Source organism: Pinus tabuliformis, chromosome 4_1, assembly GCF_031772625.1.
Source record: "Pinus tabuliformis cultivar Carrire ecotype Pingquan chromosome 4_1, CPIR1, whole genome shotgun sequence".
NCBI lineage: Eukaryota > Viridiplantae > Streptophyta > Pinopsida > Pinales > Pinaceae > Pinus > Pinus tabuliformis.
In genome coordinates, this window is record NC_142303.1 from 181,867,006 (window position 1) to 181,939,094 (window position 72,089).

The 72,089-nt window shown below is 37.6% G+C and overlaps 1 protein-coding gene across 2 annotated transcripts; it reads left to right on the plus strand.

Annotated features, from left to right (window-relative positions):
• The first annotated feature begins 36,999 nt into the window (after window positions 1–36,999).
• LOC149174809 (cysteine-rich receptor-like protein kinase 15) lies at window positions 37,000–43,365 on the plus strand. 2 transcript variants are annotated; one of them, XM_089419418.1, is made up of 6 exons: window positions 37,000–38,068; window positions 41,389–41,522; window positions 41,712–41,922; window positions 42,005–42,245; window positions 42,496–42,646; window positions 42,772–43,365. In XM_089419418.1, the coding sequence occupies exons 1-6, from the start codon at window positions 37,045–37,047 to the stop codon at window positions 43,033–43,035; spliced, it is 2,025 nt and encodes a 674-aa protein (XP_089275544.1). In that variant the 5' UTR covers window positions 37,000–37,044; the 3' UTR covers window positions 43,036–43,365. The 2 variants fall into 2 exon arrangements, with proteins under 2 accessions (XP_089275544.1, XP_089275545.1); XM_089419419.1 differs by having other exon boundaries at window positions 42,011–42,245.
• Window positions 43,366–72,089: the final 28,724 nt, after the last annotated feature.

The window sequence follows — 72,089 nt, forward strand, 5'->3', positions numbered from 1 at the left end:
TGTTAAAGGATCTGAAACTCTGGATGAGATTATCAATGTGCAGCGTTCTCCACTAATCAAAACAGGTCTGGGATATAATGGAGAAACATCTCAAGCTTCTACCTCCAAAAGTTATCTTGATGCAGCAAAGAAGAGCGAGCAAAGGCCTAATAGAAATCATTAGGTAAATCAGGGACAGTTTACCTCAAGAACGAATAAAGACTATCAAGAAAATCGGGGACAAGCTACCTTAAGGACAAACAGAAGCTACAATCAGCCACAGGTAAAATCTTCCCAACTTGCCTCAAGAATGGATGTCAGTAGAAACTACAATCGGTTGGATGATAGATTTGATAATCGTAGGAGTTTCTTCAATGGCCAATGTTTCTCTTGCCATAATTTTGGTCACAAAGCAGCTCAATGTGTTGCCTATAAGACAATCATGACTAGAGAATCTCAAAAACAAAGGAATATGACTGGAATCACGAAAAGGACTTATAACAACTTTTCGGCCCTTGAAAATGAAGTTGAATGTTCTATTTTTAATAACTTTGGTCATGAAGATTCTGAATGCAGGAGTACGTTTTGGAAGACAACTCAGAAGGAACATACCTCAAGTGCCAGAACATGGAGAATGAAGGAACCACAACCAGAAAGATGTGGGATAGCCTTCTATGCAAAAGGACGGGAAAATATATAGTATATCGACAGCGGATGTTCGAAGCATATGACAGGGGATAAAGAAAAACTTGAATCATATACTGCATTAGAAAAGGGAAAGAAGGTGTCTTTTGGAAATGATACCCTTGCAGCCATAAAAGGAAAAGGCACTGCTCAGTTGAAAGAACAGGTCAAAGCTGGAAATGTTTTGTATGTTGATGGCTTAAAGCATAATCTACTGAGTGTTAGTCAGATGTGCGATCAAGGAACCGAAGTAATATTTCGATCAAATGGATGTAGTGTTCGTGATCTTGATACAGGAGAAACAGTGATCAAAGGCAGAAGAACTCCAAATAATCTATACATATTTGAAGAAGGACAACAACAATGCTATTTAAGCAAGGATGATGAACACTAGTTATGGCACCGAAGGTTGGGGCATCTAAGATTTTCACAAATAAGGAAAGCATGCAAATACCAGGCAGTTCGTGGTCTTCTAGATATCAAAATTCCAGACAACACCATATGCAAATCATGTCAGTTTGGTAAGCAAACCAGAACTAACTTTCCTGAGAAGGAAGGATCAGCTAGCAGACCTCTTGAGCTAGTCCATACAGATGTATGTGGTCCATTTAGGACAAGGTCACCTCGAGGAGAAGAATACCTTATATTATTCATTGACGACTTCTCCAGGTTTGTTTGGTTAGGACTTATGAAGCACAAAGACGAAGCATTCAAAAAATTCAAATCCTTCAAAACCTTGGCTGAAAATGAATCAGATTACAAAATTAAGTGCCTTAGGTCCGACAGAGGTGGGGAATTTACCTCAAATGAATTTTTTTGATTTCTGTGAAGAACATGGAATAAGAAGGGAATTCTCTACAGCTAGGACTCCTCAGAAAAATGGAGTGGCGGAAAGGATGAACAGAACAGTCCAACAAATGGCTCGTGCTATGCTTGATGAGTATGGAACTCTCACAACCTTCTGGGGTGAAGCTGCATATGCTGCGGTTGTTATTCTCAACAAAACAAATGTCCGAGTGAACAACACTCAAACTCCTCATGAGCTCTGGTATGGTGAGACTCCTTTGGTAAAGCATTTCAAAATTTTTGGGAGCAAATGCTATATTAAGAATATTGATGAGCAGCTTGGCAAACTTGAACCTACAGCAGATGAAGGCATTCTCCTTGGTTATTCTCCCTACAGCAAAGCATATAAGTGTTACAATAAAAGAATTGGAAGAATTGTTGACGGCATTGATGAAAAAGGATACATCCCTAGGGAAGTGAATCATGAAAATATCAATGAGGATGAAGACTACTCTCCAAATCAGATAGATGATGAAGAAGAACCCCAAGAGGCACCAGAGGAACAGATAAGGATGGAAGAGAAGACTCCATCCAAGTACGTTCAGAAGAATCATCCAAAATCTCAAATTTTGGGGCAGAAAGAAGCAGGTATACAAACAAGAAGAATAATAGCAGAAGCTTCAAGCTATTTGGCATTGCTCTCTTCCACTGAACCGCAAAATGTAAAAGAAGCATGCAAAGATGAGTGTTGGGTTAAGGCAATGGATGAAGAGCTTGAGCAGATCGAAAAGAATAACACTTGGGAGTTGGTTCCTAGACCAAAAGACAAAAATGTCATAGGAAAAAAATGGATCTTCAAAAATAAGTTGAATGAAAATGGGGAAGTGATTAGAAACAAGGCCATACTTGTTTGTAAAGGGTATGCTCAACAGGAAGGAATAGACATTGAAGAAACTTTTGCTCCCGTTGCTAGACTTGAGGCCATCAGAATGTTCCTTGCTCTCTCTAGCTTCGAGAAGTTCAAAGTATTTCAAATGGACGTAAAATCAGCCTTTCTGAATGGAGACTTCGAAGAAGAAGTGTACATAGAGCAACCAGATGGCTTTATCCTTGGGAATGATCCAAATCTTGTATGCAGACTTAAAAAGGCTCTCTATGGACTTAAACAAGCTCCAAGGGCTTGGTACTACCGCTTGGACAAATACCTTCATCAACAAGGTTTTTCAAAAGGATCAGCAGATAGCAATCTTTATATAAAAATTGAAAATGACAAATTGCTAATACTTGTTGTGTATGTAGATGATATTATCTTTGGCAGCAATGAAGAAGGTATGAGTCAAAGCTTTGCCTTGGTGATGCAGAAATAATTTGAAATGTCTTTGCTCGGAGAACTGACATACTTTCTTGGATTGCAAATCCAACAAAATGAAGGTGGTATCTTCTTGTCTCAAACCAAGTACCTCAAGCAGATTCTGAAGAAGTATGGCATGGAAGATTCAAAACCAGTATGTACCCCCATGGTTACAGGATGCAGCCTCAGTGCAAATGATGAATTGGCAGCAGTGCATCAACCAACCTATAGATCTATGAATGGAAGTCTACTTTATTTGACAGGTACCCGACCGGACATCATGCATGCAGTGGGAATAGTTGGAAGATTTCAGGAAAATCCAAAGGAAACTCATCTTCGGGCAGTCAAGAGAATCTTCAAGTACCTTCAAGGAACTCAAAACTATGGCTTATGGTACCCTAGAGATACAGATCTCACACTTCATGCTTACACAGATGCAGATTGGGCCGGAAGCGTGGATGATAGGAAGAGCACAAGTGGTGGTGCATTTTTTATGGGTTCCAGATTAATATCTTGGTTCAGCAAGAAACAAAGTTCGATTGATTTATCTACAGCTGAAGCGGAATATGTGGTTGCTGCATCTTGTTGCACTCAACTTCTTTGGATGATGCAAACCTTGCATGATTTTCAAATCACTTGTACTCCACCTGTCTCTATCTTATGTGATAATACAAGTGCAATAAGCATTTCAAAGAATCCTGTCATGCATTCAAAGAACAAGCACATACCTATCAAATATCACTTTCTTCGAGAATAAGTGCTTGAGCAAAAAGTCAAGTTGGAGTATGTTCCTTCCAAGGAACAAATTGCTGATATCCTTACCAAACCACTGCCCAGGGAAACTTTTGAATATCTCAGACAGAAGTTGGGAGTAGTTGATGCTTCATCTTGTTGTTGCAGCTTGTCTGTTTCAAAGAAAAGTTGGTGTACGCGAATTGGATGAGTGGAATCCGTGTACATACGCAGATTTATGCAAGTGCAGTCGCGTATATGGAATTCTGAAGAAAATTAGCAAGAACAGACTCTGGTTGAAGAGAGTTTGATATGGGTCTGTCAGAGACCATCAGGCACAGGTTCAGGGGGAGCAGATAATCTTCTAACAATGCATTGTTGGCATTACCTTAGAAGCTCTTGGTTCTAGTACTCAAGCTGTTTTTATTTCAGGTGGATCAGCTGCAAAAAGGAGAACAGAAGAACAACATGGTTGCTGATATATACAGTGATTTTCAGATGTTGTTGGTAGTAGTTATTGGTGATTTGCATAGTCTTGATATTTTGTTTCTATGTCATGTATATCTTTTTTATCAAGGTCATGTAACGGCCTATTTTGGTTTCCCCACTATGCCTGGGATGATTGATGCAATGTGATTGGTTGTCATATGTAAATTTCTGATGTATCCCCACTTGGTTGGGTGGATGATCCCCACTTGGTTGGGTGATGGATGTATGTATTGAGTCTTTTGGTGATAGGAAGGTCTTTCATAATGTATATGTCTTGGTTCATCTTGAAGAACATCCTTTGCAGATCTTTCCTATAGTCAAGGGGAGCATGTTTAGCACAGCAGAGCAGAGATATCTACATGTACTCAGGGGGAGCACAGCCCTCTGCGCTTGATGACAAAGGGGGAGAATGACTTTGAGGACCTTGGGGTTTCCATCAAGTCCAAAGGGGGAGATTGTTGGCATTTTGGCACAGGAGTGGCGCTATGGTACAGGTGTTGTCCTTGATGGCAACTCTCTTTCGTGACAGATCTCAGTTCAGGCGCTCAGAATGAAGGAAATTTTGTATACGCATGTTCACCTTTCCAAACATGCATATACACGCGGGTTATACGTTCAGAAGTCGCGTATGTGTATACACGCACTTTTATGCACAGAAAAGTGCGTACATGGTGGGAAACTTATTTTTGGTCCATGGTTGTTAGTCCTTGGAATTTGAACCTATGGTTTTGGACCATGGTATCTCGTCAGAAGTGTTGACCCCAGGTTTTGGGCCCTTAGTATTGGTTTATTATGGTTTTGGACCGTGGTATTGTGGAAGGCCTAAAACTATAAAAGAGGAAGGAGATCATGTGACAAGGGATCATCTGAATTATTATTGAATATCTGATAATGTATGAGATCTGGTGTTATAGACAATTTTGTGCCTTGCAGCATCAGGCATGAATTGTCAATAATCCAAGGGATCCAAAGTCCCTAAACATGATGTTCCTACCCCTAGAGGAACAAGGTCAGCAAACCAACAGCTCTCAGATCAGTTCTCCACCTGAAAACACTCAAAAACAAGCAATCCTGAAATCAAAGCAGGCGCTCCACTAGGCTTCTGCGCTGAAACTCAACTCCTCCATGGTGTACCTGCGTTGCAAAGCAGGTAGAACAAAGGCCACCTGCGCTGAGCGAGATGGGACAAGTGGCACACTGAGTCATTGCTCTGGAATCTTCCAAAAATGACACTTGGATCAGGGATTTCGCCTTGTGATGAGTCAGAGGCTCTGTTTCCCCAGTGGAGACGCCAGTTTGTTGTAGGGAAAAGTATCCGAATCGGATGACCCTATCCCACTCTAAGGGTGATAGTACCTCAGCAACAACTGTAAAGAAAACTACTTAAGGTTTACTTCTTTATGAAAGCAAGAGAGAATGAAGAAATGCACTAACCGTTGCCTTGCGCTTAATGTCGAATCCAAACTCTTCTCTTTGCTTGTTTGCTCCCAGCTCCTTGCTCTTTTACTGGCCCAGCTACAATGAGATCCTGTAAAATAACAAAGAATGAAACTACAAGAAGCATGCAATCATAACTGATTCAAGGATTAGCATAAATCAAATATACAATTATCACAACACCTCATTGAAACAAATGTATATAGAAGAACCTCAATAGCTTTTATTAATAGAAGAAGTAAAGTTCTGAGAGTGTTACAACCATTGAAGGCCCCAATCCAGCAACACCTCCCAGCAGAAAGAATTTCTCCTCTTCACCTCCTTCAAACAATCACCCAATAGTTCTCTAGCAAACCAACAGCTCTCAGATCAGTTCTCCACCTGAAAACACTCAAAAACAAGCAATCCTGAAATCAAAGCAGGTGCTCCACTAGGCTTCTGCGCTGAAACTCAACTCCTCCATGGTGTACCTGCGTTGCAAAGCAGGTAGAACAAAGGCCACCTGCGCTGAGCGAGATGGGACAAGTGGCACACTGAGTCATTGCTCTGGAATCTTCCAAAAATGACACTTGGATCAGGGATTTCGCCTTGTGATGAGTCAGAGGCTCTGTTTCTCCAAGTGGAAGCAAGGTTCTCCAAGTGGACTCAAGAACTGAAGATCAACTGAAGAGAGAGAGGACACAAGGCAGCTACACATCAGTTGCAAGCTGACTCATCCTTTCTCAATTCATCTATATATTGAGCTCTCTCCTATGAGCTCAGGAGGCTGGAATTTTGTGCAAAGTAACGATATACTGTTGGTTTCACTAGAGAACTATTGGGTGATTGTTTGAAGGAGGTGAAGAGGAGAAATTCTTTCTGCTGGGAGGTGTTGCTGGATTGGGGCCTTCAATGGTTGTAACACTCTCAGAACTTTACTCTACAGAATCCCATTCTGATGGTTTCGCCAGTTTGTTGTAGGGAAAAGTATCCGATTCGGATGACCCTATCCCACTCTAAGGGTGATAGTACCTCAGCAACAACTGTAAAGAAAACTACTTAAGATTTACTTCTTTATGAAAGCAAGAGAGAATGAAGAAATGCACTAACCGTTGCCTTGCGCTTAATGTCGAATCCAAACTCTTCTCTTTGCTTGCTTGCTCTCAGCTCCTTGCTCTTAAACTGGCGACTCCGCTGGGGATCGTATCTGTTTGATTGTTTGTAGTATTTTTCTATTCATTTCCTGAAGAAAAGAGTACCAAATCGAAAAGCTTTTGACTATATCAAAAGCGAAGTAGAGGGCAGCTACTCTGGCTCATTTTCTGAGCATGTTCATGATTTGAAGAGCTGATCTACAAGAATCCTTGTAAGCTCTTAGTGATAGCTTTTCATCCTCCTAATCATCCCTTTGTGTGTGCTTGACTGATTGCTTCTGATTTGAGCAAAAACTGTGCATTTTTGAGAAAATTGTGACCCGGAAACTGAGAAAACGCAACTTTCGTTTTCCAAAGCAGGTAGTACACAGGCTACCTGCTTTGCAACGCAGGTCCCGAAGGGGCTACCTGCGCTGAGAGCCAGACTGGCTGTGCAGCACCTGCGTTGGCCCAATTTTGCCTAGTGCAGTTGGGGTTTCCTCCCTTTTTCTTGCCTGTTTTCACTATAGATTTGGCTGCCAGTTACCAGTCTTGTACCTGTTCTGAAACCAACCTTACTTGCCATCATTCCGCCTCTGTTATATAACGAAATTGTACTTGTTCTTTTGTATTTCTTACATCATTTACAATTTCCCATAACGAAAGTGAACTAGTCTTGCTTTGGCCTCTTAGATCTGAACCTGTGTTAGGCATTTTGCTGGTCTAAAGAGTTAGCTTGTTTGCTGTCCATAGCTGATTAGTCTTTTTACTTTCGTCATTATGGTTTGATTTCATGTATTTCCAGTGATTAAACAAGTAAATCTTAAGGTGTCTTTTGATTTTGGACAAGCTTGTTTGTTTTCGCTTTAAATCGAAATCAAAGTTAAATAAAAACTTTCTTTTTGTAATACATCAACATTAAGAAAGGGAAAAGAAAATACATGCATTGTGCATTTTGCATTTGAAAAAGTTTGCATAATGATTTAGGAGAAAGTGCATTAGTTTGTGCTGTATGAACTGTGTGAAAAGATATGCCTTTCTTCTCCCTCAGTAGTTAAGATTTTCAAAGTTGAAAGATTGAAAAGCTTGCTTCTCATCTTAGACTGCATTTAGGAATTTGTTACATACATCTCGTGGTGAACCTTGAAAGGCAAACTTTAAAAAGATCAACTTAAAATATACTGAATGAACCTAACAACGCTTTGAAACATAACGCAAACACATAGAGGTCTAAGCTAGAGACGTGTTCCGGCGTCGTTAAACGTAGTGACTGTCAATCTCGAAGAAGGTGGGTGATTCCTCCTGAGAGTCGGTGGCACTAATACGGACTTGTGCTCCCACGTACCGTCGAGTATATATTGGGAGACCCCTATAGGCATATATCTTTTATCCTTAGGAAGCCGTGTCGGCCGCCCTACTAATCGCAATGCAGTGAACACAGCATTCACGAAGATTGACCACCCGTACCGTAAAACGTATTCTGTGGTTTTGCGAAAGGTTTGGCACACCCTCTGCCTAGATCTCCAGAGCAGTTTCTTTTGGCCTTTTTCAAACTCTATAACTGAAAAAGTCCAACCGAGCATTTGTCACTTCGGGCTCGTTAATACATCGAAGGAGACTAGAGTCATCTTTAGCTTTTTCTCGACTCTTTAAAACTGAAAAAGCAAGTTGTGTCTAAAGCGTCGTTATAAAATTTATTTTAAGAAGAATAATCATCACTTTTCCCTCGCTGATCTTCGAAGTTAGTCCACCGCAAGTGGAAGTTCCTGTAGAATCGCTAAGAAATCTTTTGGATAGACTAGATATGTCTGAACAACCGTCGACATCTAGGACTGTGTCGTCCGACATAGCAGCAGCAGAGCCTCCTACTGCTACTCCAACGATGTTCGTTGGTATACCATCTGTCCCGGCAAATTGTCAACAACGAGCCGGAGTCCCATCAGGGACGACGACATGGTTAGTTCCTATTTCTTCATCCGGATTATCATCTAGTATTTCTTATGTTGAAACTCAACAAATTGATCCAATGCGTCTTCAAAGGCCAATTTACCCTTTAAGTACTGGATTTCCACCATATGGAGGACAGTATGCTCTTTCATTGTTCCCTCCCAGAGAACAACCATATGGGAGTTTACAACAAAGTTCAGGTCAAACTGGAATTACATCCAGCAGTTGGGTACCAATACTGCCTCAACAACCAGGGGTTGTATATTCAATGCAACCAGTACACCCTGTGTCGAATATTCCCACCATACCTGCTATAATGAATGTGTCGCAAGTCTCAACGACTCAATCACAATCTCAGGGTAGTGCCTCCTTATCTGGAGCGACTCAGGCTCAAACAAGTACTGTGACTCCTCATCCTGGTCAATCATCCAGTATTGGTCAACAGCAAATGGTCCAACAATCAGAGCTGGTTCAATCTCAACAACCGCCATTCCAGCAATCATATCAAGGACCTGAGCAACAAGTCTTTGTAAGTAATGGGCAACCATGCTATAATGGTTATGCCCATCAACCTTGTCAAAGTTGTCAGCATTATGCTGGTCTGCAAAGACCCATTGCTCAGGCGATACCATCTTATCCTGGATATGCTTCACCTAACCTGAACCAACAGTTGCCCTTTGTAGCAACTCTAGAACTACCAGATCTAAACCGGCTGACGAATGATCCAATTGCTTATGCCCCTTGGTGGCCAGCGATTCCGCATAAACTTCCGTCAGACATTCCTAAATTTAATGGAAATCCGGGTGAAGATCCATTGAATCATGTGATGACATTCCATCTATGGTGTTCATCAAACACCCTGAATGATGATTCGATACGTCTTCGCCTCTTTCAGAGGACGTTAATGGGTCCGGCGGCAAAATGGTACATTGAATTGCCTAGAGCTTCGTTCGACAACTTCAGTACCTTAGCCACAACCTTTTTAACCCATTTTCAATTACCGATAAGGTATGAAATGGGAACAGAACTCCTTACCAGCTTCAAACAGACAACGGCCACTCACATATCTGATCATATACATGAGTGGCGACGTCGTCGTAGGATGGTGAAAACTTACGTTCCCGATCAGCTGTTAGCTGAATGGTTTATAAAGTCGTTACTTCCGGCTATAACGGAAGATGTGGCCAAGGGGGGAGTCGTAACAGAGGAGCAGGTCATTGCTCGTGCTCAATATCTGGACTTAGTATATACTCAGTCTGGCACGCTCTACGACAAAATACCTGACGCCCCCAGACCTGAATTTTCAATTCCTCCCCCTCCTAAATCGAAAGCTGACTCTCACGCCAGCAATGGCGTGATTGGCAAACGCAAAATTTCTAGTCAAAATGCAAACGAGGAACTTCTTGCCTCATAAGTAAATGCCATGTCGACCGACAAGGGCAAACAACTGAAGCAACCAGGGGGCAAGAAGAAAAAGAAAAGGAAAGGGAAACCCCCGACAGGGTGTCATTTATGCGATGAGGATCATTGGACGAAAGATTGTCCTCATATAGCTGAAGTCAAGAAACTCTTCAAGAGTTCAAAAACCCCAGCAGTATTGACTGATCCGTTTCCTAGTCCAAGACAAAATCTGGTTGCTAATCAAAATGCTTCCCGATCCCAAGTGCTTATGTTGTCCACCTCAAAGCAGCAAAATAATGCTTTGACAAGGAATAAAGATTACGGGAATCCACGGCTGTCGAATAACAAGGCTAATGAACAACCTAATAGTTCGACGACAACTTTGACCAAAGTTGTGCCACCCATCATTCCTAAACCAATGATAAAGTCGCCAAAGGGAGTAGTACACAAATCGACATTTAATCCTCGTGCAAAAATAGCACAGAATTATAATATAATAGAGGACCTGGCCCAATCGCCGTCCGCTATGTCGACACTTGAGGTACCGCAAAATTGCCCCTCCCAAGAGCAAGCTTTATTATCAGCCATAGGTGGGATTGGCCCAATGGATTCCAATCTTGTGGCCTTTGATCATAAAGGATATGACCCTAAGTTACCAGCTCAACTAGCTTTCCTTATTCAAGTGAAAGCCCTCAACAAAACTGTTCACCGAACAATTATTGATGAGGGGGCATCTACATGTCTTATGTCGATGAGTTGCTGGAAAAATTTAGGCTCACCACCCTTGTCAAAATCGTCAACGACATTAAAAGCATTTGATGGACGATCATACACTCCATACGGGATTTTAAGTAACTTGCAAGTTGAACTGGGGGGCAAAACAGTAGAAGTTGATGTGGAAGTAATCGACGGAAACCTCGATTACAACATCCTACTGGGAAGGCCTTGGATATATGCCATGGCTGCAGTTTTGTCAACCTACTTCAGGAGGCTGGAATTTTGTGCAAAGTAATGATATGCTGTTGGTTTCACTAGAGAACTATTGGTCAGAACCTTCCGATTCGGATGACCCTATCCCACTCTAAGGGTCATCAGGCCACCATGGTCAATTTCAAGAGCACATAGAAGAATCTCAATAGCTTTTATTAATGAAGAAGTAAAGGTTCTGAGAGTATTACAACCATTGAAGGCTCCAATCCAGCAACACCTCCCAGCAGAAAGAATTTCTCCTCTTCACCTCTCTCAAACAATCACCCAATAGCTCTATAGTGAAACCAACAGCATATCATTACTTTGCACAAAATTCCAGCCTCTTGAGCTCATAGGAGAGAGCTCAATATATAGATGAATTGAGAAAGGATGAGTCAGCTTGCAACTGATGTGTAGCTGCCTTGTGTCCTCTCTCTCTTTAGTTAATCTTTAGTTGATCTTCAGTTCTTGAGTCAACTTGGAGAACCTTGCTTCCACTTGGAGAAACAGAGCCTCTGACTCATCACAAGGCGAAATCCCTGATCCAAGTGTCATTTTTGGAAGATTCCAGAGCAATGACTCATTGTGCCACTTGTCCCATCTCGCTCAGCGCAGGTGGCCTTTGTTCCACTTGCTTTGCAACGCAGGTACACCATGGAGGATCTGAGTTTCAGCGCAGAAGCCTAGTGGAGCACCTGCTTTGATTTCAGGATTGCTTGTTTTTGAGTGTTTTCAGGTGGAGAACTGATCTGAGAGCTGTTGGTTTGCTGACCTTGTTCCTCTAGGGGTAGGAAAATCATGCTTAGGGAACTTTGGATCCCCTGGATTATTGACAATTCATGCTTGTTGCTGTAAGGCACAAAATTGTCTATAACAGATGCCCCCTAAAGTATGAGGTCGTTTATCGGGTGAAATGCTTTATTGAGAGGATCCGAAGTTCATTCAATCTGCTGAGAAGTGTCCTGTAATAAGATACAATACGATACATTATTTTTCATACATTTTCATGATCTAGCTGAGGCGGGCATTCCCATGCTCAGCTTTATAAATACATTTTGGTACATAGAACAGACGATCGTCTGATTGTAGACTGATAATTCTCTGCTGAAATTATCATCCTTTGAGAAGGATGATCATCTACTGCAATGATGTACATATCAAATGTCTTTATATCCTGAATATATATCGCAGCCCGGATGGATGAAACTAGATCCGGGGTCTTCAATCTCTTCCGATCTTCACTCGATGTACAAGTCGATCCATGTGAGAATTTCTTGAAGTCGAACATGGAAAGACATCGCTTGATTACCGGTAAATGATGTAAATCGTTAACAAGCGCGAGAGGAATCATCGATAAGGATGATGACCCTCAAGGTACGGCAGTACAATTCACATGGTGGGAATAAAGGACTTGGCGTCGACCACCATGCAAAATCTTCTGGTCGAAGGTTATTGATGTATACCTGTCGCCGGAAGTGAGAAGCTTGCCATTGAGGCATGCAAGCTTCAAAGTACTGAAGGGGGTGTTCCTAGATCAACTCCTTGGATAATGAGCTGATGTCGACAAGGAGCGATCCGTCAAAGGAGGGCCTTAATGAATCCCACATCAGTGACACGGAACGGAGCTAGTGATTGTGATGAGGTGAAAACAAACTGTGATGTATGATTCAGGGTGGCGGTCATGAAGTGGATGAAGGATAATGTATGGCAGTGGATGGGACACATCTCTTGAACATATAACGACACTGATGTGATGGATTGGTAGCATTACCCCAATTGTGGATGGTGTGGCGAGGACCATGGTTATGAGACCGGTGAATGAAACAACCCAACCCGATGTGATACGGAGGACAAAGTGTCATGTTCAAGAGTGACTTGCTACCATTAATGCTGTGAGGTTCTCCCAATTTTTCCCCAGTCATTGCTGACCAGTACCTCTTTATTTTTGTCAAGCTTGAGGAGGATAACATATGCTTGTTCTATAACCTGCCCTTCGGGCAAGCCCATCGCTATGTTTTAACGAGCCTAGCGATAGGGAAACTCGTTCTCGTCTAAAGACAAGTTTGTCGCTATTTAATCATTTTAACGAGTCTAACGACAAGGAAAACTCGGTCCTTTTCTTTTTTAGAGAGTCTAAAAAGGTACGGAAAGTTAACTCCAAAATTCCTTTTTCGTCTTCTAATCCCTTAAGTCCGAAAAAGTATAAAACAATACAAAAGGGATGAATTTTCGATTTCTTTAACGATCCGAACAAAACAAGCGCTCGATCTTTTTGTGCAATAATCCCTCAGGTCCAAAAAGATTAAAATCTAGAGGAGGGATAGCTCTTCCGGTCCTTTTAACGAGCTGGAAGGCCAAAACTTGGCAAACTTTTCATATTTTACGAGTCAGTGAAAAGAGCTCAAAGAAGACTCGTCTTTTGAGGAACGAGTGATGAACAGGGATAGCAGCAGATTCCAGGTACAGGTTGGAATTCTCCAATCACGGTAGTGTCACGAGGATGGCTAGGTGAAATCACTCTTCGCAGCTGTTCCTCAAAATGGGTAAACAAACATATGGAGATGAACGATTGGCCAAATGAACGGATGGAGGTGATGGTATATAAACACGACCAAGGGCTTTTAATATGGCTGTCATTTCTCAAGGTTATTTACCGGTTCATTTTTTTTTTTTGGGGTGAGCTTGAACTGCTAAGGAAAGATTGCTCACAACTTATGTTTATTTTTTAACGAGCATGAACTCTATACAAAAACTGCTCGATTCTTGCGTTTATTTTTTAACGAGCATGAACATTGCTAAAACTGCTCGATTATGGGTGCCCCCAGCATAATAATGCAGACGAGGCATATGCCCCCTAAACTTTAAGGGGCAGTTCATTTTTTAACGAGCTTGAATGCGTTCAAACCTTGCTCAATTATACCAGTCTTAATACAAGGAATGCCTTAGGTGAGGTAATCTTATTTAAGGAGCGATACCTCACTAATTACTCCAATTTGGCAGGTTTTAACTTTTGCCTTTCATCCTTTCTTTATGCAAGCTGGAAACGGCTAATCCTACGAGTTTAACGGGTTAGACCTACAGGTTTAAAGGGAGGACCTAAAAATTTAAAAAATAAATAGTCGTCCCGTGCTTGCACTCCAAAAGGTTCGCATGCCCCCAGGTATAAAGTATAATTTCAAGGCTCTTCTTCTCCTCTGTCCCACCTTTGTTTTTCTACTTGTCGTCTTGCTATATTTTTAACGATACTTGTCTTCTCGTTATTTTTCGGTGCCGACGGTACTTGTCTTCCCATCAGTTCACTTTTTAATTTTTGCAAGATCGCAACAGATAAAACATTGATGTTACGGAGGAGAGGTCCTCTTACTTATTATCCGAAAAATGGTTTTGTTCGCTGCCGCAAACTAAACTCTCTTTTCGGCGATGTCTATCATTAGGTTGCTAAGGATGGTGACTACTTGTTTCAGCAATTTCATCTCTTTCTTTGGAGACTGCCCCTACTTATCCTTCAAAACATATTGTTTTAATGGGTGAGGCTTGACATTCAAAGATGGTGGCTACTTGCTGCCACAAATGGATCTCCTCCTTAGGAGAGCCTACTTTTTTAGACAAAGGGAGACGATCTTTTCGCTCACGTAACTTTGACAAAAGAATTTTATCCTAGAACAACCCTCTCTTCCTTTTTCGGACGGGGTACGGACTAGTCCATTCTTCTGCGGAAATTAACTTTATACCCAAGGTTTTCTCTGCCCAAGGCAGGCCAGGGTGCATGCCCCCTGGGTCCCAGTTCTTTCTTTTCGAACTACTCGCATTCATCGGGAAGTAGAACCGAGGGTGGTGGCATTCCTTGAGTGAATAAACCGTTAAGGGATGGTATTTGACTATTTGCGATGTGTGATCCTGGAAATGAAAGTTGGTCGACGAGCTTGACCATTCTTCCTTCGTGCGGAAAACACATGACTCTAAAGAGCGAGGACACTATTGCCTCCATGTAATATATATAGTCTCGTCCAAGGAGTAAGTTATAAACCAAGGGTCCCTGGACGACCATGATGTTCATATGAACTGTCTTCCCTTTCAATGTAACTGGAACATTGGGGAGAATCCCTAACAGGTGACTGGTTCCTTTATCAAAACCTGATAGATTTCTTATCTCAGGTAAAAGCGCCGGGCAACCCAGTGCTTTCCAAGCAATAGAGGAAAGGATACTCACAAATGCCCCTTCATCAATGATAGTTCCAGCCATCACCATTATGTAGATTTGGACTATGATTCTGAATGGGATACTGGCTACTATCCTCAACCATCATTTCTGATTTGAGCAAAAACTGTGCATTTTTGAGAAAATTGTGACCCGGAAACTGAGAAAACGCAACTTTCGTTTTCCAAAGCAGGTAGTACACAGGCTACCTGCTTTGCAACGCAGGTCCCGAAGGGGCTACCTGCGCTGAGAGCCAGACTGGCTGTGCAGCACCTGCGTTGGCCGAATTTTGCCTAGTGCAGTTGGGGTTTCCTCCTTTTTTCTTGCCTGTTTTCACTATAGATTTGGCTGCCAGTTACCAGTTTTGTACCTGTTCTGAAACCAACCTTACTTGCCATCATTCCGCCTCTGTTATATAGCGAAATTGTACTTGTTCTTTTGTATTTCTTACATCATTTACAATTTCCCATAACGAAAGTGAACTAGTCTTGCTTTGGCCTCTTAGGTCTGAACCTGTGTTAGGCATTTTGCTGGTCTAAAGAGTTAGCTTGTTTGCTGTCCATAGCTGATTAGTCTTTTTACTTTCGTCATTATGGTTTGATTTCATGTATTTCCAGTGATTAAACAAGTAAATCTTAAGGTGTCTTTTGATTTTGGACAAGCTTGTTTGTTTTCACTTGAAATTGATCTCAAAGTTATATAACAGCTTTCTTTTTGTAATACATCAACATTAAGAAAGGGAAAAGAAAATACATGCATTGTGCATTTTGCATTTGAAAAAGTTCGCATGATGATTTAGGAGAAAGTGCATTAGTTTGTGCTCTATGATCTGTGTGAAAAGATTTGTCTTTCTTTTCCCTCAGTAGTTAAGATTTTCAAAGTTGAAAGATTGAAAAGTTTGCTTCTCATCTTAGACTGCATTTAGGAATTTGTTACATACATCTCGTGGTGATCCTTAAAGGCAAACTGCTAAACAAGATCAACATTAAAATAAATTCAATTTACATAACAACGCTTTGTAACATAACGCAAACACATAGAGGTCTAGGTAGAGACGTGTTCCGGCGTCGTTAAACGTAGTGACTGTCGATCTCTACGAAGGTGGGTGATTCCTCCTAAGAGTCGGTGGCACTAATACGGACTTGTGCTCCCACGTACCGTCGCGTATATATTGGGAGACCCCTATAGGAACAAAGCCTTTATCCATAGGAAGCCGTGTCGGCCGCCCTACTGATCGCGATGCAGTGAACACAGCATTCACGAAGATCGACCACCCGTACCGTAAAACGTATTCTGTGGTTTCGCGAAAGGTTTGGCACACCCTCTGCCTAGATCTCCAGAGCAGTTTCTTTTGGCCTTTTTCAAACTCTATAACTGAAAAAGTCCATCCGAGCATTTGTCACTTCGGGCTCGTTAAAACATCGAAGGAGACTAGAGTCATCTTTAGCTTTTTCTCGACTCTTTAAAACTGAAAAAGAAAGTTGTGTCTAAAGCGTCGTTATAAAATTTATTTTAAGCGGAATAATCATCACCTTTCCCTCGTTGATCTTCGAAGTTAGTCTACCACAAGTGTAAGTTCTTGTAGAGTCGCGGAAAATCTTTTGGATAGACTAGATATGTCTGAACAACCGTCGACATCTAGGACTGTGTCGTCTGACACAGCAGCAGCAGAGCCTCCTACTGCTACTCCAACGATGTTCGCTGGTATACCATCTGTCCCGGCAAATTGTCAACAACAAGCCAGAATCCCATCAGGGACGACGACATGGTTAGTTCCTATTTCTTCATCCGGATTATCATCTGGTATTTCTTATGTTGAAACTCAACAAATTGATCCAATGTGTCTTCAAAGGCCAATTTACCCTTTAAGTACTGGATTTTCACCATATGGAGGGCAGTATGCTCTTTCATTGTTCCCTCCCAGAGAACAACCATATGGGAGTTTACAACAAAGTTCAGGTCAAACTGGAATTACATCCAGCGGTTGGGTACCAATACTGCCTCAGCAACCAGGGGTTGTATATTCAATGCAACCAGTACACCCTGTGTCGAATATTCCCACCATACCTGCTATAATGAATGTGTCGCAAGTCTCAACGACTCAATCACAACCTCAGGGTAGTGCCTCCTTATCTGGAGTGACTCAGGCTCAAACAAGTACGGTGACTCCTCATCCTGGTCAATCATCCAGTATTGGTCAACAGCAAATGGTCCAACAACCAGAGCTGGTTCAATCTCAACAACCGCCATTCCAGCAATCATATCAAGGACCTGAGCAACAAGTCTTTGTAAGTAATGGGCAACCATGCTATAATGGTCATGCCCATCAACCTTGTCAAAGTTGTCAGCATTATGCTGGTCCGCAAAGACCCATTGCTCAGGCGATACCATCTTATCCTGGATATGCTTCACCTAACCTGAACCAACAGTTGCCCTTTGTAGCAACTCTAGAACTACCAGATCTAAACCGGCTGACGAATGATCCAATTGCTTATGCCCCTTGGTGGCCAGCGATTCCGCATAAACTTCCGTCAGACATTCCTAAATTTAATGGAAATCCGGGTGAAGATCCATCGAATCATGTGATGACATTCCATCTATGGTGTTCATCAAACACCCTGAATGATGATTCGATACGTCTTCGCCTCTTTCAGAGGACGTTAACGGGTCTGGCGGCAAAATGGTACATTGAATTGCCTAGAGCTTCGTTCGACAACTTCAGTACCTTAGCCACAACCTTTTTAACCCATTTTCAATTACCGATAAGGTATGAAACGGGAACAGAACTCCTTACCAACTTCAAACAGACGACTGCCACCCATATATCTGATCATATACATGAGTGGCGACGTCGTCGTAGGATGGTAAAAACATACGTTCCCGATCAGCTATTAGCTGAATGGTTTATCAAGTCATTACTTCCTGCCATCACGGAAGATGTGGCAAAAGGGGGAGTCGTAACGGAAGAGCAAGTTATCGCTCGTGCGCAATATCTGGACTTAGTTTATACTCAGTCCGGCACGCTCTACGACAAAATACCTGACGCCCCTAGACCAGAATTCTCAATTCCTCCTCCTCCTAAATCAAACAATGACTCTCGCGCCGGCGATGGCGTGTTTGGCAAACACAAAATTTCTAGTGAAAATGCAAATAAAGAACTTCTTGCCTCGGAAGTAAATGCCATGTCGACCGACAAGGGAAAACAACTGAAGCAACCAGGGGGCAAGAAGAAAAAGACGGGGAGAAAAAGGAAACCCCCGGCAGGGTGTCATATATGCGATGAGGATCATTGGACAAAAGATTGTCCACATATAGCTGAAGTTAAGAAACTCTTCAAGAGTTCAAAAACCCCAGCAGTATTGACTGATCCGTTTCCTAATCCAGGTCAAAATCTGGTTGCTAATCAAAATGTTTCCCGATCCCAAGTGCTTATGTTGTCTACCTCAAAGCAGCAGAATAATGCTTTGACAAGGAATAAAGATTACGGGAATCCACGGCTGTCGAATAACAAGGCTAATGAACAACCTAATAGTTCGACGACAACTTTGACCAAAGTTGTGCCACCCATCATTCCTGAACCAATGATAAAGTTGCCAAAAGGAGTAGTGCACAAATCGACATTTAATCCTAGTGCCAAAATAGCACAGAATTATAATATAGTAGAGGACCTGGCCCAATCGCCGTCCGCTATGTCGACATTTGAGGTACCGCAAAATTGCCCCTCCCAAGAGCAAACTTTATTATCAGCAATAGGTGGGATTGGCCCAATGGATTCCAATCTTGTGGCCTTTGATCATAAAGGATATGACCCTAAGTTACCAGCTCAACTAGCTTTCCTTGTTCAAGGGAAAGCCCTCAACAAAACTATTCATCGAACAATTATTGATGAGGGGGCATCTACATGTCTTATGTCGATGAGTTGCTGGAAAAATTTAGGCTCACCACCCTTGTCGAAATCGTCAACGACCTTAAAAGCGTTTGATGGACGATCATACACTCCATACGGGATTTTAAGTAACTTGCAAGTTGAACTAGGGGGCAAAACAGTAGAAGTTGATGTGGAAGTAATCGACGGAAACCTCGATTACAACATCCTACTGGGAAGGCCTTGGATATATGCCATGGCTGCAGTTGTGTCGACCTACTTCAGGAGGATTGTATTTCCTTTTCAAGGAAAAATTACAATCGTCGACCAACAAACATTTCTCCCCAACAGTTCTCAAGTTACGGGAAGCAGCACAATGATCCATGAAAGTAATCATCCGCTTCAAAATATTGGAGTAGGTATCCTAAAAGACCCTGCCTTAATGGGTACTTTTGCCCTACCGCCAGCAACTAATCTGGCAGAAGTAGCCACAGTGGAAACCTACAATATGAAATCTTCTATATCCAACGGATTCAGAAGATTCCTAAATATTTTGTCCGCATGGATCATCGCCCTAATGGAAATACTGTAAATACAGTGGGCTCCGAGGACGGTTCTTATCTCGTGTCAACCTCATTAAAAAATGAAACAAGGAGTAATGAGGATAGTTTTTTTACTATGTCAACCTCATTAAAAAATGAAACAAATCCCCTTTTCAAAATTCAAAGGTAAACCTTCATTCCAACCACCAAGTTGAATGCAATGAAGCTTGGGGAGCACCCTCCTTTGACATGCGTCATTATGATGCTAGGGGCATACATAAAATCGAGCAGTTTTAGCACACAGTTCATGCTCGTTAAAAAATAAACGCAAGATCCGAGCAGTTTTAGCACATAGTTCATGCTCGTTAAAAAATAAACATAAGTTGTGAGCAATATTCCCCTAGAGTTCAAGCTCACCCAGAAAAAATGAACCGGTAAATAACCTTGGTAAATGTAACCTTTGACAGCCATATTAAAGCCCTTGGTCGTGTTCTTGCAGTCTCACCTCCATCCGTTCATTTGGCCAATCGTTCATCTCCATATGATTGTTTACCCATTTTGAGGAACAGCTGCGAAGAGTGATTTCACTAAGCCATCCTTGTGACACTGTCATGATTGGAATATTCCAACCTGTACCTGGAATCTGCTGCTGCCCTGTTCATCACTCGTTCCTCGAAAGACGAGTCGTCTTTAAGCTCTTTTCACTGACTCGTAAAATATGAAAAGGTTGCCGAGTTTTGGCCTTCCAGCTCGTTAAAGCGACCGGAAAGCTATCCCTCCTCTAGATTTTAATCTTTTTGGACCTGAGGGATTATTGCACAAAAAGATCGAGCGCTTGTTTTGTTCGGCTCGTTAAAGCAATCAAAAATTCATCCCTTCTGTATTGTTTTATACTTTTTCGGACTTAAGGGATTAGATGACGAAAAAGGAATTTTGGAGTTGACTTTACGTACCTTTTCAGACTCTCTAAAAATGAAAAGGACCGAGTTATCCTCGTCGTTAGACTCGTTAAATTCATTAAATAGCGACAAACTTGTCTTTAGACGAGAACGAGTTTCCCTATCGCTAGGATCGTTAAAACATAGCAATGGGCTTGCCCGAAGGGCAGGTTATAGAACAAGCATATGTTATCCTCCTCAAGCTTGACAAAAATAAAGAGGTACTGGTCAGCAATGACTGGGGAAAAAATTGGGAGAACCTCACAGCTTTAATGGTAGCAAGTCGCTCTTGAACATGACACTTTGTCCTCCGTATCACATCGGGTTGGGTTGTTTCATTCACCGGTCTCATCACCATGGTCCTCGCCACACCATCCACATTTGGGGTAATGCTACCGATCCATCACATCAGTGTCGTTATATGTTCAAGAGATGTTGTTCTGCAAAGAGTCAACCGTGTCCCATCCACTGCCATACATTGTCCTTCATCCATTTCATGACCGCCACCCTGAATCATACATCACAGTTTGTTTTCACCTCATCACAATCACTAGCTCCGTTCCGTGTCAATGATGTGGGATTCATTAAGGCCCTCCTTTGACGGATCGCTCCTTGTCGACATCAGCTCATTATCCAAGGAGTTGATCTAGGAACAACCCCTTCAGTACTTTGAAGCTTGCATGCCTCAATGGCAAGTTTCTCACTTCCGGCGATAGGTATACATCAATGACCTTCGACCAGAGGATTTTGCATGGTGGTCGACGCCAAGTCCTTTATTCCCACCATGTGAATTGTACTGCTGTACCTTGAGGGTCATCATCCTTATCGGTGATTCCTCTCGCGCTTGTTAACGGTTTACATCATTGACCGGTAATCAAGCGATGTCTTTCCATGTTCGACTTCAAGAAATTCTCACATGGATCGACTTGTACATCGAGTGAAGATCGGAAGAGATTGAAGACCCCGGATCTAGTTTCATCCATCCGGGCTGCGATATATATTCAGGATATAAAGACATTTGATATGTACATCATTGCAGCAGATGATCATCCTTCTCAAAGGATGATAATTTCAGCAGAGAATTATCAGTCTACCATCAGACTATCGTCTGTTCTATGTACCAAAATGAATTTATAAAGCTGAGCATGGGAATGCCCGCCTCAGCTAGATCATGAAAAAGTATGAAAAATAATGTATTGTATTGTATCTTATTATAGGACACTTCTCAGCAGATTGAATGAACTTCGGATCCTCCTAATAAAGCATTTCACCCGATAAACGACCTCATACTTTAGGGGGCATCTGTTATAGACAATTTTGTGCCTTGCAGCATCAGGCATGAATTGTCAATAATCCAAGGGATCCAAAGTCCCTAAACATGATGTTCCTACCCCTAGAGGAACAAGGTCAGCAAACCAACAGCTCTCAGATCAGTTCTCCACCTGAAAACACTCAAAAACAAGCAATCCTGAAATCAAAGCAGGCGCTCCACTAGGCTTTTGCGCTGAAACTCAACTCCTCCATGGTGTACCTGCGTTGCAAAGCAGGTAGAACAAAGGCCACCTGCGCTGAGCGAGATGGGACAAGTGGCACACTGAGTCATTGCTCTGGAATCTTCCAAAAATAACACTTGGATCAGGGATTTCACCTTGTGATGAGTCAGAGGCTCTGTTTCTCCAAGTGGAAGCAAAGTTCTCCAAGTGGACTCAAGAACTGAAGATCAACTGAAGAGAGAGAGGACACAAGGCAGCTACACATTAGTTGCAAGCTGACTCATCCTTTCTCAATTCATCTATATATTGAGCTCTCTCCTATGAGCTCAGGAGGCTGGAATTTTGTGCAAAGTAACGATATGTTGTTGGTTTCACTAGAGAACTATTGGGTGATTGCTTGAAGGAGGTGAAGAGGAGAAATTCTTTCTACTGGGAGGTGTTGCTGGATTGGGGCCTTCAATGGTTGTAACACTCTCAGAACTTTACTTCTTCTATTAATAAAAGCTATTGAGGTTCTTCTATATACATTTGTTTCAATGATGTGTTGTGATAATTGTATATTTGATTTATGCTAATCCTTGAATCAGTTATGATTGCATGCTTCTTGTAGTTTCCTTCTTTGTTATTTTACAGGATCTCATTGTAGCTGGGCCAGTAAAAGAGCAAGGAGCTGGGAGCAAGCAAGCAAAGAGAAGAGTTTGGATTCGACATTAAGCGCAAGGCAACGGTTAGTGCATTTCTTCATTCTCTCTTGCTTTCATAAAGAAGTAAACCTTAAGTAGTTTTCTTTACAGTTGTTGCTGAGGTACTATCACCCTTAGAGTGGGATAGGGTCATCCGAATCGGATACTTTTCCCTACAACATCTGGTATACTGGTGATTGGGTTATGGTGCAGATCTAGATCTGAATGAAGGAGGAACTTGATCGCAAGAAGGATAAGGACTATTGATGGATGAAAATATCAAGGCTTGAACATTGGTATCTCTGTATGATTTTGATCTATTATATGTGGCGCACTCTTGATCTATAAATTTGGGTTAACTGATGTCTGAATGCTTAAAAGAATAAATTATCCTTTATAGATCTGTACGCAGGTTCAGTGAATTGCAGGTGCGTATACACGCTTTTTCTGTGAGTGAAAGAAGCATATATGCAGGTTGGTTGTGGTACAGAGGCGTATACTCGCAGGTTGCTGAATAGTGAAGTAGTGTATATATCTTTATTTATGTTCTAGCTGCTTCTGTTTTATTACTGCAGTGTTCTGGGTTCAGAATTGGTGTTTGATTACAGTTACTGTGTTCTGGGTACAACGATCAGAGAAGTGTTTATTTGGTTCAGCTTTTGATTGGTGAAAAGGAGTTTGGGTTATGCAGAAATTCCTGATGTTTGATTGATGTTACTTGTGGATCCAGTCTGAAAATTAATGAAACGAGGTCCCTGAAAGCAAAGAGAAGGTTGCAGCCTTCTGCAGGTAGGAGCCTGCGTACTAGTATCTCAAGCTAGTACAAGAACTTAGGGGGTTGGAGCTCCCTTCCAGGAAAGCTGGAGAACGAGAGAGAGTTGTAGCTCTCTGCAGGTTGCATCCTGCATACTGGTAAAGACTGCACCAGTACAAAACATTGTAAAGAGAAGTTTCTATCTAAAAAGAAGATAGAGACGAATTGCAGCAGGGGGTTTTCACCCACATTGGGTTTCCTCCTTATATCTTATGTTCTTGTGTGTGACTGTCTTCTGCTCTGTTTCTGGTACTATTTATTTGCTTCTGATACACAGATTAATAACTGACATCTGAAAGATAAATCAAATTATAAGTCTGCTTTGTATACGTGGGTTTCTTTATCTGTAGTTGCGTATATACACAGTTTTTATTAACAGAAGTAGCATATATCATCTAGAATTGAAAAAGGAAATATTTGACTTGATAATACTGATTCACCCCCCCCTCTCAGTATTATTTCCAACAACTTCTTGATCAATGAAGTCCTTTAGACCGTTATCCTCTAATACTGCTTCCATGTGATCCTTCTAGGCTATATAATTCGAACTGCCATCAAGGGCATATTCGAGTCTCAAACCATTGAATGCCATAGGTGAAATAGAGATGTGATAAGAACTCGATTTCTATATTCAGGAATCACAAACTTAAACTTCTCCCTTCTTGTATATTGTTCTTCCTTGATCACCTGTGTTCTGATACCATGTAGAAATTCCCACCTGTAGATCGCCTGATAATGCAGTATACTAAAGCAAAATATTTGATCTACTTCTACAATCAATTCAGCGGAAGCTTAATCAATTTGAGCAACATCAATAAGAACACATATAACTAATATGGGGAAATAAAACAAACATAACACAAAAAATATAATCAGGGGAGAGCACCAGCCTAAAACCTCATCTCTGTATTATCATACAAGTGGAAATATAACTAGTATTACAAAAAGAATCAGCTCAAAAGCTATCCTACTCTCTCTGCAATACCTCTGCTGCTCATAGAGTGTCAAAGGCCTCTATTTAACCTCTGGTCTACCCTCCAAGTGGGTCCAGTGTAGCCACTTGTGTGAATTGGCCTCTTCACACTCTCACTAACCTCTAATCCAACTACGTAGTCCTGAAGGAGATAAATCATCATCATGGATGAGCTTCCTTTATAGGAAAAATATTCATCCAACTGATAGTACATTGTCCCTTCTCTGATATCAACCGGGTCTCTCTCTGAATTGACATGCATGAGTTATTCATGAGAGAATCTTCAGTTATCTGAATTACAGTAGTTATATGCTAGCATGCATTAACTAACTAAACTTACTTAATTTAAACAAACTATTTAAATCAAATATAATTGGACTTGACTCTGTTAACTGAGCCAACTAATTACTACTCAAATTAGAACTCATCCTTATCTCTTTAACTGATGGATAAATTCCTCAATTAATAGAGAAACTATTGCATGTCCTCACATAGACTTCATGTTTGATTTTTCACAACTGATTAACTCATGGTGAATTAATTAATTTATTTTCAAACAACTGTTAAGTTCAAATTCGAATTTTACATCCTATTTTTAGTCCAGAGATAGACTAAAATAGGAATCCATCCTGAATTACTAAAAACAAAATTCTATTTTTAGCACTTCCATTTTTCATTCCCTAATGCTCAATCCAGCACTCGTACCCAAACTTCTATTTTTAGCACTTCTATTTTTAGCATTTCTTGTTGCCATTTTTTCAACAATCTGACCAAATTTTGTTATCATGTTAATTAATGATATACTGGTATATTCTAAAAATGAGGAAGAGCATGCTAAGCATTTAGTAGCAGTGTTGAGGTTGTTGAGGGAGCATCAGTTGTATGCTAAGCTCAACAAGTGTAGTTTCTTTAAGACTGAGGTACACAACTTAGGACATGTTTTCTCCAAGGAAGGAATTGCAGTAGATCGAGAGAAGATAAGGGCCATCATGGAGTGGGTAGCTCCTAAGAGAGTGGATGAGGTAAGATATTTCATGGGTCTGGCAGGATATTACAAGTAGTTCATCAGGAACTTCTCGCAGATTTCTTATCCCATCACATCATTGCAAAGGAAAGGTAATAAGTTTGAATGGACAAAGGAGTGTGAGGCTAGCTTTGAGTAGCTTAAGCAATTGTTGACACATGCAACAGTGCTACACATTGCAGATCCGGACAAAGAGTTTGTGGTATGCACAGATGCTTACAAGAGAGGGCTTGGTGGAGTTCTTATGCAGGATGGACAGGTGGTATGTTATGAATCGCAGAAACTAAATGAGCACGAGAAGAACTACCCAACACATGATCTTGAGCTAGCAGCGATCATACATGTATTGAAGATATGGAGGCACTATCTTCTCGACAAGAGGTTTGTACTGATGAGTGATCATATTGGGTTGAGGTATTTTTTTGACTAGAAGAATCTAAATTCCAGGCATGCTAGATGGTTGGCCATGATCAACAAGTTTGATTTCGAGATTAGGTATATCAAAGGTAAAGAGAACAGCGTGGTTGACGCTCTCAGTAGACGACTACTTGTACATCACTTGGCAACTATCAGCTCCTATGGGACAAACTTATAAGATACGATCTTGCAGGCATGTCAACAAAATTTTAGATATATGGAGATTGTGCACAGGTTGCAGTAGGGTACATGTGCATATACAGGTGCAAGTGCACAGGGTATGGATTATTGTCTTACAGAGGATAGATTGGTCAGGTTCCAAGACATGACATATGTACCAGATAACAGTGAGCTCAAGAAGGTGAACTTGAGGGATTTTCATGTGAAACCTTATTCAGGTCACCCAGGTTATCAGAAGACACTGACAAAGGTGAAAATATTTTACTACTGGTCAAATTTGAAGAGGGATGTACTAGAGTTTGTGGTGAGGTGTTTTGACTTTCAGTGAGTGAAAGAAGGGTGTAAACATCCAGGTGGACTACTCCATCTGATTGAGATTATGGAATGGAAATGGGAGGTTATTTCCATGGATTTCATCACAGAGTTTCCTAAGACAATGAAACAGCATGATTCCATTATGGTAATTGTGGATAGATTAACAAAGGTTGCACACTTCATTCCTATGAAGTCTATATTCTTAGCTAGCGATGTAGCATGGGTATTCATATGAGATGTGGTTAGATTGCACAATTCTCTGAAGAAGATCATGTCAGACAGGGATGCGAAGTTCACTTCCAAGTTTTGGAAGGAGCTATTTGCAGGTTTAGGCATAGATTTTTCCTTCAGCACAACTTATTATCCAGAGATAGTTGGACAGACAGAAAGGGTCAACAAGATATTGGAGGACATGTTGCACATGTATGTGATGCATCAACAACGAAAGTGGGAAGAGTATCTCCCTTTGGTATAGTTCACATACAACAATGGTTATCAAGAGTCATTGAGGATGAGTCCTTTTTGAGGCATTGTATGGGCAGATTTGTAACACTCCTATTAGTTGGAGTGATCCGGTTAAAAGGGTATTGATTGGACCAGATATGTTGGCAGACATGGAACAAGAAATGCAATTTATAAAGAAGAATCTAAAGGCAACACAAGATAGGCAGAAGTGTTATGCAGATAGGAAAAGTTTGTTTAAGGAGTTCTAGGTTGAGGAATGGGTGTACTTGCACATTAAACCAAAGAAGAGATCCTTATGGATTGGATGATGTGCTAAGTTGGAACCATGATTTTGTGGACCATTCAATATCACTGAGAGGATTGCGCCAATAGCCTATCGACTTGCACTACCTCCTACAGTGAAAGTCCATCATTTTTTCCATGTATTTTTAAATAAGAAGTATGTTAAGGATTTTGATCATGTGATTGACTGGTTTGTATTGCAGGTGTAACTAGATGGATAATTCCAGCAAGAGCCTCAGTGCATATTGCAGAAAAAGGTGCTCATGCTCCAGAATCAAGCAATCGAGCAGGTTAAAGTGTAATGGAAGCACTTTGGGCTCGATGAAGCTACATGGGAGATGGCGGATTAGATACGGGCTATGTATCCTTCCTTGTTTGATGGTTGAGGAAAAGAAACTTCGATATGGTGGTTTTGTATATGCTTTATGGTGGTTTGATATATGATTTATGGTGGTTGGTATATATTTTATGGTGGTTTTATATGTGCTTTATGGTGGTTTGGTATCTGCTTTATGGTGGTTGATATATGCTTTATGATGGTTTGGTATATGTTACATGATGTTTTGATATATGCTTAGATATGTTGTTTGGTATATGATTTGGTATATGTTTTGGTATATGTTTTGGTAATGTTGCTATATGTACACGTGTATGGATGTAAATACCGCCATGAGCTATGTTATAAAGCTCCACTATGTGGTATGGGTGTTATGTCATTATGATTATGTTCTCATGTTATTATGTTATCATGTGGTTATGTTATCACGATGTTATGATGTCATGTGGATTGGAACTACGCTGGATGATCATTGTAAATACCGTAATAATTTGTGTTATAAAGCTCCACTATGCTATATGTTTTCATGTTGTCATAATGTTTTGTCTTGAGAAGGTCTTTCATTGTAAATACTACAATGAGATGTGTTATAAAGCTTCATGAATAATATGTATTCTTTCAGCAAATTGTTGAGGTATGTGTGTGATTGAACATCAAGGACGGTGTCTCCCAAGGGGGAGGGTTCTGTAACAACCCTGGTGAAAATTTCATGTAATAAAAGTTAAAAACAATAACCACAATTGATGGGATACTTACTCCAAGCTGAACGTTGGGTAGGACATCCTAAGGGGTGTTCATTTGGTTTTTTATGGCTAAGGAAATTGGCAAAGGCAATGGCTAAGGCTTAGGAAAGGAAAAGTGGCATTTTTCGCACATTTATTTACGAAAATAATGGAAATTAGGAGAAAAGGGAGGTGAAAGGTCACAGGTTGCATGTGAGGAGGAAAATGAAGGAAAATAATGGAAAATGAAGAAAATTGAGGCCTCATTCATAAAAAGGCTTATGAGAATCAGTTGGTAACCTTTTGTCAATTAAGTTTTCTTGGAGAATTTTGGCATTGGAGTAAGAAAGGAAAAGAAGGCAAGAGGAAGAAAAGATCAAGCAGAGAAAGGCGGGATCAAGCAGCTACAACATGCTTCATTGCAGGTAACGACTTGCATGCGTATTTTCCTTGCTAGATCTAGCATGCATGATATTGCATGTGGTTCTTTTCTATCATGGCATGGGTTTTGCTAGGTGTGACAGTGTTTTCAGCCTAGCCTTTCCATTTCTGGATATCCATGGTGTGATGGGGTTCTCATGTTTTTTGAGCTGGATTGCCAGACGGATTCAAAGTTGAGTGAGGTGGATCTCTGAAATGATGGAACAAATGGCCTAGTAACCGCTGAGTCGGACTGTGGGTTGTGGTAAAGTCATATTTTGTGTTGCCTCAGATGGCATGGGAATCCTTGCTGGTGAATGGCGGGATATAGGGTAAAGCCTAGAGGTGGTTTTCTCTCCATTGGGCCTAGTAATCTCAGGTTGGGATACACGGTAAATCCTGGAGAGTGGGTCTCAGCTTAGGGCCTAGTGATCCGGGTTGGATTGCGGTAAAGCTTGAGAGACTAGGAGATAGAAAAATTCCTCACAGTGTAGGTGGAGAAATCTGGTGGCAACCATGCTTGCTTGGCCTAGTGATCGAGCGAAGATCATGATAAATCCTTTTATGATGTGTTGATTGTGTTGGCCTAGTGACCTGATTTCAGTTGATTAGGGTGAGGTGGTTTAGCCTCGGTATTCCCTGGTTGGTTCTTTTGGTTTGAGTCCCACATTCATGCTTGGAATATGGCACGGGGGTGAATGGCTGAAGAGAGATTTGGCTCAACCATTCTATGGTTAGGTGGAATGTGCTAGTCTCATCTCTGGTTGGTTTATTGCATTCATTAATGAGAAATTCATTCCCTTGATTTCTATGTGCAAACGTATTGATGTGTACGTGGATTTTGGCGACTGATATGTTTATGGTAATTATGTTCCTATTATGTTTCTTATATGTATATTTTATGATAACAACAATGTATAGATCTCAACATGTTTTTACTTGTAAATGAATGGATAGTGCATCTATGACCTAATAGATGATAATGAAACAAATGACATGAGGGAACACTGGTTCATAGTGATTCTTAGATAAGTTTGAGATCCTTACACTTAATTATGTTGTTTACACCTGTAGGTTACATGTTGATGATATGTTTGACAAAATGACTGGCATGGATAGTAGGGGTCTAGTTATGGTCTTGTTTATCTTATTTCTTTTGCATCATTGTTTCCATGTATTTTTAATGGTTTCAAGCTGTGACTCCATTCTGGGCAGTGGCCTGGGCTTTGGGCCTGAAAAACTGCCTTAAATCCCAGGATTGCTGGCATAGAACTAGCAAATTTTGGTCATTGGTCGTAGGCAGGAAAGCCTATGAGAGCGCCTTTAGATTGTTGGTCTTTCCCTTGCCCATAGCCTAAGTGTGACTATGGGCTAAGAGATCCAGAACAATAGTGGGACCTAGGGACTAGTTGTCTGAGTAGCTGACTTGTCTCCTGAGGGTTTTGTTGATGATTTTGGATGACTGTTGCTGATGTTTTTGTTGATTCCACATCCTTAAGGTCACATAGGAGGTCTAATCTGATCATAGTAGCCTCTCGTCTCATGTTTACCTTGGTTGGCATGGTTAGTTGGGTGGATGTGGGAAGAGGGTGTTACACATTCTTTAACTAAACTATTGGCAATAGGTGTTCCTGTAGGTACTTCATGTATAATAATATCGAAAATCAGCAAGGATACTATAGTTAGAAAAAAAGGGAAAAAGTAATAAGAAGAAGAAGCAGTCATTAACAAGATAGAGGAAAGAGATTTGAAGTTACATTGTAAACACGTGCAAACCCTTAAGAAGCCTCCATGGTAAATGCATAAGGGTATTAGGAGTTATTCCTGAATTCTAGTTGTGTGATTCGAAAGACCTATGTCAACCCTCGAAAGTTCATTGCCAACAGATTATGAGACCATAATGTAAAGATAATGAAGAGAAATATTTGTGCGCACTAACCAAATTAAACTCAAAAACACTAATACCAAGAAATATACCTCATAATCATCGTGGGGATAACCATGAAAACTTCTCTGTGACAAAGTGGGATGGGTTACCAACAAAATAATGGCCCATTGACCTTTAGAATCCAAGAAATTATAGTAGGAGTTGCAAGTGAATGGAGTGATGCCTATTTTTCACTCAATGCAAATGTGGTAGCGATGACAATGCTTTGGTAGGGTAGTTACCCTAACCTCCCACCATGCAATATCCATCATCCAAACTGAGAAGATTCAATGATTTTGAGAGCTCCAACAAGGCCAACTCCACATAGGAAAGAGAAATAAACATTAAAGAAATCCAATCGCTGACAGTTGGATTGAATGGTCTAGAACAAAGGGGAGATCGATGAAGAAAGGGTGAACATAATTGATAACCCATACATAAAAATTTTCACAAGTTAACCTTGTATAATACCACATGAAGAGTGTTAGTAGGCTAGTGCATATACAAATATATGTTTATCACTAAACCATTACAACAACAAGATATAGGAATAAGACATATAATAGTTATAAAGTATGTGATTTATCATCACATATACTCAAGGTGTTGACAAGGATGTTATAGTGTATGTTTTCATTACCAAGGATGACCATAAGGTTACGTGTTACAAATAGATTAAGGGAAAAACAACACCTCTCTCTTTGTTTATATATATATGCTAAGGACCAGGAAAGACCCTATTTATTTGTATATTAAGTTAAAAGAAAATAATGCAAGGAATGTATGGTATAAATGAGATGTAGGAGAGGCTTCTGCACAATTGTTAAATTTCAAATCAATAAGATTAGTTAGAAGCTTCTAGATTAGAAATTTTGAAGAACGAGAAAAAATACATGATATTGATATGATTGCTTCATTATAAAAATAAAAGAATATTTTTTTATCGAACATTCTTAGTTTATGGAAATAAATTCTTTGTGACTAACCAAATATGTGAAAGTATTATGTAGATACTTAAAAGACTTTAGACTTGATTGTTTCTTACCTTAGGTGTCTTAGGTCCTACTAGGAAGATTCATTTTTTTTTTAATTCATCCTTCACTAAAGTAAGGAAAGCTATTTCCTAGGGAGTAGTGCACAAAAACAATAAATTTTGTAATCATGGTCATGCCCTTAATATTGATTTTAATTTAATTTAATTTTAGATATTAATATCCACTAAAGGTTGAAGTTTACTCATGAAATTGCAAAGAATAAAATATGTAAAATAAAAGGGGGAAATTGAAATGACATCAAAGAGGAAAAATAATCAAAAAGAAGAAAAAAGAATAATAAAATAATTGGGAAGCATCAACACAATGAGATGGGATGAAATGAAGAAGCTTGAGAAGAAGGTTCCCTTTCCAAGACATGATGCTTGGAAGAAACACTTGAGGTCATGGTAGCCATGAGGTGTACAAAACCTTGCAAGTTTACCTTCTAAACATAGTAGTCAGCCACAAGACCTCTTTCTACTAGTGTGAGAAAGATAATAGTAATGGGTAATCAATACTATGCATATTAAATAATATGCATGTCAATTTGGGAAATTCGCTTATGGTAAGTTGTTGATGAAGGTCAAACTTACTTCAAAGTAAGAAGATGAAGCAACTATGGTCTTCATAAGCCTAAGTGTTTAAAGAAAACCAAGTAAAACTTATAAAAAAACTTACAAAATTTAAAAGAATCGTTTGGCACTTCGATACCAGTGAAATATAACATAGTGGTCTTTAGTCTCGAACTCTAAGGACCATATCTTGCAAATATGATGTTGTCAAAGAATATAGTGATTTGTTTCAATGTAAAATAGGTGGGATAGTTATGGAGTTAATGAGTTTATATATATAATATTTTAAGTTGTAAAATATGTTAATAACTAGATTTAATTAAAATCATTTTAAAATTTATAAAATATATAATAAAAGGTAAAATATATACATTATTTTTTTTTAACTTATTTTTAATACAATAAAAGTAAAATTTTCATTTCTATTTTATTAAAATATAAAAATAAAATTTTTAACTTAATTTAATGTGCTATTGGTTTAACAAACATTTTTAAGGTTAGAATATATTTTTAATTTGGAATCTCTATGTCCTAAACATGTTGGCTCACTCAAAATAAAGCACCCCTAAATGCTAAGTAATTAAATTCCCCACCATATTGGAATGTTTTTTTTGGCTATAACCAAATTACACAAAACGAAAAATAAAGTTATTAATTATATTTATAATTATAATTATAATTAATAATTAAACTAGCTTAGATTTATCTTTAATTCTTTTTGGTCCTTGGTAAATCTAGAATTAAAATAAATCTAAAGTACTATTGATCCACTTACACCACATTAAAATTAACAACCATTATTAAGTTAACTACACTTTTTGTCTATCAAAGCCACAAATTCATCAGTAAATTTTCTTTTTGCTAGAATCTCGTGATTTGTTTCAAAAAATCTGATTATAAATGTGTTTGAATCAATGGTGGAAATGAATTCAACACCATCAATTTTTGAACACCCAAAATTTTGAAGTTTAAACACTATAACCTAAATTTCCTAAAATTTCTATATAATTTTGACAAAAAAACATGTTAAAATTTCTACTATTTTCCAAACAAATTTGTATCCTCTTTCGACTAATCTCAGAAAGATACGGTGAAACGAGAAAAGTGATACATATATCTTCTCGGAACCAAAGTAGAATCACAGGTCAAAAAGGAATAAAGTTAACGTACCTCCCACGTCAGTCAAAATCGAAGGCTAGGCCAGCTGTGATTTCCTCCCGTTGCCGTGTGGGGCATGCTTCGAAATGCATGCATTGTTAGGGGAAATATTATGGTCTATGTAATAAGTCAAGTCAATAGGCGTTATGGGGAATATTAGGCTGGGCATCCTTCGAAATGCATGCATTGTTAGGGGAAATATTATGGTCTATGTAATAAGTCAAGTCAATAGGCGTTATGGGGAATATTAGGCTGTGTGAGTGTTACATAAGTTAATGGGAAATATTAAGGAGTGTGTAATAAGTCAAGTCAAGTCAATGAATGACTTACAACGAGTAGACTTGGAAAGGAGTGGTCCCCACGGACCACTACCCTGCGGTACATGGAACGGTAATGGAACATGCGTCAAATCGCATTCATTGTTATATAAGTAATCATAAATATTAAGTTTATCTTCACACATCTAATGCTATTTCTACTATATGTGTAAAATAAACAATAAATAAATGTGATATTCTTTTTACTCCACTTGCAAAATAAAACATAAAAAGTAATAAGATAATGATCGAATTAATTTAAATCCATCATTTTCAAACTAATTTCTCGGGATACAATTAATTAAAGGTTCATAAAAAAGCGTCTTTGAAAGGACCCGATTAGTTGGAAATTGACCATTCTGTGGAGTAAACAAGTTCATGACAAAACATTTTGAAAATACTTTGCACCTTGTGAGGTGCAAATTGACAACTAAATGCAGTGCATCCCTAATGTGTGTACCTCGTACCTCATGGGTTAAAGCTTTGCAGTTAATGGAATAAATCCATATTTTGTGGATAAAAATGTTTCGTCTAATTACTTGGCCGCCCCTGGGCTTGGAACTTGAAGTTTACTTGAAGTTTGAGGACAAATTTTTCAATACCTGGTTTAACTTTATTACAATTAGTTTTTAATATTTATATAATTTATTAATATGCTAATAAATGATTGTTTCATTTAAATAATTAATATAAATGATTGTTTCATTTCAATATTAATTAATATGCTAATTAGAAATTGTATTTTTAATTTAAAATTTAGAATGAATTTAAAGTGTTTATAACAAATTTAACGGCCCAATAGTTTTTGACGACATCATTGAGCAATAGCGACTGAAAAAAAAATTTGAAATTTATAATTTTAAATAAAATGCAAAATATAAAAAGAGTGGTCGAAAATGTAATTTTCATTAATTTCACTTAAAATTAGATGGGTTTTGAATTTTATGTTTATTTTTTATTATTTGGAAATGTTGGAAAGTAGTCTATCTTTGTATTATTTTTATTCAACTTTTTTTACAAGTTATTTAAAGGTTACTTTTCTTATGGTTTGAAAGTGAAGGTAAGCGGGCTAAAGGCCAAGCAGGTTTCAGAAGGCATCACTCAACAATAGACCACCTTGTTACGCTTAGGATCATTGCGGAGGAATGTCGTAATGAGAAATCCAATTTATTTTGTTGCTTTGTGGACTTTAGAAAGGTTTTCGATACGGTTCCTAGATACAACCTTTGGAATAGATTAGAAGAGCTAAGGTTCCTCTCGAGTTGAGAGCTGCCGCTACAAGGTTATACGAGAATGTAATTGCCAAGCTAAAGAGCAATGAAGGGTGGTCGAAAGATATTAAGTGTAACATCGGAGTTAAACAAGGTTGCCCCCTCTCCCCTACCCTATTTGGCATTTACATCGATAAACTCGAAGGCTATTTAGAGGACGCAGGATGTGATGCCACGATCTTAGCTGGGATAGTCGTCATCCTTCTTCTTTATGCTGACGATATTGTTCTTTTGGCAAGGAGCCCATCTGATCTTAATAAGCAACTCAGGCTTCTTAAGGATTTCTGCTCTACCATGGGTATGACTGTTAACACTGACAAAACAAAAGTTATGATTATCAAATCCAAGAAGGACACTTATGCTAATTTTATGTATGACAATAATAACTTGGAGGAAGTGTATTCTTACAAGTACCTAGGAATTGATATTCATCACAAGCTCAACTGGAACCATAGCATTGAGAAAAGGATTAATGGGGGGTGGAAAGCTTACTTTGGACTTGAAAATAATTGTAAAATAGCAAACCTTGTAATGTGGGATAAAAAGAAGTTCCTCTTTGAAACTTTAGTCACTCCTGTTATCTTATATGGCTGTGAGGTTTGGGGTTGCAGCATCTCCAGAGAATCATGGAGAAAGATTGAGCAAATCCAGAAGCGTTTTATAACTTATAACCTGAAAATTAAAAGTAATACACCCTATCCTATTCTCCTTATAGAAGCAGGTCTTTCCCCTATTGAGAGCGTAGCTATGCTTAGGTTTCTGTTGTACAAGCACAAAATCAGTAACATAGACGATCATAGACTTCCTAAGCTAGCTTTAAATTCTAGCCAAAACCACCTAAGGCTCAATCGAGGGTGGCATAAAGACACAAGGGCCTGGTTAAACTATTGGGAGATCAACGAAAATGATGCATTGCAAAACATAAATAACATTAAAGATATTGTTACTTCTAAGTTCAAAGAAAAAATGTGGTGTGAAAAAGACTTAGCGGCTAAAAGAAAATTAAGTTATTATAAGAAAGTCATCAACCCCACCCTAGAAGATCAAAAGTATCTCTCTATTTTAACTAGCTCAAAGAAGAAAATTAATATAGCAAAGATTAGAACGAATTCTCATGAGCTCCATAGTGAAACAGGTCGTTGGGCAGTTCCTAAAACGCCATGGACGGAAAGGATTTGCCATATATGTGAGAATAGGAACATCGAGGATGAAAACCACTTTCTCTTAGAATGCCCTGCGTATAACCACATTAGATCTCAGTTTCACAATCTTTGTTATCATACTGACCTTCCTAGCCTTTTACAATGTCAAAATTATAGTGAGCTCGGGAGGCTTCTCTCCAAGCTTTTTGAGCATAGGAATAAAATCTTAAATCAAAATAGATAATTTGTTTCTTTAGGTCCCATAGACCATTATTTGGTCTCAGCGGAGGTTAATCATCATCATCATCATAAATTTAGGGTATTTAAATTTCAATTTTTCTTATTAAATTTAATTTAAAAATTATAATTGTATTTGTAAAAAGTTAAAATTTTAAATAATTTAAAAAATTAAATAGTTGATAAATATAGATAGAGATATCAATATATGATAAAGTCAACAAATTTATTTAATTATACATTTCATATTTAATTAAATTAAAAAAAATCATAAAAATTAAATTTTAGATTATTATTTATAAAAATATTTAATATATAAACATAATACTTTTAATTATGAAAATTTATTTTTTCTTTAGTATGAAATGTGAATAGCTTTTATACAATACAAAACTATAAATGCTATTTATCAATATGTTAAACTATAAATGCTATTTATCAATATCATTTTTTTTAATTAATTAATTTGAAATAAATTTATTAAAAAAATAAATCTAATTTAAAAATAAAATTAAACATGTTTTAACCTATTTCATAGGAATTAAATCTCCGCGCTTAATAATAACTAATCACTGTAAAATTCTAAACGTAATTATTTTATTTGGATTCGGATAATAAAGACCTAGGAAAAAGGAAAAAAACAAAAAACACGAACATAAACCAACTTGAGTGACCATAATTCACGCATGCTTGGGTTTAGGTGACTATGATTCCCTCCTTTGAGTGAGTTGGCTGACGTCGGACGACGATATAAGGATGCACCGCGCAGTATGCGGTTCTTATTGATTAACCACATTCGCAGAAGGCACAAATTTTTGTAGCATCACTGCTATGTCTATTCACAGTTTCCACTGTTCGATGGCAATCAGAATCCCATCGAATGTGAACTTTTATGCAAGGGATTCTGCAACTTCTCTCCTGATCCCCCAAATTATCACGCTCTTCTACTTTTTTATTGTTCTTCCTGCCTTGATCAATATTAGTCTTTATGGACAGATTTGCAACGCTGTGACAGAGGTGCCTACAACTCAGTGCCGTGACGGGAACTATACAGCGGGCAGTAAGTTTGAGAGCAATCTGAATGCTCTCTTTGGTCGTCTTGTTGAAGGGACAAACCATTCTGGGTTTAACAGCTCTGTGTATGGCGAAACTCCTAACAAAATATATGGCCTCTTCCAGTGCAGGGCAGACATGACAATCGACCAATGCTACACTTGTTGGCAATTGGCAACGCTTAACATACGACAACAATGTGGGAGTAGCGTTGGCGCTACTTGTTGGCCTTTCCACTGCTTCTTACGTTATGAAAACTATAGTTTCGTTGGAATACTGGACACAAGTTTAGGGTCTAATTTTCAGGAGGGCTTCGGAGGGGATGCGGGGGTCTTCGTCCCCGATGACTTTCAAGCTGCTGCTAAGAATCTCCTAAATAACTTGTCAGCTAAAGCAACAACTGAAACGAGACGCTCTGCTTACGGTATAGCTCTGGATTCCTTGTCACAAACTATTTACGGTCTGGTCCAGTGCACAAGAGATCTAAGTACTGACCAATGCAGCACATGCCTATCATACTCAATCAATACAATATTCACAACTGGTACGACTGCAGGAGTTCAGTATTGGAGTAGAAGTTGCATCCTTCGTTATGAAATATATCCTTTCTATAATTCGTCTATGCAGCTTCCGCAAGCCCCTCCGGGGAACGCAGCCATTAGTCCAGAGAGAAAATCTTCAGACAAAAGAACATACATAATAATTGTAGGTGTTGTGGGTGGGTTGGTTCTCGGGTTAGTCATAGGCGCGTTCGCAACGGCGAGAAGACTGAAGTCTGCCGTAGCTCCAAGGGGATACCAAGGTATTACTGCCACATCATTATATTAACTCGTAGTTATAATTGCGTTATTGAAAGCTAGCAGATAGTAATCTAAACCCGCGCTTTGATTGAATGTTAAATGCATTTCTAGATTTATCAAATCTTTACACAGGTGTGGAGGTTTTGTAAGATGTTTTCCTAAAATAATATAGAATCAGGATTATTGGTAATGATTTTAAAATTTTCAGTTTTATTGAACTTTAGCGAGACAAAAGGTTTAAGTTTATGAAGTTTATAGCTTTTTTAAAAATCCATAATTATAAGACAGATTCGAAGCCCTCATGGGCTTTGATCGAACAATGATTATCCATTGAAACTTTAATCAATCCGGTAACTATGAAACAACAGAGAGCTATGTCTGCGGCATGATAATATAAAATGAATTCATATTATCATGTGCTCATAGATGTTGAATATAGTTTTTTTAATCAAAACGAGTAGAGATTATAGTAAAGTGGGGCATTATTATTATACACTAAATTGGTGTATGAATTTTTTTGTCTCTAGGATAAATGATTCAATTTTAAGGTTAAGGTCAGGTTAGATACTAAATTGGTATATGAACTTTTTGTTTGTGGGATAAATGATTTACACAGACTTGGTTATTTGACTGCAAAGAATACAAAGGCATACATATTCCACCTTTTTAGTTTTGAACTTGTAACCTCTTAAAGATAAGACACATGCTCTTAACGATTAGGCCCACTCAAACTGTATCAATAGCATCAAAATTTTACAATTTTGCCACTTTAAAGTTCAAGCATGGCCAAATGCAACTTTTTTCATTTCTCAAAAACTATCTCTGTGTTACTGTAGATTCTAATAAACTGATTTAATTGAAATTAAAATTTACAAAACATAAATTAAAATAAGAAATGAATTAATTCTAGTCTCAGGGATTTTGGTGTTTAAAATCAATTTGTAAATAATCTCACCAGTATTATAGGCATATCGGCCTAAATGGACTGATAGAACAAAGTCTTTCTCTGTTGTTGTGCTCTATTGGTGAAACCCCTGATGTCTGGAAAAAAAATATTGTGCTCAGCTATGTTAAACAAATTCTCACTGCAGTTATTCGTGTTCTCTATATCAATTAGTAGCAACGACCAGATATATGGGCGCACCTTAACCCCATCGCAGCAGCTAAGGTTGGAAGCCGATCTGCCTCCACTCTGGTCTTTTCCAGGATACCACCATATTCCTGATCTTCAGCGTTGGCGTGAAGTGGCCAAAAGAATAGATATTGCCGATCGTTGACAGCTAACACATGACCATTTAAACAAGGGCTTTGATGACCTTTAGCAGAAAATTGTGTGTAAATTAAATTATACCATTCGGATATGGGTGGGTGTGAGTGACCATATTCAGATTGACTACCTCGTTGCACAGAACCCCGATAGTTGTACATAATTCATAAAGCCTTGTAGGATTTGATTAATTGATTGATTGATTTATTTATTTTTATTTTTTTGGGATAATTTAGAAATTTTATTATAATTTAATTTACAAATCAGCAGTGTTTTATTTATTTATTTTTATTTTTTGGGATAATTTAGAAATTTTATTATAAATTAATCGACAAATTAGTAGTGTTCATATTTATTACTAGTTGTTATTTGTGAATTTAAGTTGACTTATCACTCATCATTGTTATTCAAAAAAACCACACTACTCTATATGCATGATCAGCTGATGAACTTAAAAGAGCAAAATTTGACTCATCACTGTTTTTCAAGAAAAACCACATCCCTTCAAATAAAATTACTGACCAAGGACTATAAAGAAACAAGATTTCACTCTGCCTCAACGCCTTGAAATGTTAATGTGTTTCTTTATCTCCAAAAAAATTTCAATCTCAATTTTTTATAAAATAATATGATATAATTTTTTATAAAATAATATTTTTTATTTAAATTATATATTTAAATGTATAACTACACAGTTATCAAGCAGCTCACAGAGGGTTGATAAATCGTGAAGCCCTGTCTATCATAATGGTAGGATATGTTTGGAAAATTTAAATTTAATTATTTAAATTTTTTAATTTTTATAAAATTTTAATCTTTTATTTTTTTTATATATATATATATATAATATAAAATAATATAAATTATCATAAATAATAATATGCAAATCAAGATAATTTGTTAAATGTTTATACCAATTGTAGTTTTAAAATTTATATATATATAATCTCTACGCTATGAAATGAAAAGAAAATAGAATAATCACACATGATACTGTACAGCGTAATAGTATGCAGATTAGCACAGTTTGGGGATTGAAATTATCAGCCACATATTTTAATAGCAAGTTTCCTTTCTTTATTTGGTACTTGATAGTTACCGTAAATGAAATGCACAAATTATGCTATTTTCTCATCAAATCTATCTTCCCACTTTTCTCGGTTTGGACCGCTTCCTCGTTCAAACTTTTAAGGAATATTTTTGGAAATATTCTAAATAAATATTACAGGTTAAGCGAGATTTATTTTATATTAGATTTATAAATATTAAAAATATAATATTTTTTTTAATATTTTTAGTTTTTATTTATATTTTTATAATATTTTAAAAATATTAAACAATCAATATAATTAAACTGTTAGTTAAAGTTAATTTAGGTATTTAGTGTTTTAAAAGTGAACTTTAATATTCAAAATAATATTTAAAAAAATATTAAATAAAATTAAAGGAAAAAATAATATTAATAAAAAATGATTTTAACTTAATTTTTTTAAATACAAAATATTAAAAAAATATTAAAATGTGATAATTTTTGAATTTAGATTTTTGTGATTCATAATATTTATTTATGATAACATTTTTTAATAAAAATAATATAGAAGACAATTTTATTCAAATCTTTCCAAAAAAATTATGGCCTATATCATTTAAAAAAAAAATTACTATAATAAACATGATAATGCTCCAATTCCATCCATTTAAAACAGAAAAATACTATCGTGAACATGATAATGCTCAAATTCCATACATTAAAACCGTTCTTAAAAAAAAAATTACTCTCATTAACATGATAATGCTCAAATTCCATCCATTTAAAACAGAAAAATACTATCGTGAACATGATAATGCTCAAATTCCATCCATTTAAAACCGTACTTTTATTTTAGATCAGGACAACTCAAATTTACAATTGTTTTTAATTGTCATACTTTCAAATCCATGGCAGGGTAAAACTCGTTATAGATCCCCTTCCTTCACTGGTTAAAAAATACAAAATTGAATCTTTGTCTTTATGTTTTATAATATAAATTGTAACTCTGTGTTTTCATTGTATAGATAAGCCCGAGGAAAGCACATTGTTCAATCATGATCGACAAATGGTATTTACAATGGAAACATTAGTAGCTGCTACGAGAAATTTTCATGATGATAACAAGCTAGGAGAGGGAGGCTTTGGCCCTGTGTACAAGGTAACATGGGCTAATAAAGCTAACACCATTCATTTTTAAAATCTTAAATTATAGAAAAAGCCGTTGTTCTAATTGCACCAATGACGGTTGGATGTCGATTATTAGCTTGATAGGAAATATTTTGCAACAAAATTAAGCCTAAATGCAATACACAAGTTTTATATATAAATTTTGGTTTGAATCTGTCAGGGAACTACTCAGCATGGAACAGAAATAGCTGTGAAAAAACTGTCTTTAAAATCTATGCAAGGCAGAAAAGAATTTCTGAATGAAATTAAACTTGTGTCCAAAATTCAACATAAAAATCTTGTGAATCTACTAGGCTGTTGCGCAGAGGGGTCAGAAAGGTTGATTGTCTACGAGTATTTACCCAATAAGAGCCTTGATAAAGTCCTATTCGGTGAGTGATTTCCATTTTATTATCGATGTAGATACATAACATTAATGTTCCAAGAATGCATGTAATGAAAGCCCATTCACAGATACAGATCCAAACAAACGCAAAACGCTTGATTGGCAGAAGCGTCACAACATCATAATGGGAGTAGCTCGCGGGCTTCTCTATCTTCACCAGGATTCTCCGCTGCGGATTATTCATCGGGACATTAAAGCAAGCAATGTGTTGTTGGACGAACAACTGAATCCAAAGATAGCAGATTTCGGTTTAGCAAGACTTTTCCCTGAAGACGAAACTCACGTCAGCACAAGAGTTGCTGGAACTTAGTAAGATTACAATGTCTCATACATTGTCAATGCATATGTTTTATTCTATGCTCATTTCGTTTCTAGAGAATTGACAATACTGAAATTGTAGTTTATGCCATCTTTGTATTGTTTTTGTAGACATAATTTTCGGTTAAGCTTTTACTTTCTAAATATACAACCACAGTTTTCTACGCAAATATGTTATCATTACCAATTTTAATTCCCCCCCTTATTATGCTATCTTCGACATTGTACATTGGAAATGCAGCGGGTATATGCCACCGGAGTATGCTATGCAGGGACAATTATCTGTAAAAGCTGATGTCTATAGCTTTGGCATTCTTCTCCTGGAAATTATCGCAGGAAGAAAGAACACGGATTACAATTTGTCACCAGAAATGCAGATTCTCTTGGGATGGGTAAGATACTTTAACAGTACCATGTTGTTTAGTTCATCTATAAACCGTTTAGGGAAGTACGCGAGCAGGATTTCACAGTCCATATATATGTATATCATAATGACGAACCCGTTGTGTTAATGCAGGCATGGAGATCATATGATGGAGGAAATATCGCGCAACTGATTGATCCAGCTATAATTGAAACGTGCGATGAGGCGCAAGCATTGAGATGCATTCACGTTGGCCTTTTGTGTACACAAGCCGAATCCCATCTTCGGCCACTGATGTCTACCGTCAATTTAATGCTTTCAACCGATTCCGTGACCGACTTGCCGGATCCAACGAAGCCTGCTTTCGTGACTTCCTACGTTTCCCAAACCACCAAAATGACCAGTTCTGGATCGTAACATGCCTCTGCAGCCGTATCTTCTGTGTCATCCGCTCACACTCCGATTCCTGCATCTAACGCCAATGATTCCATCAGTGAGTTGGTAGCTAGGTAATGCAAAATTTGCAGTTCAAATACGAGAGATATGTCAGTGAATGCTTTAAAGTGAGTTTATTATATAGCGTTTTAATGAAGCGAGTAATGGGAGAGATACTAGATGTTAAGTTGGGCGGATGCTTCGTTACATAAGCCTGTTGGCAAAACATATAGCAATTGAAGTTTTCTTTTTTAGTATTATATTGATTTAGAAGAATCCGGAGCTGAAATTTGTATGTTTTCATCGATTTTGTTGTGATTTACAATATCTTAATAGTGATCAGATTTACCGTCAAAGGAATTTAGGATAAGTGGATTGTTCACTCTATGTGTCCCAAGTGGTCTAGCTTCATTTATAAATTTTATTCATTTATATGATTTAACAACTCAAATTATAAGTGATATTAAGTGAGTAATTAAAGAATTATAAGAATTATTTGACACTAATTGAGTAATGGGTAGAAAAAAATGGTTTACTCATCATCATATCAAAATATAGAATGTAATATTACAATCAGAACGTGCTAAGTACAAATTCAAAAAATGGTATTAAAATAACGGATTGAAAAATTAAATTTGTGAATAAATATTAAAATTAGAATTAAAAAGAAAAAAATAATGAATTTATTAGATTTGTTTAAAAAATTATTTCTTTGTATGTCACTATTTTATATAGTAAATTTATAGATGTTATAATCATATACCAGGAATATCTTTTTAAAATTCATTATCTAGAATCTATTACTAATTTGAAATAAGGAGAGTTTGAATATGACAAAAGTATGCTTCTTATCATTCGTAGACAAAGACATAGAGTATTTGACTTAGATCATTTGAGTTTGCTAAGTGAATTTTAAAATTTCTTTTAAATTTCCTTCCAAACAATTATAAGGGTATTTAGCTATGCCATGATAATATCATGGATTTGATAATCATATAGACCGGGAACTTGCAAAATTAGAGTTATATAATAAAATCAATGAATATCACCTTACGACAATGCAAGTAAACACACAACATACTAAATAGAACAATTCTCTATGTATTTTATTAAATCAAGTGGTTAATGCTCTTGATCATTATACATTCACAAAACCAACTCTTATATACTTTGGCTTCTTCCTACACACTATCATAAATTGAAAGGAAACAAATTCCATCAAGACCAAAATCCCCATGGTTTCATTTCTCAATTCTTCCTATAGATAAGAAGATCTATTCCCTAATCTAATGAGATCAGAGATATAGAGGATGATAGATCACTACACAAAATCCATCTATATGTATTGCAATCAATCTAATTCCATGTTATGAAAAGAAGGGCCATGACACAAACCCTTTCTCTGAAGGTTGTCTTAATGTAATCTAAATGATGTAGTTCTAGAGATCCAATGCTCTAACTTCTACACTTACTACTTACACATAAGGAAAAAACTATACCATTTCCCACCTTTTCAAGAAAGTAAGAATGTTGATTATAGTAAAATATAACTTAATATACTCAAGAAAAATTAGATCTACCTTTCATTTGTATATTAAATTGAATATTACTAGATTCAAACATAGACTAAGTGTGGGGGAAATTTGGGTGAATCAGTGTAAGACAATTTCTTATTTATTTAAATATTCATGAATCATAACAAAAAAATATCACATATGGAACACAAGATACAAATGAAAACTTCTTTATAACAAATTTTTGTAGGAACCAACCTATTGTTACAAACTTTCTATGAAGCAACCTACAATAGACACCAATACCCATCTTCTTTGAGATTTATACAAAATAACCTACAAGAGACACCAATCCCCCTTCCTGTATGATTTGTAGTCACCAACCTATAAGAGACACTAATCCTCCTTGTTGAAAGATTTGTAGGCACCAACCTATAGAAGACATCAATCTCCTTTTATGCAAGATTTGTAGGCACTAATCTACACAAGAAAACAATCACCACTTCTGCAAGGTATTCGTAGGAACCAACCTACTTCATTGAGTTTCCTTTCTACTTTTTCCTTCATCGGGTCTATTAGCTACTTCTGCCTTCACCACATTTACCATCTTCTTCTGGCTTCCCCAAGTCTACTTGTTGGTTTTGCCTTCATCATATTTGTTTCTCCTAAAGCACAAATTTTTTTTTCCTCTTCCTAGTAACAAACTCATACAATATGACAAATATCTTGAAATTTTTACTTGATGTACTTTTGTGTCTCTCCATGGACCTTTGAAGCTTTCATACTCTAAAATGTCCTAGAAAATAAATTATAGAAAAAATGCCGATCTAACCTATTTGAAGTTGATTTTACAATTATTCAATAACGCCAACTCCCATAGGGCATATCTATTGAATTATAATGAATCAAAGTTTGAAATTTATACTACATGTACTTAGATATATCTCCTTTGTCTCCTCCATATTATATTGTCTGAAACATATTAGAAAAGGACTTATAATGAAAATTCCAAGTTGACATTTTTTAATCATATTTCATGAGCATTCAGGAACCCTAACTTACTCAAAGCATGTCTTCAAAATTATAACGAACTCAGATCTAAAATTTTTACCACATGTACCAATATTTCTCTCCTTTGTCTCCTCTTGATTTGACAATTTGGAACATCTCAAATAAAAGTTATAATAAAATTTCCAAGCTAACCTATTTGAACTAGATTTCAGGAACATCCATGAATCCTAACTTCCTCATAACATATTTTTGAAATTGTAGTGAGCCAAATTTTGAAATTTATACCACATGTACATGAAGATCTCACCTCCATCTCCTCTGAGTTTGATGGTTTAACAAATTACATGGTAACACCATAGTTTGCTTACTTATTCTTCCTTCACCAAGTTTGTTTCTCTCAAAACTTGTTCTTATGGTCTCATCCTAAGAACGAACTTGTATAACATGCCACACATCCAATTTTTCAGAAATGATTATGAAATTTCTACCCAGGTAACTTTTGTATATCTTCTCATATCTCTAAATTTTTCACAATCTAAAAGTCCTCGAAAATAAGTTATAGTAAAAATGTCAAACTAACATGTTTGAAGTTATTTTGAGGAGTATTTAGCAAACCTAACTTCCATTGGGAATATTTTTGAAATTAAAGTGAACCAAATTATCAAATTTCTTTTCTATTTACTTAGATATCTCTCCCTTGTCTCCACTCGAAGTTATTGCCTTAAACATCTTAGAGGAAAAATAATGAAAATTTCCAACTAACCTATTTGAATCATATTTTAGGAGCATTCAAAAACATTGGATTACTAAGAGCATAAATCCAAATTATAGGGAAAGAAGGTAAAAAAATTCTACCACAAGTACCTAGATATGTCTCCTCTATCTCCTCTAGAATTCATAGTTTGAAACATCTAAAAACAAATTATGGTTACATTTCCAAGCTAACTTGTTTGAAGTAGATTTCATGAGCATTTAGGAACCCTAAATTCCTCAAAATATACCTCCGAGATTATAGAGAACCAGAGTTTGAAATTTCTATGATAGGTATGTGAATATATCACATCCAATTTTCACACTCTAAACCACCCTAGAATAAAATTTATACTAAAAATTCCAAGCTTAACATTTCAAGAGCATTCAAGAACCATAACTTGCTTAGTTCATATCTTCAAAATTACAATGAACCAAAGTTCAAAATTTCTATCATAGGTGCATGATTATCTCCCCTCTATCTCCTCTATGTTTCATGGTATAAAATGTCCCATAAGAAAAGTTATAGAAAAAATTTCAAGATGAGTTGTTCACTGCATAAATCACATTTTTCTCCACCTTTAAGACCCCAAGAATATTCCCTATCTTCTGTTGTGCACCTCAAATTTCTTCTTTTGTGGATGGTATTCAATCCACTCATACGCCCTTTACTTATAATGTTTTTATGTTCACATATGGGGCTAACTTGTAAAAATTCCTAGGTCGACCTATACTTTCTGGCCAGGCCAGCTTGTACCTTTTTGTTGGACCAATTTGACAGAATTCTTCATATATCATCATTCCTACGGAGTTAGAGGGTGTGCCATATACCATTGGAAAGATATTGGAATAAGGTATTCAAACATATACCATATTCTCCCATTTGATCAAGGTATTTAGAGTAAAAATGCATTCAAAGATAGAGAATCCAAACTAGGTACTAAGAAAAAAATGAGCATTAGAAAGTTAGACAATCAAATATATCAACCATTTTATTAATGCTAAAAAATTAGATATATGAATTACTTTATTCATATTATAAACTTTATTTTTTTTCCATGTAAAAAAGTAGTGGATAAGATATTTTATGGAAATTAAATGTCAATAAAAAATATAACAATGGTTCCTCCCAACAATTCAAGATAAACTCAGTTAACTATAAAACTTTAAAAATATATTGTAAATTTATTAAACATTAAATAATTTTCTAAATTTCTTAAAATTTAAATAATATTAAATTATTAAAATTAAAATAACACTTTTAAAATAATCTTAAAGGTATATTATTAATTTAGGATATATTTTTAACCATTAAAAAAATATATTAACAATTTCATTATAATATAAATCTATAATATTATTAGTATAATTCTAAATTATTTAAAAATTATATTAAAATATTAAATAATATTAATTTTATGTTAAATAATAAACATGAAATTTATTATATAAAATTATTAAAATTAAAGTTATTGATCTTTATAAAATATTTTATTAAAAATTAAAATAAATTATAGTTTCATTAATTTAATTTCCCTCTATTTTTAATAAATAGTAAGTGAAAATGAATTGAGATCAAGATTTTCTCATTTTCTCTTAATTTCACTTCAATATCGATGGATGGAAATGTTGTTGTCATTGGTGTTAAAGAGATAGGAAGATTATATATTTCAAGATAAGGATTGGAAAATGAAGATTTTTGGAAATATTGTTTTTGAACGTTTAATGCTCAATTTGGATACCTTATATTTGAAGGATATTTACTATAATTTCATGGCTCAAATTGGATCATAAGATACGTGGCTAGAAAAATTATTTGGATGCAATTTTTTGTGGTATATGACATTCTCTGTAACTCTGTAGTAATAAAGATATATGAAAGACGTCATCAGAATGACCCATCTAAAGTACAAGCAGGCTCATCTAACCAATTTTACAAGTCAACCCCATAGACAATATAAATAAAGGGAAGATGAGCTCATCTAATATAAATCGAAGAAAGAAAATATTTGAGATCACAAGAGGAGCCGAGGAATATTTTTTTTGGTGATTCTTGGAGTCTAAAAATGAAGCAAAAAATGTGATTCATGGGGTGAACAATTCATCTTAGGATTTTTGCTATAACTTTTCTTCTCAGATGTTTTAGAATGTGATACTTGGAGGATACATATATAAGTACTCAAGTACCTACGGTTAAAACTTTATACCTTGGTTCCCTATAATTTCATAGATATGAACTAAGGAAGTTCAGCTTTCTGAGTACTCATCAAACAGGTCATCTTCGTATTTTTGCTATAAATTTTCTTCTAGGATGTTTCATAGCGTGAAACTTGGAAGATACTGATAATATATCTTCATGTACCCGCAGTTAATATTTTGTAGAAATTATGTTGTAGATTTGCAACTAGTCATGAAGTTTTAATCAAAATCACAAGACACAAACCTACTCTACTACTTTGTGCGAAGTAATTCACAATCTAGAAGAATAATTTCAGATTTGCAATAAGAAATCACACACATGCAAAAAGTATTTTTTTGGGGAAAGAAATCTTCTAAAAAATCTAATTCCTTCTTGCATTAAATCAGAAGAATAGATATGTATTGCAATTTCTTTTCTCAACTGAGCACAACGTGCAAGTGTATAACCTACCTCTTAGTTCACTGAGAAAATATGACCCAGACTTAGTCAATTTCTGACTTTTCTTGAGCTCCTATTTCCTTGTGATGTTCTTGTTATCACTTGAACTTCAAAAGGTTCATTCATGGCTTAATCATTTATCGGGTCCGTCATTTGGGCGGTAATGCATACCTTAAGCTGGTCGATCCTTTGTTCTTTATACTTGAAGATACAATGAAATATTGGAAAAAACATGAAAAATGCCTCTGTTGGACCTGATAATATATATATTTTGATTCACGGACCCTTTCGGGTCTGGACTCCATCACAATCGGTGCTTGCCCCAAGCTTCCCTTTGTATTTCCTTAATACAAAGAAAATACACAAAATACATTGAAAACACTAAGGGCGCGGACTTGAAAAAAATATGAAATGGAGTGTTGTGTGGTCATCGGGTCCGGCCCATCGGGTCGGAGGTATGCATATGTTTAAAGCCTCGCCCCCTTGTCATTGCCGATAGCGATATTGTTGCGGACCCGCACACTTATCAAAAGGGATTTGATACAGCCGTCGAGTCCGGCCCATCGGCGATCGCTCATATATGCAAAAGGCCATGCTCCATTGGAAACGCCGATAGTGATACGCCGTTGCGATATCGGCGATCGCTCATTGCGCAATAATAAAGCCCCTTTGGTAAGTCCTCCATTGCGATCGCCGATATCGATATCGGCGATAGCCCATTGGCAATCTATCATGTCGCTGCTACTACCATCCCCGACCTGTGATATGCCGACGCGATCTAGACCGCTGATCGGCCAAATCCAACGGCTGAGATTGAAGCGGATCCTTAAGCCTATAATTTTGATTTTTACATGGTTTTTTTGGGGTATTTTTGCCTCCTGATAGTGTATTTCTGCCCTCCAAAAGGCTTTTCTCTTACAACTTTTTTGATCGGTGGGCAGCTTTTAGCCATATTTTGAGGATTTGAACAGCAACCATGGATCTTGGGCAAGATTATAAGTATACTTGCAGCCTTTGAGAGAATTTTGAATCCATTTTTGATCCTTTTGCATAGCAAAGCTAACACTGGCTCCTTCTGGGGATGAGATCCTCCCTGTGAGGTCTCAAGAATCTACAGATCAATGCCTTCATACAAAACAAGCTTAAAAACATTGGCCTAGTGTCCATTGGGCATGGAGTCAACTAAGCATATAACATAAAACTGTAAAAGAACTTAATTAAAAACATTAAAGCCCGAAATCATAAACTTCAAAATTTGCCCATTTGCTGGGCCGCCAAAATTGTTTCTCCTGCTTTCAGCCCGGTTCACCATATATCAGCAGGATTGGATTTATTTGATCCCCTACCTCAAACAGTTTGGGATATTTGAGCTTGATATGTAGATAGGGATCATATTTCACTTCCCTTCTGCGTATTTTTCCCCTTGGATGTTGTTCAGAGGAGCCTTTGTACACCTGCTGGATAAAAATGAATGTTGTGTACTTCTTTGTGCTATCTGTGGCCTGCACCGTTAACATGAATGGCAAACCAATGTACTCTTGTGTGGAGGACACACAGACATCACCTGCTCCAGCATCTTCTTTAGGACAGTCCTCTTCCAAGGAGGATTCCCAAAACTGCACCTCCTCTCCCTCTGTTATCTGGCAAGCTGCCTTTTCATTTTTTGTGAGGGCCATCTAAGCAGGCATTAGAGTATCAAGATTGAGGTGATCAGTCTCAAGCTTGGGCATTGAGGTATTTCCTGCCTCAGTGTTCATGGGGCAACTTAGAGGGCTTATCACTTGAGCATACAAAGAAACCCAAAATGATGGAGAGCTTTCCTCTCCCTTACTAATCATTGAGTTATTCCCAGTGCTTTAGGAACACATCATCTGGGGCCTCAATGTGTGCAATGGACCTAGGGGGTAATTGTCTGAACCAATTTCTAGCCTCCCCCTCTAAGCTTAGGACAAAAAACCTCATCCACACATCCTCTTCATAGATATCCAGGTTATCAGCATAGCTATAAAAGGACTCTAAATGTTCTTCGGCTGATATTCCCTGTGCACCAGTATACTTAGGCATGTATTCTCGAAAATCTCCTGCAGGCATGGTACTTAGAGGAGAAGGCAAGACCAAAGGTCCATACCTGGCAGCAACTATTCGTTCTATCTTTGTGAGGGCTTGCTGGCTTGCCATGACTGAGCCTAAATGAAAGGGTACTGGTAGACTGAGTGGTATGAAGTGATGCAATGGATAATAAAAACAGAGGATATTGACGAACACTATGGGATACATTTTCTACTGAGGTCCGAAAAGGAAATGAATAACCGGGAGTGGTTTGAATCTCTGAAGGTGAACTTCACTAACAGAGACACATAAAAATTCTTTTAGGCTTACCTGATCCTGATGCTCCCGTCTGCAAAGTTTTCTTTGATTAGCAATCTTCTCAAGATCAGGCACTGGCCAGCTAGTGATTTCTCCGAGCATGCTTCACGAACTGCGCCAGAACTTCAATGTGGAGTCAACAAAGGATAGCCTTCCTCCAGTGGAGTCGCCAGACAGATGATTACAACCAAAGAATGTGTTCAAACCTTGTCTATCATCAAAGCTTGAAGCTGTGTCGTCTCCCAGGGAAGCTGAGCTTCGATTCTCTTCTCCCCGGAAACAGCGCCAATTAATGTTATCACTTGAACTTCAAAAGGTTCATTCATGGCTGAATCATTTATCGGGTCCGTCATTTGGGCTGCAATGCATACCTTAAGCTGATTGATCCTTTATTCTTTATACTTGAAGATACAATGAAATATTGGAAAAAACATGAAAAATGTCTCTGCTAGACCTGATCATATATATATATATTGATTCACGGACCCTTTCAGGTCTAGACTCCATCGCAATCGGCACTTGCCCCAGGCTTCCCTTCGTATTTTCTTTATACAAAGAAAATACACAAAATACATTGAAAACGCTACGGGCGCAGACTTGAAAAAAATATGAAATGGAGTGTTGTGTGGTCATCGGGTCTGACCCATCGGGTCGGAGGTATACATATGTTTAAAGCCCCGCCCCCTTGTCATTGTCGATAGCGATATTGTTGCGGACCCGCAAACTTATCAAAAGGGATTTGATACCGCCGTCGGGTCCGGCCCATCGACGATCGCTCATATATGCAAAGGCCATGCTCCATTGGAAACGCCAATAGCAATATGCCGATGCAATATCGGCAATCGCTCATTGCGCAATAATAAAGCCCCTTTGGTAAGTCCTCCATTGTGATCGCCGATAGCGATATCGGCGATCGCCCATCGACAATCTATCATGTCGCTGCTACTGCCATCCCCGACCTGCGATATGCCGACGCGATCTGGACTACTGATCAGCCAGATCCAACTGTTGAGATTGAAGCGGATCCTTAAGCTTGTAATTTTGATTTTTACATGGTTTTTTTGGGGTATTTTCGCCTCCCGATAGTGTATTTCTGCCCTCCAAAGGGATTTTCTCTTACAAATTTTTTGATCAGTGGGCAACTTTTAGCCATAATTTGAGGATTTGAACAGCAACCATGGATCTTGGGAAAGATTATAAGTATACTTGCAGCCTTTGAGAGCATTTTGAATCCATTTTTGATAATTTTGCATAGAAAAGCTAACAGTTCCTTGGGGAATTAGGCCCATATTATTTAGGAAATTCCTCAAATATATTACGCAATTCCTTTAGGCTAATCATCTGACTTCATGCAACACCTATACACTCAAGACTAGTCTACAACTGATGTTACACTACCTTGGAATATCTACCAAGCTTGGGGAGCTCGAATTCTCTGCATTCACTAGCTATTTTTGGTTGGTTGATCAGTTAACTAGATGATCATTGAGTTTGAATGAAGTCCCATGACACAAATGACCCTTCACTCGTTCCTCCGATAGTTGGAACTATTTTAACTAAAAAAACCCTAGATAACTGATATTGATTGCTACAAATTAGCAATCACACATGCTTGAATAAACTCTAACTCCTCCAACTCGAATTTACTGAGTAAACTGTGTGACACAATCCATGTCACACAAGTTAACATCATCAAGTTGCCTGTTGATGTGGAAATTCAAATTTTCTCAATTTAATCAAGGAAAAATAAAATTGAGAATTTATTGTTGCATATTTAAACACTACCTCTCAGCAAGAAAGGGATTATCAACTACCCCTATCATTCACTTGTGGAACTCAAACTTCCCTGTTGACAAGGTGTTTGCCAAAATGTCAACATCTTGTTCCTACGTTTGAATGTACTGCAACAACATTATCCGACTCTGCACATAATCCATCAAATGGTGATACCGTATATCTATATGCTTGGATCGATCGTGAAAAACATGATTCTCAGAGAGCTTGATGTAACTCTGATTATCACAGGAGATCATAGTTGGATCCATCATCTAACCAAGAAATCCAACAAGTATCTTTCTCATCCAGATCACCTCACATGTTGCTTGATTTACATCCATGTATTCTACTTTAGCAAGCCCAGATGCGCACATTCTAGTATTTTTTTTACTCATCTTCTCATTGGATATTTAATAAAATGGCTCAGCTCTATTATTTTTTCTTAACTGTGTTCTAATTTTTTTTTTCTTATGCAGATTTCAGATTGCATGTTTATTTGTTTTATGTAGCTAGCTCATATTTTGATATTTCACTATATTTATATAGTTATAATATTACAATGGTATTAGAGCATGATCTTGGCCAGTTGCAAGGAAGCTAGCAAGATCATGAAGGTTTTAGATATGCATGCACAGTGATTGGTGAATTTATGGACACTTAAATGATGCAAAATGGGAAGAGTATACAGAGGATCATGGAGGAGTTGGTGAGGCAAAACCAACAAATCCTAGAGGGGATGCAACGAATGAGGGGAATTTTGATACATAACTAGCAGAGAAGTTATGCACATGCACACGCAGTCCAAAAGAACAATACTCATGGCTAGCCTAACCGACCTACTATGCCTCATTTTTTGGATGAACCGGAGAAGGAGAGGAAACCCAACATCTTTATAGATTTGATGAGGTCCTTCATCGATACAATTGATGAGTTTGAGGCATTGGACTCCAAAGTGACGAGGGTTCTCTCATTTGAGGAGCATAAATCAAGGACTAGATCGTCATATAGAGGAGGGAAGTTGGAGGATGAGAACAAGAGAAGCTTCTATTGGTGGAGACCTCGCTTTAGATATGCCTAAGGAAGAGGTGGAGCATGAAGTTGATGACACACATGAGGAGCACATAGATATACCCAAAGTGACATATGAGTCACCCTTGTTGGATATTTCTTTGATAGCTCCACTTGACACCTTAGTGGAGACAGTTGAGCATACACCTGTAGGGACATCTTTTGAGGAGATATTCGTTGATGAGGGACCTAGAGTTGTCATAGAGTTTCCAGAAGATGAATGCCTACATTAGTTTGATGAGGTGCAAGGAGACACAGAGGTATCCACCATTGATGAGGTACCATGAGATATGTTAGGATATTCCGACACATAGGAAATAGTTAAGTATAACTTGGTCTAGTATAGGTAAAGTGTGTTTCTTTACTATGTACATTTTGTAACTTACAATCCGACGGTCACGATATGTAGTGATCCGACGATTCATTCTCTCCTCGGTATTACCAACACTTGATCCGTGGCTTAACACCCGATTGGTCCATGACCTCTATTTAAAGAGCATGGCGGGTCATTTATAGGTTAACTGTTCATGAGAGAAGCTTATGTAAAATTTCATTCTTTTATTAATAAATTGCCTGAAGTGGCCGCGTTGGCTCAAGCTGTGGACTGTTTCCCTCTTTGATGGTTTTAACCACGTCAAAATACTGGTGTATTGATCTGTGATCTGTGAGTGAGCGGTGTCCTTTGGTGTTCTGTCTGAGGAACTTACCCTGTAAATTCCTACATGGTATCGGAGCTATTTGAGGGCCGCGTCCGTTGGTGATCCAAATCTGAAGCCGATAGAACTGCATCCGATTGTCGTTTCCTAGATCTACTGTTTCTGACTACTTTCGGGCCGAGAGGACTACTCTATTGTGTTGGGAGCATCTGTTCCAGTGAGGAACCCCTTTCGTTTCATGCGAAAAGGTTTCCAGTAGCCCTAGCTATGTCATTTTTAAGATATGAAGGTATACAGTGTTTATTTGCAGTTTACAGTTATTTTCTCTCTATTTATTTCAGTTTCGGATTATTTAGCCTTTTTTATTACCGGATCTATACCTTTCATTTTTGCATATGCTCTTTGCCTCGCGACTCTGTGCGATCTGCGCAAATCAAAAACAGAAAGGAAGGATTTTTCTCATGCGTATGGTCTTTTCCGCTGCGCCTTAGTGTGATCTCGAAAAATCAAAAACATTGAGGAAAATATTTAGTTTCCGGCTAAATCTAACTTCGAGCCGCAAGGTTCATTTTTTTTGTATGTCCGTGTTGGGTTTTGTGTTTTTTGTTTTGTAGGGAAAAAGAGCTTTCTCAAAGCAAGCACGCAACCCAAAGCTTCAACCCCTCTCTCTCTCTCTCTCACTGAGTAGAGGTCTTGAGTTCAAGTCTCCTTTCTTTGGGGGCAAATTTTTCATTTCCACACATTCCCACACTTCGTCGACATCTTCATCAAATTTTCTTCGAAAAGCCATAACTTCTTCATCCGGAAGCCATTTTCAGAATCGTTTTTTTTAAACAACCCAATTTTTCGAGATATTTCCATTGGAACACTTAGTTTCAGCATCTATAGCTTCAGTTTCTGTTAAAATGGAAAGTCCATGCCAAGTTATTCTTGACAGCACCAACTACTTCCAATGGTTGTCCTACATTGTGGATTTACTTAGAAGTAAAGGTCTCTACAGAATAGCCTCAGGCCAAGAAACCAAACCGAAAGATGAAGGGACTGGAACTGTTCATATAGACAATGGTCAATTTAATGATGTATTATGTGTTCCAACCTTATCCTGCAACCTTCTATCTGTATATCAGATAACTCATTCAGGTGAAGGTAAAATCGTTGAATTTTCACCTCACGATGTTGTAATTAAGGACCTAAGAGATCCTAGACAGATTTTAGCTACTAGCATTGATGATGATTCTACAAGGTTGTATAAGTTTCACAACTTTGGGTCATCAAATCTTCCCTCAGTATTTGTTGCTCATAATGATGAAGTGAGCAAACTTTGGCATGAGCGATTTGGTCACTTAAACTATCGCTCTCTTCAGAATCTATGTAAAGAAAATATGGTGACAGGTCTTCCAATGGTATCTTACAGAGATGGTGTTTGTTCCGGATGTGTACTCGAAAAACATCATCGGGACAGTTTTGAAAAACGTGCCTCTTGGCAGGCCTCAGCCCCTTTACAGCTTGTGCATAGTGATTTATGTGGTCCACTTCCAGTTGTTTCATTCTCTGGCTACAAGTATTTCTTAACTTTCATTGATGATTTCTCCAGATGCACTTGGGTATACTTCTTAAAACTCAAGAGTGAAGTATTTAACATGTTCTTGGCCTTTAAGGCCTTTGTTGAAAAACAATCTGGACATCAAATTCTTAAACTAAGATCTGATAATGGCAGAGAATATGTTAACAACAAATTCATCAACTTTTGCACTGAGAATGGAATTCAAATGCAACATACTGTTCCATATACTCCACAACAAAATTGTGTAGCTGAAAGGAAGAATCGCACCTTAAAGGAAATGGCTAGTTGTATGCTTCAATCTAAAGGACTTAGTCTTAATTATTGGGCAGAAGCAATTAATTGTGAAAATTACATAATAAATCACACTCCTACTAAGGTTTTAAAGAATATCACTCCAGAAGAAGCATGGAGCTCAATTAAACCAGATGTAAGTCACTTTTGTGTTTCTGGAAGTGAAGCATGGGCCCATATTCCAGATGAGAAACATAAAGCTTTAGAACCTAAGAGTGAAAAATGTATTTTTGTTGGATATTCTGAAGATGTCAAAAGATATAGACTTATTCCACTTAAGTCCAAGAATGTTATCATTAGAAGAGATGTAAAGTTTGCTGAAAATATATCGGCCTATGAGCCTAGTTCGGCGGATGTGCCACCTCTTCCTATCTCTTCTACTTTTGAAAATATTTCTTCTTCAGATGATGAAAGTGAGGATGACAATCCTCCCCCACCTTCTCAGGATCCTCCTTCAGCTCCTCAGCTTCCAAAATGGGTCCGTTCTACTCGGGATGCAGCAGGTGATCTTGTCGGTGATCCTATAGATCAGCGACGTACACATTCTCAGTTCGATAGAGCCTCTTCTTTACTGGCTCAAGCTTCAGTGAATTATGATCCTGACACCTTTGCAGAAGCTTCAGGCCATCCAGATTGGGAAGCAGCTATGAATGAAGAATATCCTTCATTATTGGCAAATGATACATGGGATCTTGTTCCTCTACCAAAGGGATGAAAACTTGTTAGATGCAAATGGGTTTATAGAACCAAGTATGGACCTGATGGGAAAGTTGATAAACATAAAGCTCATCTTCTTGCTAAGGGTTTTTCACAAGTTGAAGGTATTGACTATACTGAAACCTTCTCCCCTATTGCCAAAATGAACTCCATCCGCCTTGTCCTTTCCCTTGCTGCCTCTTTCAGATGGGAATTCCATCAGATGGATGTTAAATCCGCCTTCTTGCATGGGGACTTGCATGAAGAAATCTATATGGAACAACCTATTGGCTTTATACAAATAGACTCTAGCCTTGTATGTCGGCTTAAGAAATCCCTTTATGGTCTCAAGCAAGCTCCTCGAGCTTGGTATGCCAAAATGGATAACTTTCTTTTAGAAAATGTCTTTTCTAGGTGTCATTCTGACAATATTGTCTACACCAAGAAAGTGGGCAAGTCTCTTATCATTCTTGTTCTTTATGTTGATGATATTATCCTGACTGGTAGTGATCCCAACCTTATAAACCATGTGAAGTATAGCCTTAAAAGGAAGTTTGAAATGACAGACTTAGGACACTTACATTATTTTCTTGGTCTTCAAGTCTTACAATCCAAGGAAGGTATTTCCCTTTCCCAGTCCAAGTATGCCTATGATATTCTACGCCATTTTCACATGGAAGACTGTAATCCAGCCCCTTCTCCCTTTCAATCTGGAGTCAAACTTTCAGTCACTTGTACTTCTCCTAAAGTTGATGCTACCTTATACCATCAACTTGTAGGAAAACTTTTGTATCTAACCCATACTCGTCCTGACCTTTCCTTTGTTGTTGGCCTTGTTGCTCGGTTTATGCAAAACCCACGTGAAAGTCATTGGAAAGTAGCTAAAAGAATACTTCGTTATGTTCGAGGTATAGTTTAGTTTGGGATTCATTACAGTGCCGAAGCATCTCCTCTATTGGTTGGTTTCACTGATTCCGATTGGGCTGGTGACCCTGATGATCGGAAGTCTACTGTAGGTTATGTGTTCACTCTTGGTTCAGGACCTATTACATGGGCTTGCAAGAAACAAGGTGCCATTTCTCTTTCTTCAGCAGAAGAAGAGTATCGTGGTGCTGTAGAAGCTAGTAAGGAAGCCTTGTGGCTTCGTCAGATCTTGTCAGAGTTTGGCTTTCAGCAGCAGCATCCGACTACACTTTGGTGTGATAATCAAAGTGCCATTCAACTATGCAAAGATCCAGTCCAACATCAGCGCAACAAACACATTGAACTGTACATGCACTTCATCAGAAAGCTCATTCACGACCATGTTCTTGAAGCGCAATATTGTTCAACAGATGATCAAGTTGCAGACATCTTTACAAAGGCTCTCACAGAGGTGAAGTTTACTAAACTTCGATTTATGGTTGGAGTTCAAGAAGTTGTCACTAAGGGGGGATAGTCTCTAGTGCCTCCTTCCTTCTCCTATTGTGTCATATTTGTAAATCCTTCAATCCTATCCCAAGTTGTTCTTAAGGGTGGATGTTAGGATATTCCGACACATAGGAAATAGTTAAGTATAACTTGGTCTAGTATAGAGTTAGGTAAAGTGTGTTTCTTTACTATGTACATTTTGTAACTTACAATCCGACAGTCACGATATGTAGTGATCCGACGGTTCATTCTCTCCTCGGTATTACCGACACTTGATCCATGGCTTAACACCCAATTGGTCCATGATCTCTATTTAAAGAGCATGGAGGGTCATTTGTAGGTTAACTGTTCATGAGAGAAGCTTATGTAAAATTTCATTCTTTTATTAATAAATTGCCTGAAGTGGCCACGTTGGCTCAGGCCGTGGAATGTTTCCCTCTTTGAGGGTTTTAACCACGTAAAAATACTAGTGTATTGATCTGTGATCTGTGTGTGAGCAGTGTCCTTTGGTGTTCTGTCTGAGGAACTTACCTTGTAAATTCCTATAAGATATATCCATCAATGATGAGGTGCTTGGACACATAGAGGGGTCCAGAGTTGTGACCAAGTTTACAGATGATAGCTGCCCACAACAGTTTCATCAGTTCGAGTCCAACCTTCTAGCATTGAAAAAGAAGGTGACGAAAATATGAGGGGCCATTCTGCAGCAGAACGAGAAGCTAGAGGGTATGGGAGAAGTTTGTGCCGAGTCAGCAGCCAAATTCACTTGCATTGGGGAGCAATTAGATTCCCTAATGGTACCACTAGGGTACACATTGGAGCTTCAAAGCAACCCTCTTCAAACATACATAGTTTGGGTTTGTAGCACTAGTAGGTTTCTTCTGCACGCTAGAGAGGAAGAGGTAGAGTCACCTTGAAAAAATTTATGTGTTGAACAGAATGGTGAGATGAGGAGACATGAGCTGCACAGTGTTCAACATTCGTAAGATCAAGGTATTTTTTTGTGTATGGGAGTTCACGAATTCGATTCCTTTCTTGTGGTTGGATGGCAAGATATTCTATGTTGGTACCCAATGGAGTGGGCTAGATTTATGGAGATGGTGGACATTGTGACTAAAACTCAATAGCATCTTCTGAACATTGGGGATAGTGGAGGCCCGGGTTGGAATTGGGATCCAGGAGGGGCTTCCTACCGTATACTTGAGATGGAGGATGATGGTTGTTGGGATCCAGGTGGGATTCCCCACCATTTCATGGATGTGGCTGGTGAGGGCATTAGCGGTGTGACAGATATAGTTACTGAGCATCCACAAACTTTCAAATCTCCATCAACATTAGTGACAACTTGGGTTGACAGGGGGAGAAAGTAAACTCTACATGTTGTTTAAGCATGTTGGTTATGCATGGAGTCATAAGATGATCAACATACTCTGGCAGGAGTTTGTCAGAGGAGGTGGCATTGACAGGGTACTAGATAGTGCCTTGTATGGGGCTAAGGTTTCTCCCCAGTTATGTGGGAGGACAATGGTCATGGCAGAGCAACACATTTATGGCATCACCACTAGTACATAGGGGGATTAACCTCTCATGTCTTTGAGGGAGATTTTGGAGGCAAGGCCCATAAATTATAGGGTATGGTGATGTGACAATTGATCTAGGCAGCTCTAGACACATGCAGAAGTCCAAGAGGGCTCAGAAATGGTCAAAATTCAAAGTGGTCATATTGATCCCAAACTAGCACTAGATCGAAGTGCTTGTCGCCCTAATTCCAATGGTGTGAACGACACTCAAATCCGAACTCATATGGAGGAGATAGAGACAGTCAAAGTTGCCATGTGGGCCAGGTTTAATGGTCCTACAAATTGCACCAGCAACGGTCACCAGAACCTAGCCACCAAACGGGTGAAATTGTTGCCTCTTTAAAATGCCCAATGACCCTTATTTTTGAAAAATTTAAAATGGCCATAATGGTTATTAAAAACAAAAAAATATATAAAATAGGGGTGGCGAGCCAACACCCCTGCCACCCCCACCGGTTTGTTGGATATGTATTATTAAACAATGTATTAAGAATGGGGTGGCAAGCGATCAACCCTCGCCACCCCCGACCGAAGTCCATACAAAAACAATGCATATACAAGAGGGGTTGGGGTCTGGTTGACTGGGAACCCAACCTTGTGGCCCACGACATGTTAATTCAACGAAACTTGGAGTAATGGAGCCGATGAGGATTGAACCCGCCCGGTCCACGTGGGCCGGCACCCACCAGGCAGCCCCATGTGGCAATACGCCAACAAAACCAATTCCATATTAAAACTTAAATGTAAGGACATTAAACCAAACTGTCACCAACCGTATGTCAAAACAAACAAAAAACAAACTGCATGTATTTTGGCAGGGGCGAGATTTGATTTCCCAACCTCCCTGCCTCGAACCAAACGACCCAACCAACTAGTGAAACGACCTTTCATGTCATCTCCACCACGAAAATATATAAAAGACATTTCTCCGTAGTGCGTGGGGACTGTAGAACGAAACAGAGAGAGAGCACGATGGAACAGAGGGCGTTGGAAGGAGAACGAAGTTCCATGCAGCGGGACCACGCCTAGGTGGAACCATGACATAGTCGATTTTATGCCATTTGACTCCACGATTTCGATGGTGCATTCAGAACCAACAATTGAGTATTCCATTCTTCAGCGAGCATCAAAGTTGAGGTATATGAAGTGTTGTTGTCATGTACTTCTTTGATCATTTGTTGTGAGATTTATGATTTTGTTTCGATTCTTGCTTGATGTGTGATGCAAAATCCTTGTGTTTATTTCATGTGAGATGTATTCATCATGGATTGTTATGTATGTTTTGATTGAGATCCCTCTGTTTTCATGATGGCGAGATACTCATTTTCACCATGGGTGTTTTGCTTGAGATCCCTTTGATGCCATGATGGTGGGATACTCATTGTCACCATGTGTAATATTATGTCATGCTAATAGGAGGTCTATTGTGAGTGATAGTTCTTGTAGTGGATCATTTCGTGGAGAGACTTTGCCAATTCACTATTGTCTATTGTGGCTTGTTATGTCACAATATCACAATTCGCATATTCCAATAGATTTGTCAGTTGTGCTTTTCGTGAATGTCGATATGCGATCTCAGTAGGCACTTTATTCTACAAGAAATACCTTAAGTCTTAGTTTTAACTGGAAAGTTTAACGATATCCTAAGTTTATTACGGTGATCCCTTCTTATGGCAATTTGCAAATCTTGGTTTGCTAATTAACCTTGACACACATGATCTAGCGATATGCGATAAAGCGAGAATTGCTAGTCATAAAGGGATTTGACTTCATACCTTATATTATTTAGCAATTTATTTCTAATAAAGAAAGCGCTTAAGTGCTAAGTTTTATGGAGGAATTTTTATAAAGGGTCCCCATTTATTAATATTTAATTTAATATTAACTATTAAAAGATATTTTAATTTTAATTTTAAATTATTTTTAATATTTTATAAAATAAATTTATATTACGGTACAATTTATAGGAGTAAGCTAACATGTCAATGAAACACTCTTTGGATTTTGTGCCCCCTGCCTCCGGCGAGGCCCTTCCGGCAAACTGTTTGTGATGTCAGTCCCTTCTATATCCAAATGTGAACTCCCAACTCCGTCTCTGTCACTGTTGGTGTTACTATCTGTCTCCCTCTCCGTCCAAGTCACCGTTGGCATTACTGTCTGCAGGGTTCCTTTGCACACTCACCGACTACGACACGATGGCTCGCATAACTCACGTTGAAATGAGTTAATGGCGGGCCTCACTTTCCCAGCTTCATTATTCTAAATTCCATTTGCTCCCACATCATTTTCAAACCCTTGCAACCTTAGATATAGAAAATTGAGACGGGGCACAATGTTTTCATTGATCGAAACATGCAAAAATCATAGGCGAGTGTTTATTTTGTACCCAGGACACGAGCAGTGAAGTTTGACATCGCTCATATCATAAGTTGAAAATAGAAAATGTCAGAAACCATGCAGATTCCTACCTATACATATTCTAGCTCTATTTTATTTTTTCCAAAACGGAAAGCCCTTTCAGTTAAATAGATAATAAAAAAGTACATTAAAACAGGGGATGTAGATCCCTTTGGTTCGCTAACTAGGAATGGAGAAAATCAATTTCCTATACTTCATTGGCAATGCTCTTAAATTTGTGAGCATAGTAAGAACAGTCCTACTGCAGTTTCTGAGTCACAAAAAGACAAAACATAGTGCAAAAACAAGTAAAGCATAATCTTTGTTTTTTTGTTGTTTTTTATGGCACTGGTCAAAACCCAATTTGTAAAACCCTTCATCCTCCACATTACTAAAAACCAATTTGTAAAACCCTTTATCCTCCACATTACTAAAAACAAATTTCTGAAACCCTTCATCCTCCACATTACTAAAAACCAATTTGTAAAACCCTTCATCCTCCACATTACTAAAGCCAAAATTGTAAAACCCTTCATCATCCACATTACTAAAACCCAATTTGTAAGATCCTTCATCCTCCACACTACTAAAACCAAATTTGTAAAATCCTCCACCCTCCACATTACTAATTTAGATTCTTTGTAAAACCCTTCATCCTACACATTACTAATTTATATTCTGCAAATAAATCTCAGTATATATATCTCTATTCTTATACTATTATATAATTTATTAGCAGACGGCTATATAATTTATGTAGACTATTATATAAAGGAAATGTTGTTATGGGTTTTTTCTTTATTTATGCAAACAATACTATAGTGTTTGACCAATTCCCTAGTAGAAATAGGAGAGCACATAGCTAGTTTTTGTTTCAAGGGTTAGGAGAGAAAAAAATTTGATTGCAAAAAATCCACTAGTTCACTGTTGTAGCAACAAACTGTTTCACCGCTGTGACAACTTGCTGGTTTTTTGTTGCAGCAACTCACTAGTTGATTGGTGTGGAAACTTGTTGGTTAACCATTGTGGTAAGTCACTATTCAACCGTTACGCCAACTCACTTTTTAAACCTTATGACAACTTGTTGGTTAACTGTTTCGGAAACTCGTTATTTGATCATTGCAAAAACTCATTGGTTGACCGTTAAGGTAGATCGTTGGCTTACCATTGTGGCAGCACCTTGGTTCAACTTTGTAGCAAGTCGTTGGTTTACAGTTGTGGAAACTCACTAGGTCATTGTTGCAACACATTATGGGTTACCGTTGCAACAACTCCTTGGGTCACAAAATGGTAAAGCAAGTCAAATGGAAACAATCATTTCCCTTCCGATGAAAGACTCTAAAGATAATATTGTTTTTTCTAGGAAGGATTTAGATTGCTCTAAAGTGCATGGAAAACACATGAAGATTGATCACATTGAAAACATCCATTCAAATAGAATTGGAGACTTTTTTAGAGGAGAGGAAATGGACTAAGATGCTCCATGTTCTTTGTATAAAATAAATGTTAGACTCAAGGCCTACTACTTCCTTGCGATACAAAGTGTAAGTTTTTTAGAGATGCATTGTTTAGATGTTGGTATTAATAGTGCTCGATCATTTTTCATGGATTCATATGTATTTCCTTTTAAAACACTTTTATGCATTTATGCTTGTTCATATGGCCCCGATGATAGAAGAGGACAAACATAAATGAAACGAAGATCCTCATTTGTCAAAAAGAGGGGTTGTAAATGCCATTTCATTGTAAAATTTATGGTTCAAATCCCTAAGATAGAGATAATAACATAGAACATGTATGAGCATCTAGATATCCAAGGATGGCCTTGTCATGGCTAACATGACACTTCGGGTCATGCTAGCTCCATGCATCAACCAAAGTTACCAAGGGACATGGTTTCCTATGTAGAGAGTTTTTTCTTCTTGGAAGTGTCGATTGACTCGATTTGCAAAATTCATGTTAAAAGATATGTTGACATGGATGCCACATCTCGAGATAGGGATTTGTTTTCGTGTAGGAAAGATGTTTTTAACATCTATAATCATCTAATGAAAGGAAAGTATCAGTTCCATAAGAAGGGCGAAATGAGTGTTAACCTTTGGTATAGAAAAAACAAGATGATAATTTGATTAGTAATGATTGATAATGATTAATGAGCTGAAGTTGACTCCATATGTTTTTTTAATGTGATAGTACCGGTTGTACACAATCGTGGTGTTTGATGAGCAACAAAGTGGGGCGCCAGTTGCATGGGTGGTGGCATCACATAATAAATCATAGGACATTTCACTATGGTTGGAGCACCTCATGCATAGGTGTCACCAAGTTTATCATAGTTGGAAAGTTAATGCCTTCATGCTAGATGATTCATTGGATGAAATCAATGCTTTAAGGTAACTTCAATCTTCTTATTTTATAGTACAACTTGTATTTATTACAAAAAAAACATGCTTGAAATGAATTGAATGTGGCAGGAGAATCACACGATGCAATGTTATCTTGTGTGTTTGACACATACGTTGAACATGGCTAAAAAAAATGAATCAATTGGCTAGTAGTCTAGAAATAGAAAAAGACATGGTTAGTGATTTGGGTTTGGTTATGAATTATTGTTATAGTGATGAAGTGAGAAAAGCAATTAATGCTTTGTTCAAAAAAATTCTAATGAGGAGAAGATCCTAGACTATTTGCACAAGAATTGGGTTGTTGGTGACAATATTTGTAAGTTGACAAACTCTTTCTTACATTTCACTTTTTGTTTTTCATACGGATGAAATATCTTCATTAACCCTACTTTTCTGTAATTAGGGATGTGGGTAAATGGTTGTCAGGATTTTCCCCATGCAAATCAGGAGACAAACAATGTTGTGGAATCATATCACTGTTACCTAAAGAAAAACTTTCTATTTGATAAAAGAAAGAAATGTGCTCCTAGGATGGATTGGTCAATATATGTTCTTCTAACAAATGTGAACCATGTTATCGGTTTAAGGAAATTCTAAAAAAAGAATTATTTTTGAATAATTACACGAAAGAGAAATAATTTGAATCATTAATTGAAAAAGAAAAAAGAGTTCCATATAGTGATTGCAACCCTCATGAGAAAATGTCTCATGCTTTTTTAGGTGAGGAGTCAATCTGAAACTAATAAGAAATATTTTTTCACCTGCCATTACACAAATTTATTAACTTGTCATTGGCCATGGTCTATTCGTGGCAACATTTGCAAGCATGCCAAGGTGGGTTGGTTGTCTTCCTGTTCAATGGCTTCAAACAAATTACTAAATCATCAAAACACAATTGACTCATACAATGACCCTACTGAGATAAATATAGAGGGAATATCGGATCTTGGTGAAGATGAAAATACATTTTCCATGGATAGTCACAATGTTGATGTAAATGTTGAAGGACTTGGGTTGGCCAAAGAGGAGTTATTTGGCTACACAGACCTAGTTCGAAATAATCAACTTTGACCAACACTGAGCAATTGATTTCTTTGGCTAAAAAATGTTCGATGATGCCAAAAATATTCATATTATGAATCATGAATTCATGTGTGAGTTGGGTTCTTTTGAGTCATCTTTGAAGAGGAAGAAGAGTATCCTGAGCCCTAAAAAGAGAAGAAAAACAAGAAAACAAAATGCAAGATTAGAAATTGACTTGAATATCCCTACAGATGAAGATGAAGATGAACCATCTGAGTTTGAAGAACTCAATAGGCGAGGTTGCCCTCACTCCAAGAATGCATGGTTTTCCATGTTTGTTGTGATACATTTGTTTTCAATTTGATTTTAATATTTATTAGTGTATTAGATGCAGTTAATGTATTATTGTTTTGTTTAATATGTTCATGTACATTTAATAGGTGGTCAGGATATGTTCACTGATTTGGGAAATTTATCTGAATTATTATTTAAGGTCAACAAATAACTCCATACATTACACTCAGACTTTCAATACATCGATTATTTAGTATGTTATGGAAGATAAATTTCATGGGGTTGTTCCATACTTGAATTATGTTTGTATATATTGGTGTCTAATCATGAATATGATATATAAATTGGAATAAAAACAACAGAAATGTAACAAAACTTGTAGCATAAATGCAACGAAATTATAAAAAAAAACATGTAAAACACAATTTTACCAGTTCCTTATAACTTCTCAATTATAATGGTGATATATTATTAGAGAATAATATATGTTATAACATCAAATATTATGCGTTTGTTGACTATGAGTTGTCGTACCAGTGGCAATGAGTGTCAGCAACGGTGAGCTAGTGTGTCAACAATGGTGAGCCAGTGTATCAACAACAGTGAGTGGGAGAGTGTCAGCAAAAGTGAGGGAGTGAATATTAGCAAGAAGATAAGGGTCACTCTAAATATGAGGATCAAGGGGGATTTTCATTAATATTGCTGGTATAATAATCACTATGTCCTCCTTCACCAGGATGAATATACATTCATGTTTCCATAATAACATTCTAGCATTCAAACTCTTCTTTTTTTCTCAGGGTATAGGACTTTTTGTATATCCTTTTTTGCAGCCAAATCATTGGATATGGAAATTTATGGCCGATCGAGTTATTCCCACACTTTTCCATGGAAATAATATATTGAGCAACCCTTGTTAAGGTTATCTTTAAGTTTAGGTATTTAAATGGATCTTTATTTTGGGTTTGTTTTCCCGAGGCATCCCACCCTGTTTTACATCCTTCTTCTACAACTATCTCCAATATTTGAATCTTGGCTGCGCAATATTCAATGGTCTGTTGCCTCTTCATGGTGATATTCTCTACTTCCTCTAACAAAATGGCCAACTGTTGATGTTCTTTTATCACCTCTTTAGGTATTTCAAATTCTCCTCTAACCTTAGAATTCTCTCGGAATTATGTTTAAAATTTTTAAAATCTTCCACCCAACTAGCCTGATTTCTCAAATACAATATAAAGGATCTCAATTAGAAATCCCCATACATAAGGGTTGGGATTTCATTTTTGGTCAAAAGATAGCAAAAAATTATGCTGGTACAATTCACAGAGAAAGTATTTTCTAGATTCGTACTGGCCCTATATGCATCTATGAAACCATTTGTGTATTCAACCTAAAAAGGCTTGTTGTTGATGATAACATTATTTTTAAACATCAGCAATATTTATGCCAAGTACACATTGTAATTGGTTGAAGGAAACCTACAACTAAGCACACCATCCATTACTTGTCTAAGTTGTTTCTTATCATTCTCCATCTTGGAAACCTTGATTTGCAGCTCAACCACTGTGATTTTATGTTTTCCTTCAACTTTTTTTTATATATTCTTCCCAAGTCTTGCAAAGGTCACGAATTAAATTTGTGTGCAAATGGAAAGGTATTAGTTTTCCCTTGTAAGAGGGTATATAGAGGGATAATTTATCCTTCAGTTCCTTATCCTCTATTTGGACAACAGTGTCTTTAGTCAGTTTGATCTCTAGTTCCTGGTCCTCTGGTTGAACAACAATATCCATGGTCTGTTTCATCTTTGGTTCTTGATCCTTTGTTTGTACAACTATTTATTTTCTCAGTTTCATCTCTGGTTCTTTTTTCTCTATTTGTACAATTGTTTCTTTTGTCAGTTTCTTCTGTGGTTCATGTTCCTCTGTTTGCGCAGTTGTGTCTTTGACAAATTTCATCTCTAGTTTTTGGTCCTATGTTTGCACAACAATGTCATTAGTTTGTTTTTTTCCAAAGGGTATATTTTCTTGGACCCCTGGAGAAGGTATATGTATGACATCAACGGGTAGGAAATCTGCAACATGGGCCAAGCAATTTAATCTTTCAAAACTTTATTTTTGTCTAAGCTCATATGTTACGGTTTTAATCTTGTTTTGTAGTTGTTTGTTTTTCATCTGGAGAATCCTATTCTTCTTTAACAATGAAACATACATAGGAAGATTTGTAGGGGCACATATTGTTTCAAAGTGCTTCTTTGTCAATTCTCATGGTGAAGTTTTCAATTCTGGTGATGCAATTGTCAATTATGGTGGTGCAGTTTCTTGGCCCTCGTCATCCTCCGCATACAAAATTTAAATTGAGGCAAGGCCATATGTTCAATACCATTCATCTAGTCCTTGTATGTAGTCATAGTTAGAATCAGGAGAGGTAACCTTCTCAACTTGTTCTTTTGTGTTATCAAGGTGGCCTAATCCTTGTTCCATGCATCCTTTCTGCATGAATCCTTTCTCCATGATTCTTTCTTCCATCAATACATCCTATAGATGCTTTACTATTGCCCTTTATTTTCTGATGTTTCTTATGTAACAACGAGGAGGGTTTCAAGAACTGGAGTAGCACGACATTGCTGTGTCCTCTTTTGCTTGTCTTTTGGCATCACTGTCGGGTGCTTCATGTATCCTCTCAATCTTCTGGTGATAGGTTTACTTCCCAATATTTCTACTTCATCATCTTCATATTGTTTGTCTCCTTTCTGTGGGTATTTAATAGCATAATCCTTGGAAACCCTTGTAGTTTGAACGTTGGGTGACTCAGCTACCATATGGAAAGGTTCTGTGGGAATTTATGTATCTGGGATGTCATGTGGTGGAGTTTCAGCTGAAATGTCATGAGGCGGAGTTGCAACTGTTAGGGCATCCTCTAGTGGGGTAGCAGTTTCTAGGGCATCCTCTGGTAGGGTAGTAGCTTCGGCATGCAATTCCCTTCCAACTAGTTCATCCCAATTTCTCCCTTACTTTTGGAGCATACTAACCACCAAAATATTAATGAGGCAATTGTGGGATAGGATTTCGAATGACCACTTTTATTTTTGCACCGATCGGGCCATATGCTCTAGGGATTTTGCAACAAAGAAAGGCATGTAAACCAACCTTCCATGACACAAGTGGTCTACCGTCTAACAACTAGAGGTGCTAGTAATAAATAGAGACATACCTTCCTATGCACATAAAATATCTCTGGACAAGGAATGCAACATGTTTCCAGGGTTGTGGTAATTCCCTCTTGTCAAATCGTGTGTGTATCTTCTACAACTTTTCACCTACCTCAATGAATTACCGCACAATATCAGGTTGGGATTTTCGGGGCGCAAACCATTGTAATCCCATCTAGGGTAACCCTATCACTTATGAAATTACTTCTTTTGTCTTGTGCACCAATGTCCCTTCTACCTTAGATCTACCCTCCCTGTAATGCATGGAAAATTCTAGAGCACAATGCTTCAACAGGTTCTCTGTGAACTCTTGGGCCTCCCATATTTAGTCAAAGTTCATAGTGATTATGGTTGTGTTTGGAAAGTGCAACGGTTTGAATGTTAGAGAATAAAAAAAAATGGAAGAGTTGAGGGTAAGCTTGTAATAATTAGTCAAGCAATGATGCAATCACGTGGCATCATCTATTGTGGAAGCCATTTGGTATCAACTATTCATTGCTTCCATGAAAAAGGTAGATTCCCCTTGTATGGAATTAGGTGTTTCTGCAATGATGACCATTAGAATGGGAGAGCGAGTTTCCGACCATTTGGCACCAACCATTAGTTTCTATCATGATCAAAGGATATTTTTCATTGTACGCAGTCAAAGGTTGCCGCAATGGTGACCATTGTAATGGGAGGGCGCGTTTCTGACCATTTGGCATCAATCGTTTCTTGTTGTCGTGATCACAGGAGATTCCCCTTGTACACAGTAAGGAGTTACTGCAATGGTGCCGCAAAAAATGCAATTGATTTGGGGTGGACCTAATTTTCCATCATAATAATTTAAAGTTTGTTTACATGCAACTTTGCAGGTCCATGCCCCATTAATCTCACTCCTTAAATTACTTTCCCTAAAAAGTATCGGTTACAACTTATTAGTTATCCTTGAATGAATATCATAATTTTGCATGATTATCAAGTTAACTTCATTGATTTGCAGGTTATTCTTATTATTTTCACTATTTTGGAGGCATAGTTGTTGTTGCTGTCATGTATGTCAGAACATGCTTCAATTCAAATCAAATGATCTTGTGGCTGAAGATGTTGATAATGGAGAAATTCACAGAAATTGAATGGTTTGTTTGGATATTTATACAATTATGTCCCTTAAATGAGGTTGAATCTATGAATTAGAAAAATGCAAGATATCACAATTGCGTTTTACACATAACCATGTGTAAAGGAAAAATTAAATAATAATGATTGATCTATAAGTTATCTTGGTTGGATAGTAACCAAGGTTATCTCACATAATTTGTTACGTTAGGGGCTTCTTTAAGAATTCGAGCTCATTAAACTTTTATTAGCGACTTGTATACATTTTGCATGTACTACTCATGGATTAAGATTGAATGAATGTTCCTAGAATTCATTTTGAAAATTTCATCCTTGAAACTCCATGTATTCTTGTTAACTAAGTATAAATTCCTAAACTAGCTATGAAGTTGCTTATGGTAATAGTTGGACTTTGTCCGAAGTTGTTGCTGTGAAATTGTAAACCCTAGTGACAAGTACAAAACACTAAGTGTAAAACCCTAGATGTAAATCCATGGTGCATTGTCTATAAGAAAACCCTAAGTGAAAACCATTAAGGCCATTTTCAACTAGAAAACCCTGAGTGCAAAACCCTAGGTGTAACCCTTTGAATCGTTAAAGATGATACCCTTAGAATTATTCACATCTCCTGAACTGAAGATATTTATTTTGTTGTTCATTTTGGGTTCTGTTTAAAGTGATCGTAACTGGTAAAATAACATTTGTAAAAAGAAATAACAATTCACCCCTCACCCCTCTCATTATTTTTAGTAGAAAGACAAAACTGAATTGTAATCAAAATGAAACAATTGAACTGTTAGACACAACTGAATTGTAATAAAAATGACACATCTGAATTGTAATCACAATGTAATTCCATTAATATCATTGACTGAAGAACACATTGCTTACATACACGTTGTGTTGAGATATAAAAAAGGTACCAAAAAATAAAGTGAGACCATTTATAAAAAATAGAGCTCTTATAAATACATCAAAAAGGATGTACATAATGGTTGTTTATGCTGCTATACTCTATGAAAAGAAATAGGAACACCATAATAGGACTCCGACCATAATAACCCCAATAGCAATCACAAGAACAATGAATTCATTAACAGACCATGTATATCGATGTATGTCAATGAAAATTGGAGGAGCACATGTTGACTCCTCCACATATCTTGCACATCTGTGTCCATTGGATGTTGCTTCAATGAGTATATCATCAACAACCCTTTGGACATATGATCGGTAAGTTATGTTAAAGCTTTGAAATTCTGAAGCAATGTTTTTCGCTTGCTTGTGGAG

Bases quoted from the DNA above. Each gene is read 5' to 3' on its own strand.
- LOC149174809 (XM_089419418.1), top strand. From the start codon at position 37,045: ATGTCTATTCACAGTTTCCACTGTTCGATGGCAATCAGAATCCCATCG. The intron at 42,246-42,495 runs GTAAGATTACAA...TTGGAAATGCAG, and splicing joins ACAAGAGTTGCTGGAACTTA to CGGGTATATGCCACCGGAGT. The intron at 42,647-42,771 runs GTAAGATACTTT...GTGTTAATGCAG, and splicing joins TGCAGATTCTCTTGGGATGG to GCATGGAGATCATATGATGG.